At 39.3% G+C, this 72,089-nt stretch overlaps 2 protein-coding genes and 1 long non-coding RNA gene across 3 annotated transcripts; 1 reads left to right on the top strand and 2 right to left on the bottom strand.

The window, feature by feature from the left end:
• Positions 1–11,953: 11,953 nt before the first annotated feature.
• Positions 11,954–17,007, bottom strand: cmklr2 (chemerin chemokine-like receptor 2). The gene is made up of 3 exons (XM_084422448.1): positions 16,811–17,007; positions 15,337–15,428; positions 11,954–14,505 (listed from the first exon to the last, which is right to left on the bottom strand). Exon 3 carries the CDS (start codon positions 14,502–14,504, stop codon positions 13,434–13,436), a length of 1,071 nt encoding a protein of 356 aa, XP_084278574.1. The 5' UTR covers position 14,505; positions 15,337–15,428; positions 16,811–17,007; the 3' UTR covers positions 11,954–13,433.
• Positions 17,008–26,987: 9,980 nt separating this feature from the next.
• LOC311298687 (disintegrin and metalloproteinase domain-containing protein 23-like) lies at positions 26,988–62,029 on the top strand (the record flags this gene model as incomplete). Its single annotated transcript, XM_084421820.1, has 25 exons — positions 26,988–27,239; positions 28,132–28,328; positions 31,254–31,330; positions 37,533–37,596; positions 46,997–47,079; positions 47,331–47,394; positions 48,149–48,221; positions 49,207–49,253; positions 50,439–50,504; positions 51,249–51,317; positions 51,535–51,701; positions 51,783–51,867; positions 53,158–53,245; positions 53,341–53,392; positions 54,948–55,047; positions 55,630–55,701; positions 55,837–55,923; positions 56,974–57,054; positions 57,151–57,201; positions 58,531–58,594; positions 59,223–59,328; positions 60,072–60,191; positions 60,332–60,500; positions 60,643–60,754; positions 61,935–62,029. The coding sequence occupies exons 1-25, from the start codon at positions 27,158–27,160 to the stop codon at positions 62,027–62,029; spliced, it is 2,271 nt and encodes a 756-aa protein (XP_084277946.1). The 5' UTR covers positions 26,988–27,157.
• LOC311298705 lies at positions 43,602–45,146 on the bottom strand. The gene is made up of 3 exons (XR_014628982.1): positions 44,749–45,146; positions 44,183–44,257; positions 43,602–43,932 (listed from the first exon to the last, which is right to left on the bottom strand). It is a non-coding gene; the product is annotated as an uncharacterized lncRNA (long non-coding RNA).
• Positions 62,030–72,089: the final 10,060 nt, after the last annotated feature.

Below are 72,089 nucleotides of genomic sequence, written 5' to 3'. Positions count from 1 at the left end.
TGGCATAACAAGTACAAAATAAATAATTGTAAACTAATATAGGACAATAAAACAGAAGAACAGGGACGTGCACAGGAATTTTGAGGGGCAGTTGCTCTGAACTGAATCTATTATTATTATTTTAAATTTGAAAAGAAATAATCTGGATTGAATTGACAGATGGGGAAAAACTCGCTTAAAAAAAACAAAAAACAAAAACGCTTAAATTTCTGGAAAAAATACAATCCTTTTTTAACCTTTTGGCTTCCCGTACATTCAGTTGTGCTTCTTGCTCGTATCAGTTCTGATGGTACGTATGGTAACTGGGCAACTACGCATGATTTGTAGTATGATTGCATAAAGGGAACAGGAATTCCGGTAGGGAACAGAATCAGCTGCTACACCGGTCGCGTGCAGCGCTGCAGCCACTTAAACAGAGTTTGCCCTTCCCCTACTGACTTTCACTTTCGGTGCCCGAATGGAAGTGAATGAGGCTTTGCGAAAACATTTTTTTTTTATCTAGGCCTACGTGAAATTCTGCATCCATTGTACGATACGATTTTTTTTTTTTTTTTTTTTCTCGGAAGGGCAACGTGAGTCGAGAAGGGCATATGGGCAGTTGCCTGGGCAACCTGAGCAACCCCCCTGTGCACGTCCCTGCAGAAGAATACAGTTGATAGAGTTGCTGTGGATAGATAAAAGTAGAGGGCTTGAACTTGTCGTTTACTGTTACTTTACAGACGAGCCAGGGAGGAGAGATGAGGGAAAGACAGGAGAGAGCTCTAAAGAGACAGATTTAGGAAGCCCAGACACAGGTCCAAAGCAAGTTAAAGATGTCCAGTTTCCTTCCAACCATTTTGGACTTCAGAAGAGGTCCTTTCAGAAGAGCTGGTACAACACTTTTAAATGGCTTGAATATTCAGTGAGCCAAAATTCCGCCTTCTCTTTCTGCTGCAGATTGTTCAGCAAGCAGGAAGGTAGGCTCAACAAAGACGGTCTGGCCTCTAATGGCTACACCAACTGGAAGAGGGCTTTAGATTCGTTTAGGGACCATGAGAAGACTGTGTTACACAAGGCCTCCATGGTGGCATGGATGAGCTACAAAGCAAGCAAGATTCATGGTGACGTTGCTGAGCAGTTACAAGCTGCTAGTGTTGCTGAGGTTAGCGAAAGAAGGGAGTATCTCCGCCACATTGTTTCAGTTACCGCCTTTCTAGGCAAACAGGGCATTCCCTTTCGTGGCCACAGTGAAACGGATGACAGCCCTAACACAGGGAACTTCCTTGAATGTATGCAGCTGCTGCAAAAGTTTGACCCTTTCCTGCAGGGATACAAAGCTCCTGCCAATACTACATACCTGTCACCTTCTTCTCAAAATGAATTCATTGGATGCTGCTCCATGGAGATCACAGCACAAATAATTAAAGAAGTAAAGGAATCCAAGATGTATGCGGTAATGGCAGACAAAGCTAAGGATGGGCACACAGAACAACTTGCTGTTTGTGTGCGATACGTTTCACTGGAAGGTGACATCAAGGAGAGATTTCTTTGCTTGCAGAAACTGGATTGCTATGGTGCAGAAGCAATCACAAATGCTGTCGAGCAAGTTCTTCTCTCAAACAACATTGCTGAACTGAAAGTGGTGGCCCAAACATATGACGGTGCAGCAGTGATGAGTGGATCTGTTCGAGGAGTGCAAGCTCGTTTCCGGGAAAAGCATCCAGAGGCTGTCTATGTGCATTGCTATGCACATGGCCTAAACCTGGTCCTTTGCCATACTTGCAAGGCCATTCCTGAAGCCAGTGATTTTTTTGATCTGCTTGAGAACCTCTACTCTTTTTACAGTGTGTCTATAGTCAACCATGATCAGTTTGCTGCCATTCAGAAAGAGCTCCACATTGAGCAGGGAGAGCTTGCACAAATATCAAACACCCGATGCTCTGTTAATGCACTCCTGAAGAATTTTCCTGCCGTCATGAAATCCCTCCAGATGATCAAAACACCAACAGCACTTGGTCTGCTTTCAAAAATATCTAAACTCCCTGTGGTCTACCTGTTGGTTGTGTTCAAAAAGTTGCTTGGCATCACTGAAGGGTTTCACAAGGTTCTTCAGAAAGAAACCATTGACTTGGCACAGGCAGTGCACTACAAAAATGCTGTCCATGACACCCTGGTCAGCCAGCGAACTACACAAGTGGCTGAAGACATCTATGCCATGACAAAGACAACATGTGAGGAGAACAACATCCAGGAGCCCTCTTTCGGTCCAAGAAGGAAACAGAAGAGGATGGAAGACTTTGTTGTGGAAGTCTCCTGTGGATCCAGCTCAGACCTGCTCAGTAATTCAGAACATCTCAAGCAGAGGCTTTTCTATCCTTGCATCGATCAGATGACATATGAGCTGGGAAATCGTTTTTCCAGTGTTGGGAAAGAGGTCATGATTGGCATTCAAGCATGTCACCCAGCCTCTGATACCTTCCTGTGCATGCAGTCTCTAGAGAAACTGGCCTCACATTACAACATCCAACTAGTCCCAGAAGAGGTCTTGGTGGCAAAAAGCTTTTTGAGCAGGAAAGGGTCAGAAGCCATCCCAGACATTCTGAGTGTGTTCAAGATCCTTGATCCCATGATGTTCCCATCATTGAAGGTGATCTTACAGGTGGCCATTACCATTCCAGTCAGTAGCTGCAGCTGTGAGAGATCGTTTAGTGCTCTTCGCCGACTATATACTTGGTTGAGGCGCACCATAGCGAAACGTAGTTTGCGGACCAGACAGAAGTTGTCGGCGATTCTTCCTCCTGAAAGTCATGCAGTGTGAAACCTCCTGTCGCCGATGCATCGTGCAGTGTGAACACACCAGGAACTGAATGTTACCCCAGATAGTCACGCAGTGTGAAAAGAACAGTGACCCGACTACTTTGAAAATCGTGCAGTCTGAACTCGGCTTTAGCTGTGATTCCCATGCATCTCTCATTGTTGTATCAATAGCATTTCAGATGTTTCTCCTATCATTTCTTAGGAGAAATAAAAGCAGACACAACTAAGACACAAGAAAGTGTTGAGAGAAAGGAGTCCAAAATGAGAATGGGCTGAAACAGAAACATGGAGATCACTGTATTGTCTTCCAGAGGTTGCTCTTTTTTTATTATCATCATCATTTTATGCCATTGGGGTGTTTCACCTTTAATGGACAGTATTCATTCAATAATGGTATTCATTCAAATACCACTGTACATTTCAGAACATTAAAGGTTACTAGTTAAAATTAATCTTCAATGCCCAGCATTGTATATGCAGCACATTTTCCAAACACACTAGAAAAGAATTAGATAAGATTTAGTGTAAGAAATACTTTCTTTTTATCAAACGTAACAGTGGTGTACCAGTACTTCATTGTTGTTGCAACCTTTTTTTCTTTTTTTTTTAGCATTGAAAATTTTGTCTTGTACAACCCATTTTGCATGCATGTAAATATAGGCCATGACTTTCTCTATTAAATCATTGACAATAAATTACTTCAAATAATGGATGATGGATGAATGGAAAAAATCTCAGATTTTTCTGCTAGACATATATTAGGTTACATTAACATCAAATGGAGACTTTTGCTTGAGTCACTTCTCACACTTTTCTCTTGAGACAGAAAATAAATAAACATCGAACTCTGTCACAACAGTCTCCTTTAAAGTTTAGAAGAGACCTCAACATCACACACTGTGCTCAGATGTTTCTCCGAAACCGAAGACCCCGGCGGTCTCATATTTGTCTCCTCCGAAGTTTCAGACAAGATCTCAACAACATCACACACATTTGCTCAGATTTGAAGAAGTTTTAAAGGTTTTTTTTTTTTATATAAAGTTTACAAGAGACCGCAACAACTTTACAAATTGTGCACCAAGTCAAGTACTTAAAATGCAACAAAGTAAAAAATAATCCATAAATTCAGAGCTTAAGCCTATAGTAAGAGTGAAGTTATGCAGAAATAAGGTTGATGTTAATTGCTGACACACAATAGGAGAATAGAGCTGTGCAGTTTATGTGCACATCAGTTGTTCTTGGAAATAATAATGTACCAGATGCCTTTATCAAAACTGACTTACAGAAGTCTTACTACAGGAACAGTCAGCCAGGAGCTTACTTCGCTGAAAGGCACATTAAATGTCTTACGACGTAATCCTTGACCAATTTGATTATTAGTATATACACTGCTCAAAAAAATTAAGGGAACACTTAAACAACACAATGTAACTCCAAGTCAATCACACTTCTGTGAAATTAAACTGTCCACTTAGGAAGCAACACTGATTGACAATCAATTTCACATGCTGTTGTGCAAATGGAATAGACAATAGGTGGAAATTATAGGCAATTAGCAAGACACCCCCAATAAAGGAGTGGTTCTGCAGGTGGTGACCACAGACCACTTCTCAGTTCCTATGCTTTCTGGCTGATGTTTTGGTCACTTTTGAATGCTGGCGGTGCTTTCACTCTAGTGGTAGCATGAGACGGAGTCTACAACCCACACAAGTGGCTCAGGTAGTGCAGCTCATCCAGAATGGCACATCAATGCGAGCTGTGGCAAGAAGGTTTGCTGTGTCTGTCAGCATAGTGTCCAGAGCATGGAGGCGCTACCAGGAGACAGGCCAGTACATCAGGAGACGTGGAGGAAGCCGTAGGAGGGCAACAACCCAGCAGCAGGACCGCTACCTCCGCCTTTTTGCAAGGAGAGCAGGAGGAACACTGCCAGAGCCCTGCAAAATGACCTCCAGTAGGCCACAAATGTGCATGTGTCTGCTCAAACGGTCAGAAACAGACTCCATGAGGGTGGTATGAGGGCCCGACGTCCACAGGTGGGGGTTGTGCTTACAGCCCAACACCGTGCAGGACGTTTGGCATTTGCCAGAGAACACCAAGATTGGCAAATTCGCCACTGGCGCCCTGTGCTCATCACAGATGAAAGCAGGCAGCAGAACGTTGTCCATGGCGTCTCCAGACTCTGTCACGTCTGTCACATGTGCTCAGTGTGAACCTGCTTTCATCTGTGAACACATCTACATCACCGATGCTGAATCAATACTGAAATTAACAAAAATAATCAATGATAATATTGTTGAATCAACGTTACACTGAGATGCTGAATCTACATCACTGCTGTTGAATCAACACTGAAATTAACAAAAATAATCTTTGGTAATATGGTTTGATCAATGTTACAATGTGGTATTGATTCTAAATACATTTTGTTGAAGCACTGAAAATACAACTGAAAAGCAATGTCAAACAATGTTGCCATCTGATGTACCAAGTTAATGTTGAAACAACATTAATATTTCAACAAATTCCTGACCATTTCTAAATTTGGCAAAAACCTTTTAAAATATAAATGACACCTTTCCAGCAGTTGAGTCAATTTATTTTATTCAATCAATCAATGACAAAAATATATTAAAAGATCATTCTTTAAAAAAATAAAGGGGGAGAAATTGGACAAAAGCATTTCAACCTTTAAAAATAAAATTGGCTTCAGAAGTCTGATGTCATAACTACAGGTGGTCCAACGGTTCAGGTTTATATAAAAATCTGTCTTACATCAGACTACTGCCTCTTTTGTTACTCAAAGCATGATGTTACTCAAGAACGAGTCAATTCAGTTGCCACATTCAAGAATGTTAATATATTAAACACAATATGATTCACTTAAAAAAAAAAAAAAAGGTCACTGAACACAAAATATTCGAACTATGATTATAGTATTGTTCAAATCTGTTAATTTAATTAATTTTCTAAAATCTATTAATGCTTCAATATCAAAAGAAAACACTATGGCAGGAATGTCCGATTTTATCTCCAGCCCTAATTAAACACACCTGAGGCAGCTAATCAAGCTAATCAAGGTTATTAGGATCAATGAACACTTCCAGGCAGGTGTTGGAGCTAAACTCTTCATGAAGAGGAACAAACACCTGTGAGCTATAGCCATTAACTAAATCTCAGTTCATTTTTATCTTGTAGAATAAAAGAACTTAGTTTTTTTTCAATGAAAATTTCTTTAAAGGGATAGTTCAGCTCAAAATGAAATTTCTATAGTCATTTACTCACCCTCAAGTTGTTCCAAACCTGTATGAATTTCTTTCTTCTGTTGAACACAAAATAAGATATTTTAAAGAATGTTGGTAACCAGAAAGTTAACGGTGGCCGTTGATAACCTGTCTGGTTACCAACATTCTTCACTCTATCTTCTCTTGTGTGCAGTAGAAGAAAGAAATGCATACAGGTTTGGAACAATCATTTCGGGCTGAACTATCAGGGCTTGAAGCTGCAGATTCACCTTATGTAGACCTTAATCTCTTTAAATATCACAAAATAGCCATGTCAGTCACTTTCTTAATAAACACAAGATGTTTTTGTTATTGTGTTTCAGTGGAAACAAGCTAAACTGAATGGAAATCAGTTACGTTTCTCAAATTGAATACAGATTCAGGAATATGAATGATTACCTGATTAAGCAGTGATAAGTCCCAGGTCAGGTGATTATGCTTTCGACAACAACTCAGTGTATAATCAATGTCAGCATTATCAGGAGGGTGCTTCTCTCTTTTTTTAAATTGTCCATCTTCATCTGCCTTCACTCCTAAAGGAGCAATGTGCTCTGCATGCAAGCACTGACGGATGCAAGACATCCTGGGCTATGTTTGCAGTGTAACTTTCTTGCTCATGTTCATGTCTCCTGCACTTCAAGAAATCTGTTAAATGACTAATAAACTCTACTAAAGCAAGAGGCATTTTCTCTTTAATGAGGAAGCATTAGACTACTGAGAAGTGCGCATGCAAAACCAAAATCGGCGTTTACCAATCAGTGGCCATTTTCAAACTACAATAAATGTTTTTCAACCATTTTTCAACAGACTTGCTAAACCACCCCACCCCTAAACCAAACCCCCAGTGGATTAGAGCAAATCAGGTAAATCGGTTGAAAACGCCCATTGTGGATTTAAAACGCCCCACTGATAGAGAAACACCCACTAGTATTCTGCAGAGATACCTGCCTGAATGACCTTGTGCTCATCAACTACAAATCAAAACTCAACATTTTATCAATGTCCCCATGCTATCTGTGCGATTTATTTCAACACTTTACTTACTTTGAAAATTAATGTTTGTTAGTAAATTTAGTAACAATAAATCAAATCCAAGTAAAAAGCATGCTAAAAACAGAAATACATTATATGCACCATTGTTTGAAACTCAGAGAGTTCATGCATGTCAAACACACAAGACTTCCGTATAGGACGCACCTTTGTGTTTTCTCTCTAATGAGGAAGCATCGATTAACTACTGAGAAGCCCACATGCAAAACCAAAATGGGCGTATACCAATTAGTGCCAATTTTCAAACTACAATTGGTGTTTTTCAACCATTTTTCAAAAGACTTGCTAAAATCATGAGGGCCCAGCCCTAAACCACACCCCCAGTGTATTAGAGCAAATGAGCTAACACCATTGAAAGTGCCCATCATGAACTGAAACGCCCCACTGATTGGGAAACACCCAGTAGTGTTGTGCACAGATACATGCCTGCTAGATCTTATGCTCATAAACTAAGACTCACTGTTAGTTCAATGTCACTGTCTTCACCCATGTGTGCTGTTCCCTTTCATCAAAATTTCAATGCTGATCCAAAACACTTTAAACACTGAAATTTCAATCTCAACCAAAATGATGGTTTGGATCAAAACTCAACATTGAATCAATGTTACCATGCTGTCTGGGTACAGATTTGCAAAAATTTCAGACCCCATAAATAAATGAATTAGACAATAAAACGGACAATACGATATTTATTTTGAACTCTCGGGCTTGACAATCAACATTTTCTAAAGGCTGAGCACTCTATTTAGACTAGTATGGAAAGAGCCGGAGCTTGTATTATAGTTGTGAACACTGCAACTACGGCAACATTTGTTCTTCTGAAACTCTTCAACATTCCTGCTGCTCTTCCCTCCCTGCATTTCCCCCAAGTTTGCTTCCTAAGACTTATTTGTTGGCACATACTTTTATTAGAAAAAATACTGCAAAAAAAATGTTGCTTTGGTTTGCAGCTCTGAAATCTGGCCATAATTTTATTGCCAGATTTCAATCAAGCCAATCGAATGGTATTTCCTGCATTTGGATAGAACGTTCACTGACTAGATCTCGATCATCTCGATCTCTTTTTCTTGACAGCCTGTCTACAATTTTGTGGACTGTTTGATTTTTACAGCTTTTAAAAGCAACACAAAATAGCAGTTTGAATTTAAATAAAATTTGGCATGATTCTTAATAATAGCAACCCACTGGCCCAACTTACCCCGAAGCATCTGGCTCAACTTACTCCAAGTTATTTATTAGTTGCTAACCTTTATCGTGTTGAGCATCTCAGCCAGCCCAATACCAATACTTCCTTATCTAATTAACTTTAGCTTAAAGATTAAAACAAACTAAGTTCTCTCTTTGACCTACACACACACGCGCGCTCTTTGTGTGACAAGGCGTAAATTCTACACAGATGTAAATGTTGTCGCCACATGTGGTTGAAGTACTAACACATATTGCTCATCAAATAGACATGTGGGCTTTAGTGGCTCTTCTGTAGAATGCAAAACACAGTTTGCTTGTTGAGTTTATGTATGGGATAGTATTTAGTGGGTCTCAGTGAATGCACTTTTTGTTTGTGGTGTAATTTGCTCCTTGAATGTTGCTTACACATTATTTATAGCATCATTCCTTTGTTTCTGTTGGCTCTTTTTCTTCCTCCTTTTAAATCTGTCTGATTGAGTAACACCATAGCAACAAACAAAGAGGAACCCCACAATTCCCTACTGTGCCATGTGCGTAACCACTAAACATCAATGTGTTTAAAAAAGCATGTTTTCAAATAAAACCCAATTTAGCCTGACACGAATGAACTCGGATTGAATAAAACGGTTTTGTTGTAGTTTTGTCATTTAAATTTTAAAAGTGTGCAACTTTCTCCTAGCCTAGAAATCTAGACGCACCCTAGCGGAAGCAAAATGTATTTTGCAGCCAGGGCAGTCTAGCAACTCTCCATTGACTTTCGAGCTGCAAAAACCTAAATCACGTCAGGCCAATCACGTCGTGTATAGAGTAGGCGGGGCGGGCTTAACATAATGACTACAGAGTTGCGACGGTTACTTGCCACTTGAAAACAAAGAATGGCTGCTGCTGGCGAACATCTTTCGAATCGGCTTTGTCCGTGACTCTTGAGGACTTGGAGTTAGGTTTTTCTTTGAGAAAAGAGCATAGAACGGCACTTAAGTCATTCTTAAAAAAAAGGAAGATGTGTTCGTAGTTTTGCCCGCCAGATAGGGCAAAAGTTGAATCTATCAACTAGCTGTTGGGAAAAAGCTCTGGTTGGTTGAAGCGCTGACCTATTGCGTGCAGAGGGAATTTGAAAGACAGCCGTTTATCCCGCCCCTCGGATTGAGCGTGTCTATGGAGAGTTGCCAGACCCAACATCTTGATGTAGGTCTGGCTTGCCAGGCTAACTTTCTCCTGTTTAAGCATCGGAACAAACTGTGTTTGGGGGCGGGACTATCTGTTTGAGCAGCCAATGGAAGACAGGGGAGTGTTCAAGAATCTTGTGTGATTGGTTAAGATTCCCGTTTTAAAATAACCTGTATTTTGACAATTGCATTGAAACAGACATTAAAGCTCGTTAAAACTGACATGCAGCACTTTTTAGGCACCTGTGGTGTAAATTCTGTCAAATCTTTCAACAGAGAAGCTCTTATTACGGCTGCGTTCCAGTCCAAAGTTGTCTTGCCCTTCACTCGCTAACTTCCCTCCGTCTCGTTCACTCGGATGTACGTCATTGATGACGTCACAATCGTGTTGCATTGTGGTATATGGAGCTGCCTGAAGTGTACATATGAAGTAGACTCGCACCCTCGGTCAAAATCGAGGGAGCGAGAGTCTATCCATATAAACTTCCCTCGTCCACTTCACGAAGTGGAACGCACTTCAAAATGGCGGCAGGGATTCCCCTGAGGGGAAGTGCTTAGGGAAGTCTGCAAGTGCGTGTCTAAAAGTGGACTGGAACGCAGCCTTATTGTTTCAATGGAAATCTAAGTGTAGCCTTTGACTACTACTGTGCTCTTGAGCAAAACACTTAGGCATAATCTATGTAGTCTTAAAACATTATAGTTTCCAGCTTTGTGCTTTACTTTTTTTTTTTCTTGCTTTCTTCTGCATTTTTTTGTGACTTTTATACAGCATATTTCAAGAAAGTTTGACTCACAGATGTTTTCTGCATTCTCCCTCATTCTGAGTTTTGATGAGTCATCATACAAAACATGTGGTAACAATGTGAGCTGTCCTAGAGCACTGGCCCGCAGTTTCACAGACCAGGCTTTAAATGCCTAAAATGCATGTCTGAGCTGTTTTAACTGAGAGCAACTGAGATATCTTAAAGTATGTCAGTGCCATTGTTTTGTCTCAAGATTCACACCAGTAATGTTTTATACCACCAGGCACGGTTTTCTTAAGATACTTAAATATCCTAATTGAACTAAGGCCTAATCCTGGCTTAATCTAAGCGCTGTCTGTGAAACCAGGCCTGATTAAAAATGTCTAATTTTATAGTTAAAGGAATATTCCAGGTTCATTACAAGCCAAGGCCAGTCGACAGAATGTGTGGCTGACAAGATATTTTGTTATAACTTTACACAAAAAAGATTTCACAATAAAAAAAAGTTAACATACGATTTGTGGCTACCTGTCAGGATTATGCTTAGTTTAGTTGCCTTTTTGTTTCCATGTATTTCTCCCTGTCTCCAGTTCAGTGTAGTCTTGATTAATCCCTAGATAGTTCCCTTAGTTATCAATTACATTCACCTGTCAATCATTATGTCTCCCTGTGCATGTCAGCCCTTGGTTTCCTCAGTTCTTTGTTTGGTCTCATCTTATTACTATGTGGTATGCTTTATTCCTGGCATTCTCCTGCATTTTTCCTTTTTGAATTTATTATTAAAGACTTTTTAAAGATTAATGATATTTTTCCCATACTCCTGCATCTTGCAATTCATCACAGCCACAACGTGACACTTCCATTGGAACAGTCTGCTCACTTCCATTAGAAGTTCTTCACAGTAACCCAGATTTTGTTTTTTATAATAAAACATTATACCACAAATGTTTGTTACTTTAAAATTGTAGAGATTCTATCTAATAACTTACAAAGCAGAATAATTCTAAAACATTAGAATGAGAAATTTATTACTAACTTTATTAATTCAGTTACAGTGTGCATCCAAATGACACAATAGTATAATATGTAAAATGAGTTCTTTCAAACAGAGATGAAATTTCATTCCTCAATTTTACACTCTTAGAAAAAAAGGTTCCGTTGTGGTTCTATATTGAACTCTACGGCTCTTGACTCAACTTTAAAGAACTCTGTACGCCAAGAAAATTATAAAAAGGAGATTGAATAATACTTTCATGTTTAATGGGTTATTTCATTTTTCTAGTGTGTTTATGAGCTGCTTGATTTATAAAATGTATTTAAAATAAAATTTGATAAAAAATGTATTAATTAAAACTTAATCCATAACATGATCCCATGATGGGACCTCCTAAAAGGTGCTATATGTGAAGCACCTGATGGAACCCTTTAACGTTCTATATAGAACCCAAATGCTGCATTATACATGACGCACTTATACACTCTATACTCAACACTTTATACATATATACAGTAGTCAACATTTGAAGTGGATCAAAAAAGTTCATCAAAGTAGTCATAAGACAAGAACGGGTATTGTTCAAAATTCATGTATAACTTTGATGAAAGGTTTTAATCCACTTCAAATGTTGAGTACTGTATTGGTACTAAATATAAAAGAGATGATGCATTAAATACATATTTACGGTAATGTACTGCATTAGTTTTAAAAGTGCAGTAAGCTTTTTTTTTTAAACGCTGTTAAAAGTGAAACGGACCGAGCTCCAAAACAAACTTGTAGCCAATAAGCAGTGTAGGGGGCATGTCCACTCATGATGGGGGAGGAGAGAGAGTAAGCCAATCAGCAGAAGGGGCGTGTCCACTCATGATGGGGGAGGAGAGAAGTGAGCCAATAAGCAGTGTAGGGGGAGGAGTCCACTCATGATGGGGGAGGAGAGAGAGTGAGCCAATCAGCAGAAGGGGCATGTCCAATGATGATGGGGGAGGAGAGAGAGTGAGCCAATCAGCAGTAGGGGGTGTGTCCACTCACGATGGGGGAGGAGAGAGAGTGAGCTAATCAGCAGTAGGGGGCGTGTCCACTCACAGTGGGGGAGGAGAGAGAGTGAGCGAATCAGCAGTAGGGGGCGTGTCCACTCATGATGGGGGAGGAGAGAAGTGAGCAATAGGGAGATTAAAAGAAAGACTGACGGCTGAGGCTGAGAGACATTACAAAAGAGAAAAGCTCAGAGGAATATCACTTGGGTACTGATCAGGCAATAGCTTTAAGACACGAGTTTATCTTCCGAAAACCTTTCCATCACTGGAGTCACCTAAGAAGGAAGGCCTGAAAATGGTTGCAGAGCTTACATTGGCTACGTTTATATACAACCAAATAATCCATTATTAATCGCATTGACGGCTCAATCGGACTGAAAACCCTTCATGTAAACACCTTAATCGAAAATTTTGATCCAGATGAAATTTCAATCGGATTGAAAGGGGTGGTATATTCCTTTTCTAATGCAATCGAGAGGACATGTAAACACTTGATCGGACTGAAAACCAAAACTGAAAGGACTGCGCATGTGCAATGACATTGAAATAGCATGATGACGTATGACGTGCGAAACGAGCTGTTGTTCCTGTTGAATAAAATGTCATATAAATGAGTGTAGCGTCATCCTAAAATTCTCCTTTCACTCTGTGAAGTGGAGCAGGACAACGTCCCACCAGTCCTTGTTTCGTATTCTCATCCACAGACGACTGGTTTTGGGCATTTTTACTGCGTGATAATAATAAGCAGCGGCACAACGGTTCATGCTCATTGTCTCCAAATTATGACCAGAGATGGATACTGAGTCTGCTGTTTAAAACAAATAAATAACCAATGTAGGAGAATGTTTATTATGCACAAACAGCGGGAAACTCTATATTTATTTGCGCAGTGTGCGCATGTCATAAAATCAATTCCGATTTGAAGCTTGTGACATATATACGAGACCCGATATAAACCCGATCACATGTTTAGCGTTCATGTAAACACTACATTCAGATTCATCAATCGGAAACGAATTCAGTCTGATTGAAGCAAAAGGTGTGCATGTAAACATAGCCATTGTGAGTAACATTGGTCTTACTGCACCTTTAAAAGCCAGTATTTCCCAACCAATCTATTTTCAGTCCAGTTGGAGCTTTCTTGAGTTGGGGTTTGAGTTAGGAGGGACTGGAGCCCATCAGATGGAGGAGTTGGCCATGGGCTCTTCAGGAGAGTAGCTGACCAGTGCCGAGTCAAACTCAGTCGCAGACACAGACTGACTCAGCTCTCTCAGCGAGCTCTTGGTGAAGTTAAACAACGACCTCCTCACCAGTTTACGCACTTTCTTGGTGAGCAGTACGTAGAGAATGGGGTTGACGCAGCTGTTGAAGAAGGCCAGGCTGGTGGCGAGCGGGAAGCCCACCATGAGCACGGAGTGAAGGTGTGTGGTGTGGTGCATGCTCAGCTCCATCAGGCTAAACGTGTGGAACGGCACCCAACACAAGAAGAACGCGAGGATCACAGCGGAGACGGTTCTGGAGAAGCTGGTCAAGCGTAACGAGTTGGACTGGCGCATCTTGACGGCGAGCAACACGCCGCTCACGGTGATGGTGGCGAACGGAAGCAGAAAACCCACGGTGGTTCGCAGAGACACGAGTACAACGTGTCTCACCATTACCATGTGCATGCTCTCATTGTGAAAGTTATTAAAACACACGACCTTCCCGTCATGTTGGATTACGTCACGGAATATCAGGGCCGGACAGCTTAAACAGCAAGATATGATCCAAATCAGCGCACACAGCCCCCAGGCCCGCCGGACGTTACGGTACCTTTCCGACCAGTTGAGGTGGACCAGTGAGATGTAGCGATCCAAACTCAGGACGGTGAGAAACAACACGCTGGCGTACATGTTCATGGTGCACACGAACGAGTTCAGCTTGCACATGGTCTTCCCGAAGAGCCAGTGAAAGTCTCGCAGCACGTAGTCGATGGAGAACGGAAGGAAAAGCACAAACACGAAGTCGGCAATGGCCAGATTCTGCAGCCATACGCTGTTCACGGTCCTTTTGCTTTTGAGTGCGGTCACCCAGATCACCACGCCATTCCCAATTACACCCAGAGTAAACGCCAGGCTGTAGATGATCACTGATATGATGTGAAGAGCTTCTCTCTGAGTGTAGCCATCGGCTTTGGTCTCCTCTACGTAGCCAAAGTCCGTGTATTCGTAAGTGAGGTTTTCGTAGTCCGTGTCTTCTTGGGTCATCATCCTAAAGACAAAATGAGAGCAAAATTACTTGAATGTCTATTGACTTTTACTTAGATTGAAAGGAGAGCGAATTGCTTAAAGGTGATGTAATTTCACAAGAGTCAGCTAGTGGAATTGCAAAAATGATCAAACATTTTTCCCACAACACTCCCGCATAAATGTATCTTCTTAATATATTTATTACAGTACCGTTTTGCATTTCTTTTGTCAGGATTGTCCCTGAAAGAGTTGTGATTTCACAAAGTTCCAAATTATTTATCTATTTATTCATCTTGTTTGCAGTGTTTTGAATGAATCTGTAACAAACGGTCGTGAAGTCTGTGTTTTTGACAGATTGTGTGTATTGTCTGAGGGCAAAGTTTGAATTGGGATTCAGAAGTTAGCTGTTTGTAACATTGGCTGTGAGTTTTTAAAATTGTGTGTAAGGATTTGAGAAAATGGTTAAATGTCTGGAAAATTATGAAAAACTGTAAACTGAGTAAGGAGGGAAAAAGAACTCACACATATCAACAATGTCTCAAGCTGTGCTGATCTGCCGACATACCAAAGTCAGAGATTGCAACATAAACTCGGTCATCTCTTATCAAATACATTTTTAAGCTCAGCATTTCTACAGATGTTTATTTCTTCTAAAAGATTGAAGAAGCGTGAAAATATATATAAAAAAAGTGAAATATCTGAGGCAAAGATGACACTTAGATGGAAAATAACTGAGAAATACACAAATATGTATTCTAACAGTTACACTCAGTTCATGGAAATATGAAGTATTATGGAGCCTCAATCCAAACACAGTATTTTAAAGACATTTCAGAGTTGAAGAATGAATTACCTGACAGCGTCCAGCTCACGGATCAGTTCTTCTCTGCAAATACTCCTGTGCCAAATCCCAAAAGGATAATGCTGTGTCTGCTGGGTGTTTCCCTGTTTTTGTTCCCGGAGTAGAACGAGAGAGAGAGAGAGGGAGAGGGTAAGAGAGGTGAAGAAAGAGAGACAGGAGATATGGACTAAGCCTGGCCTACACACACACACACACACACACACACACACACACACACACACACACACACACACACACACACACACACACACACACACACACTTTTGCCCCTTCATAAACTCATTCCAGTGTTTTTTTTTCTGTGTGCCGTCAGGAGCACAGGGGTCTGTGGTCTGAGTTTTGCCAGCACACACACACACACACACACACACACACACACACACACACACACACAGAGAGATAGACAGACACACACACTCAGAGGGCTTTTTATGATTCCGATCTGTCACTAACTCCCAAACCTCTCACTCAACAGGAATGTATCACAGCAGGATCTTTCCATCTGTGCGACCAGAGGACTTTATGACCCTAATGAGAGATGCATGAATATTCTCTCTCTGGAAATGTGATCAGTTAATAAACACAAATCAGCTCATCATAAGTTTGAAAACTAGCTAGACAACTGAGCTGTCATTACTTGCAAACCTTATAGTGCAATGAATGAGCAACAACAACTGATATTATATTTCAGATATATCAGTTATAATTATATTTATTCCGCCACACCAATGCAGAATTAATCCAAACTTGAGCAACAATGAGGGCAGAGATGTTTGCATAGCCTGATCTTCAAGAATAAAACTGGTTTCAATTAGAACCAAACCCAAGCTTTGTACGTTTTTAAGTCTGTACATTTTTAAGTCCCTCAAAGAGTTTTCACTTCTGGAAAACCATCCATATGATTAAATAATCTAGAAACCAGCAACCAATGGATCTAGAACTTCACTTTTTAATATTCAAAGCAACATATAACTCAAACTACAGTAAAAAAATAAATAAAAAACGTCTTTGCCAAACTTAAGACGATGTAAAAAGACCGACTGAAGTGCATTCACTGTGTAATGAGTGTAATGAATAATGCATTGGTGACACTTTACAATATGGTTAATTTGTTAACATTAGTTAACTACCTTAGTTAACATTAACTAAGAATGAACGGTACTTCTACAGCATTTATTAATCTTAGTTAATATTAAAGGTTGTATTTGTTAACATTATTTAATGCACTGTGACCTTAGAGGAAAAAACAATGAACAGCTGTGAACTATGCACTAGGTTTTTTTTTTTTAACTAATGAACTAACATTAACAAAGATGAATTAATGATGTAACTAAAATTGCTCATTGTTAGTTAATAATACATTAACTCATGTTAACTAATGAAACTTATTGTAAAGTGTTATTTAGTGAAGGCAGTTTTGTCATAAACTAGCCAAGTGAGAGAAACGTAACTGTAGTCGCCGTACCTTGTTTGTCGTTGAGGATATTGTTCACTAGTTTAGGTCCCAACCCCCAAAAGTTTAGGCAAATGTTTGCCCCATTTGTTGAAAGTGGTTTATAAGCCGTGTAAAGTGTGTCGTTTGGTGAAGGATGCGAGATAAACACTGAAGACTCACTGCACTGACTGGAGCCGAACGTTACAATGGAGCGATTTTGCGCTCTCTCTCTCTCTCTCTCTCTCTCTCTCTCTCTCTCTCTCTCTCTCTCTCTCACACACACACACATACACACACACACAACACATACACACTTATAAAATACAGTTATAAAACAAATTATATAAAACAACATATTTACACTACGTTTGTGTACTTTTTTGTTTTGATAGAAATTAATACTTTTGTTCAAGGACATATTTTAAGGGACAGTAAAATATTTGTGTTACAAAATATTTATATTTCAAATAAATGTTGTTATTTTGAAATTTCTATTCATAAAAAAAAAAAAAAGTGTAAAACATCCAACATTGAATAAAATCAGAAATGTTTCTTGAGCATCAAATCATCATATTAGAGTGATTTCTGAAGGATCATGTGACACTGAAGACTGGAGTAATGATGCTGAAAATTCAGCTTTGATCGCAGGAACAAATATGCCAAAGAATGCTAATCTAAACGATTATAGTGGTTTATTAATTAAATGTATTATAACATATGGTTAATTCAGTATAATCGTGACATTTTCCCCAGTCATCTCAATGGCAAAAAGTGTTCAAAATTGCCTGAATTTATATTTCCTGCTATAATTATTGCAACAGAATTAATTAATTTAATCACCAGTAGATTGTTTCCCCATATGTACCATGTTGCTGTGACCAGTTAATCCATTTTACAGACCTCTGGTCTCTGTACTCATCACATTAGCACTACATAGTCTGCCCTATTACAAATCTTTCATTTTGTGCAAATGAAGTGCATATGTCTGTGGTTAGTATAGTCATCAGAGTTCATTTTTGCAGTCTGTCTGAGTTAAACAGTCTCAGATCTGTGTTTCTGAGCAGCCACTGCCCCCTGCTGCAGTTGAAGTATGGCTTTACATGTACAGGATGCATATGGTGTTTAATTCAAACCTTAAGGGATGCGTGTGAGTCACTTCCTATTCCTTGGAATATGAACTGCAGATGAAGAGCTAAATTTTAACCATATTGTTGATTAAACAGCTCATTATTAGGCCTTTATGAAATCAGTGGCCATGACCACTGAGATTTCCACACTAGTTTGCATTATTATTTATTCTGCATTTCTAATACAAATGTTTGCTACAATCTTCGTTCTAACGAATTGTTATATTAAAGTTCCTCGGGTTTGTTTCTTCTGCTTGGAATAATTTACAAAACATCTTAAAGCTGACTATGCTTCCATCACTAAACAAGTTTAAACTACTTTTAACAGATTATGTGTTTTATACTTTGGTAAATTGCTGTTGTGATCCTTGATTGTGTTTTTCTGTTTTAATGTATTATATGTTTATGTTATTGTAGCTGCTTTCTTGGCCGGGTCACTCTTGTAAAAGAGATTTTAATCTCAATGAGTTTTAACCTGGTTACATAAAGAATGAAACATTTAAAAAAAAAATGCTTTCAGTGTCTAGCACTCAATTAATTTGATACATTTTCATCATATTTTTCTATTTAGCGCAACAAAGTTCTGTAGGTTTACCCCTAAACTCAGCACAGAAAATGTTTGCAGATGTTGTCTATGCTTATTAGAGAGAGACAGCTTTAAAGGGATACTCCACTTTTTTTGGAAATAGGCTCATTTTACAACTCCCCCAAAGTTAAACAGTTGAGTTTTACCGTTTTCGAATCCATTCAGCCGATCTCCGGGTCTGGCGGTACCACTTTTAGCATAGCTTAGCATAGATCATTGAATCGGACAAGACCATTAGCATCTCTCTCAAAAAAATGACCAAAGAGTTTAGATATTTTTCCTGTTTAAAACTTGACTCTTCTGTAGTTACATCGTGTACTAAGACCGACAGAAAATGTAAAGTTGTGATTTTCTAGGCTGATATGGCTAGGAACTATACTCTCATTCCTGCGTAATAATCAAGAAACTTTGCTGCCGTACCATGAGTGCAGCAGGCATAATGATATGACGCAGCGCCTGAAAATAGGTCTAATAGGTTAGACAAACTTAGTCCCGGTCACGTTGGAAGTTACTCAGCTGGGGACTATTTTCAGGCGCTGCGTCATATCATTACGCCTGCTGCACTCATGGTACGGCAGTTTCTTGATTATTACGCAGGAATGAGAGTATAGTTCCTAGCCATATCAGCCTAGAAAATCGCACCAAAGAGTCAAGTTTTAAATAGGAAAAATATCGAAACTCTTTGGTCATTTTTTTGAGAGAGATGCTAATGGTCTTGTCCGATTCAATGATCTATGCTAAGCTATGCTAAAAGTGGTACCGCCAGACCCGGAGTTCGGCTGAATGGATTCGAAAACGGTAAAACTCAACTGTTTAACTCTGGGGGAGCTGTAAAATGAGCCTATTTCCAAAAAAAGTGGAGTATCCCTTTAACCCAAAATATAACCGCCACTAACAGTAACTTCCATACTGGACAGACACCAAAGAGATATGAATGTCTGACAGGTAACCAGTGCAGTTGTGAAATCATGTATTGTATCTCAATGATCTGCAATTAATCGTTTAAGGTATGATGATCACTGTGGCTCGTGAGTAAATAAAGTAAAGTAAACAGCCTGTTCTGAGGAAATTAAGAGGTTAGGCATCTGAACTGGGAAGGAAAGGGCTAAACTAGTTGAGAGTCATAGTTCAAGGCCATGGACAGCATTTGAACACAGAAATCCCGGGCTGATCATTCGATCTGTTTCCAGCATCGCTTCAGTGGCTCCACTGGGGTCTCATCATTTGAACAGGATATCCTGGAATTATAATGTTTGGAACAGACAGTTAGAGGACACATAACCACTATGTAAACATTACTAAGCTGGAATGCATAGAATGCACATATTTATGTATTAATTAATTTATAAAAACATTTTTAAATTAAATCATTTTGTTTGAATTCTTTCTAAGCACAAACAATCAGCCAAAATGAAAAACTTCCTGATGCACAGACTCTTGTTTTCTTTTCATTAATTAGCCTAAGTTTTGTTGCTAGTTTTATAAGGATTGTAACCCACGTTAATTAAAACCTAAAATAACAAGAAATGTTTATACAGTTGCATATAATTATAAGGAATGCAATGGGATATTTTCTCACATGCATTAACAAGTATTCAAATTATAATTAAATGATAAGATCATATACTGACAGAAAACAGTTTGTTCGAATAGACCATAAGACTTCATGAAAAGTCACTAATCCTCACTGTAAAAAAAAAAAAAAAACCTGTAAAAAAACAGTAATTTTCTGGCAGCTGAAATGCCATTTACTTGTATAAAAACAATACAATTATCTATAAATAAGGTTAAACACTGCTGTATACAAATAACCAGCCTCTTAATTGCAAAAAAATATTTTTTATTCAATCAAAACAGTATAAACAGAATAACAGTTTTAAAACTAGTAATGGTTTTGAACAATTGCAGCAGTATACAGTACATAATATAACAATACAAGGTACACAGCTGGTTAATAATTAAACAGTCTGCCTCCTAAACCTTCCCACTGGTCGACAGATGAATTACAATTAAACTAAGCAGGAAAGAGTGAGTGTTTTCAAAGCCTGCGTGACATTGATGAAAATTCCTGTGCAAGTGAATGGAGGGAGATTGGACTCTCTTCTGAAGAATGTTCTCCATGTACTCACTATTCATAGTCTGTAATTTTGGTTCAGAGTGAAAGAACCTTTCGAACACAGGTGTCAAACTCAGGGTTGAAGCTAAACTCTGTCAGTTTACTCTGACAGTGGCCCTCAAGGAACTAATTAAACACACCCGAGCCAGCTAATCAATGTCTTGGTGTACCTCAAGGTTCAACATTGGGTCCTTTGTCATTCAGTTTGTATTAATGACCTATACCATACGTTGTCAGATGTATGCTGATGAAGCAAGCTGCAGAAGAATTATCAGCTGCCATGGCCATTATCTCTAACTGGTTAATAAATTCATGTTTACACCTTAATGTTAGTAAAACTGTATGTATGTTTCCACAAATATAGATCCAGATCCAGTTGTTATAGTAGCAGGAAGAAGATTATCAGCAGTGCATGAGTATAATTATTTAAGCATAATAATAGACTCACAACTTACATTAAAAACAACTGTAAAAAGTTGGGAATAGATTTAAATTTAATCTTGTGAATTTTAGACACATTAGAAATAATTTAACTACTGAAGCTTCAAAGTTATACATTAATGCCATGATCTTCTGCCTCACCAGCTGACATTACAATCAATACGAAGACTCTATAACCAGGCTTTGAAAATATTTTGTAAAAACTTGGAATACTTCTCCCACAGGTGTAAATAAGAGGCAACCCTTTTCGCATGATCAAGGTCATGCTTACATGCCTAGGTTATGGTCCCTATCCCAAGGTCCCGTGTTGGGAGCTCCTTGTTGTCACAAGATGATAACGACGAATGCATTTCTCACGGGCTGGGAAGTGATTCTAGAAGGTCGCTCAACTCAAAGTCTGTGGAGGAGTCATCATCTCTCTTGACACATAAACTGCCTGGAGATGACGCTGTCTTTCTTGACTCTCTTTCTTGCTCTTCCTCCCAGACCTCAGGTGCCATCATTTGCTTGTCCGGACAGACAGCACATCGGTGGTTGCCTATTTAAATCACCAGGGGGGTTTGTGCTCATGTCCACTTTGCAAACTGGCCCTCTAAAGCCTTCTGTGGTCTCAGCCCAGCCAACATTTGTATGTGGGGCCAAATGGGTATGAAATAAGCTGAAAAACGGGCCCCATTGTCCGCAGGTTCCACAATGGCCCCATTTTAATTGCCCAGATGGATTCCAGATGGTGGGATCCAAGTGGGCAACATGCACAAGACCCATCTCGGTCCCAGCTTTAGGGAAAGCTGCTTTCATTTGGAGCAGTTTACATCCCTGAGTGCCAAACCCAGGGAGCAGACATTGTGTCGAGGCCCGGGGAATGGAAGGTGGTGCAGCAGATATGGAGGGTGTCCAGCCAGGCAGAAGAGGATCTGTTTGCTCACTGTCCACTCTGGTTCTCCATCTCGCATTCAGCTCCTTTGGGACTGGATGCCATGGTACAGACGTGGCCTACGCTACGTCCGTACGCTTTTGCTCAGATTGCTCTGCTCCCAGGAGTTCTGGAGAGTCCCTTTGAGCCTATTGAGGAGGTTCCAGTCAAGTTTTTTAATCTCAAAGAGTTGTTCCTCCTAGCTACCATGTCTCTTAAAAGGATATGAGATTTGCATAATCTCTATCGATTGCCACTTTGTGCTTGGAATTTGCATCTGGCATGGTGAAGGCATTTCTTCACCCGAGGCCAGGTTACATTCCTAAGGTCCCCACTAATGTCTCTAGATCTACTGTGCTGAAGGCCTTCTGTCCTCCTCCATTCCGGGATCCAGACCAGGAAAGAAACAATCTGCAGTTCGGGCATTAGATGCTTACGTCCACAGATCTGCAGTGGTGTAAATCAGAACAGCTATTCAACTCATCTGTTTTGAGGTTTTACAACCAGGTGGACTTGAGCTCTTCACCAGGGGCCCGGTTGCTCTCGTCTAGTGCTTTCTTCAAACGATTCCACACTAGACAGACACTTGTCATTATGGCGGCGTGGGTATAAATGTTCCCAAAGCGTCAATCGATGCAGCACGAATTGTAAGGGAACGCTTCGGTTGTAACCTTGGTTCCCTGAAGAGGGAATGAGACGCTGTGTCACCCTGCCATACTTCTTGCTAGCATTGAACTGTTTGGGCATGCTTTATAGTTTCCTGGTTGTGACGTCACCTGCCTCTGACGTCCCGCCATACCGTTGGACTGATTTCACATGTGCTTCATGACAAAATCACGCAGAGCGTTCCCACAGCGTCAATCGACACAGCGTCTTGTTCCCTCTACAGGGAACAAAGGTTATAGTTGTAACCGAGGCATTTGTGTTAATATGCTCTGGTTATGGATATGTTTACTGGAATATGTTTTTATTTATTTATTGCCATAACAAGCAGGTTTCAAGAAACGTGCAAACTTAGTTTTAATTTATCTAAGTCGTCTGCCTGAAGGTAGAGGAGGAGTTAAGAAATGTCTAACCGGGTGTGTGTGATATCTATAAATCTTTTCTGCTGGTCTGTGGAGCTGCCAAACCACACTATTACTGAGAAAGTCAGGACGCTTTCTATCACAGCTCTATAAAATCTGGACATACCAACTTTAGATACTTTTAAAGGAACACGCCGACTTTGGGGGATTTTAGCTTATTCACTGAATCCCCCAGAGTTAGATAAGTCCATACATACCCTTTTCATCTCCGTGCATGACGTAACTCTGTCTGACGCACCCACCACTAGCCCCTGTGGTGAGGAGCAGAGAGTTCGCTCAGAGTTGGAGTAAATCACTCCACAGAAGTAGCAGAGCTTCGCCTTCTGAGAATATAGTTCCCAGTATGTATATGACTAGAAGATGGCTGTGTCTCATGTGACCTTGTTATTTGTACACACTGTGACTATACAAATCACAACATGTAAATAGGAAAATGTTGGCGTTATTTTGTCACTTATTGGGAGCAGTATGCTAGCTGGAGCCGTTTACCTCCAGTCTTTGTGCTAAGCTAGGCTAGCGGTGGGTGCGTCAGACAGAGTTACGGCACGCACGGAGTATGGACTTATCTAACGCTGGGGGATATTGTGAAAAAGCTAAAGTCCCAAAAAGTTGGCGTGTTCCTTTAAAAAATACAGTCTCTAATGGGATTTCTTGATAATGCCTCTTAAGCTATCATGCAACTTCAACAATGCAGAAATGATTGTTCCAAGAAACTTAAAACTATCAACATTTTCAATGACCTGATCATTAATAGTTAATGGCCTAACAGCATCTTTTCTCCGCTGAAAATCAATCACAATTTCCTTAGTTTTTTAACCTTATCAAACTTTCAAATTATGGGTGTAACTCCATTCAATCAATGTTGATACCTCATTTCTGTAATCAGATTCATTAGTGTCTGTTATCAAACCAATTATTGTAGTATCATCTGAAAACGTACAAATTTTAACTGATTCACTGTGCGAGACACAATCATTAGTGTACATATAATACTGGTGACAATACACAGCCTTGTGGAGCTCCCACACTTATTGTTCTAGGGCTCGAAATGTTGTTGATTTTTACTACTTGTGATCTATTCTATTCTACAAAAAAATAATCCAGAATCCAAAGAGCAAGTGAGTGATGAACCCCCAATTGCTCTATTTTAAAAAAGAGTTTAACTGGAACAATTGTATTAAATGCAGATTTATAGTCCACAAAAAGAGCCCTAGCATAAGGTGTTGCAAAATTGAGTGAAGACACAGAGCAACAGCATCATCAACCGACCTGTTAGCCTTATAGGCAAATTGATGAGAGTCCAGACAAATGGTTGAAATTAAATTTTTGGTAAAGTACCAATCGCTCAACTATTTTCATTACAACCGAAGTTAAGGCCACTGGTGTGTAATCATCTAAGTAGCTAATTTTCGGCTTTTTTGGCACTGGAATTATAACAGCTGATTTAAAACATCTGCATACTCTTAACGACCAGATGAATATACTGGGACAAGGGTGTAGACACTGATATGGAGTCAGGGCCTGCTGTCTTCCTGCAATTCTGCCCTCATCAGCAGTTTGGACTCCATGTTCTTCTTTTAAAAGGAGGAGTCATTGAACTGGGCCAGGAGGGCAGCATTAGCTGACTATAGAACACATTATGATCTTCGGGTAATGTAAAGTCATCAGAGATAACTGTAGCTTTTACCTTACAGCATGTGATCTGCTCCAGACTTTTCCAGACACCGTAAGTGTCTTTGGTCTCCAACTTATTTTCCAAGTCACACTTGAATTGAACTTTTGCCTTTTTAACTGCTTTTTCAAAGTTTTTGCTATGATTGGATAACAGTTTTTCATATTATAATGAGTTTCATGTAATGCGCGAATCGGTGGGCGGGGCTAAACAGGCAGCGTTGAATAGGCGTTGATCTTCTGCGGAGGCGGTGTTTGATACCCTTTGACGTCATAGATCCCCACTTTTAAAAACCTGTCGTTCGCTGTGCCTGGTGTCAATAAAAGCTTTTATTGGACTAACAAGGAAGTTTTCAGTTCTGAAACTTACAGGATATTCTTATAGTATGATGACCTCTTATGTCAAAAGCTCAAGAAAAATTGGATTTCTCAGTTCATCACCCCTTTAATTTCCTCCTCTGATTGACATCTTCCCTGACTGCTATCCCTCTTCTTCCCTTTCCCTTTTGTGTTTGTTCCCTGCCTCTGGATTCAGAAGTAAATGGATTATTTTTAGTGTAGTGAATGAGTCATCATACCAACAGAACTAGCTAACAAGCTTACAGTAAGTATAACATATGGTTTTAATCTTCTAGGCTGCACTTTAGCTAGGGATTGTGTTTATGAAGGGAAAATCCCCTATTAAAATGACTTAAAAAAAAATAAAAAAACAAGAAGAAAGTTATTTTAGGAAAATCTTATCCACTATTGCATCCCCAACCACAAACTGCCCATCACATTTGACTGGTTAATAACCTTAACATGATTTTCTTCAGAGGACTTTGTCATTATGTTGGGTTATAAATAGTCAAATGTGGTATGACATCCCCTTGAACTGCTCTCAGTGAAGAAGCCCTTTTTATCCCATACTTGTTAGGATAATCCAGGGACATCACTGGGGCCAATTTAGAAGGGCTTTAAACACCACCCCCATATATCCACCCAGCCCCCCTAAATATTTGCAATTAAAGAGTTAGTTCACCCAAAAATGAAAATTCTGTCAGTAATTACTCACCCTCATGTTGTTCCAACCCCGTAAGACTTTCGTTCATCTTCAGAACACAAATTAAGATATTTTTTATTAAATCCAAGAGCTGTCTCACTCCTCCATAGGCTTCTAGGTAATCGATTCTGCCAAAAGTTAGTTAAGTTAGTTATCAAGCGACGAGAATACTTTTTGTTCAACTATTCATGTTCTTCTGTGGTTAGCCTCTGAGTGAGTTCACGTAGTGTAACAGCGCAGCACTTCTGGGTTGTACGTCAGAACGTAGGCTCACTATTGGCTGACGCTGGTCATGTGTGTGATGCGTGTGATGCTGGCCCTGAAGCAATGCGCTGTTACACTACGTGAACTCACTCAGAGCCCCACACAGAAGAAAATGAATAGTTGAATAAAGTCGTTATTTTTGTTTTGTTTTTTTGCGCACAAAAAGTATTCTCTTCGCTTGATAAACTTATGGTTGAGCCACTGTAGTCATTTGGACTATTTTAAACATTGTCTATACTAACTTTCTGGGCCGGCAAGTTTCAATAATATAGAAGCCTATGGAGGAGTGAGACAGCTCTCAGATTTCATCAAAAATATCTTAATTAGTGTTCCGAAGATAAATTAAAATTTATTAATTACTAAATATTTAATTTTTTGTTTTTTTGAACTGTTGAATGTCGCTAATTAATATAAGGTCAAATCACAGCTATTCAGAACAAATATTAGGCATATGATAATAGGCTTATACATATCTAGTTCAGTCATGAAACTCTAAACTTTAAGGATGCGGTCCTTCACCTGTATAGGCTCCAGCGCACTATTAGAGCTCCTCTGAACCCCTCCACCTCCCCCAGCTCCACCTGCCTAGATCTGCTACAGGATTTATGTGTGTCTATTTACATATGCAGCAGCACATCTTACATGCTCACAGCAGCGTGTCTGTGTATCTACTAGTAGTAAGGTCCATACTTGCTCTGCAGCAGCAACTGCAACTGAAACATATCTTTCATATGGCAATAAAAGATCTATATATAGGCCTAGATATTATATACCCATAAGATATAGAAGTCTGCATAACATTATAATTTAAAGATATATTTATATAAGAACTGTGTACAGGACATGTATAATCTTATATTTGCGATGCCTGCAGTATGCATGCATTGATTTAAAATATAATCTTATGCAAATAAGTGTGGGCAGATCAGCTGGTAGGGCAGGGGGATCATGTGGGCAGATGCGCGGCACCTGCGCGCGGGAGCATCATTATCTGAAGCGTGCTCGCGGAGATCTCGGGCTGGCCTCCGCCTTCACGCTCTGCACCATCAGGACCATCAAGGACAATGAGCCCCTAGCGAGTCACCGCATCCATACGTTAATCTCGCGCTATTCCATAGACCAACTATGAATCATGTATGTGCTTGTACTGTCAAATCTGCTCGCGTGCATCCTCGCTTCTCGTCTCCAGCCGTTCGTGGCGTCAGCGTCAGCCGGTACGTACTTAACCTTAACCGAATCACTGTATTGAACTTAAACAGACCGCCAGTGCGAATCCTGATAGTTGTAATGTGTTTTATAAAGGAATGCGATGTGCTTTCGCGAGTGTCCGGTTCGGGATGTTTTCAGGGAGTTGTGCTTGTGCAAGGGCATCGTGTGTGTGTGTGTGTGTGTGTGTGTGAGTGAATGCGGAGGACAGCAGGGAGCAAAGTGTCCTGACTGAGAGAGACAGAGACAGACATGTGCATGCTAATACAGCAGTGTGTCTCTGAGACTTGATATGGTCTGGGCTCACAGAGGAGACTGCAGAAGTTGAAATGCACTATTTCTATTTGGATCCTCAATCTCTTTAATGCATCGATTGATCCTGCTTAGAGCTTGGAGTCCTCCTGTGCATTTTATCTTGAGAAAATGACTTTAGAAATCGCACATTGAGTCTGGTTTTATTTCTCAGAGGGAATTTCATGAAAACCAGGAATGCTTGTAGAGAGGGATCCCAATAAAAGTCTTCAATGGTATAACTTATTCATTGGGCCTAGGGAAAAAGGCAAGGCACCCGTATCGTGTCCTGCCTCTTAGCAATACATTTTATCATACAATAATAATGGCATAATGTAAGAAATGATAACATGAGTAGGCCTACCAGAGCTTTGGCATTGTTATGAATAGTCTAAATAGATCCAGTTTTTCCCGATCATCTCGTGACGCATGTATTGTAGTCTGCATAGTAGGCTACACTGACACTAAAGCCTTTCTGTAAATTCCTCACTGATTTCTTTGAGGTTCAGTGTCAGATTGGCGTAGTTTAGATGGTGTTAGTGTCAGGAGTGCTCATCGGACGTGGAGACGGTTTCAGTCATGTGTGTGTGTGTGTGTGTGTGTTTTCAGTGTTGGAGGCTGAGATCCCCAGGGAGGCGGTGTCAGATGATACTGCAGCGGGACAGACGCACAATGCCAGCGTCCCGCAGGAGTCACAGCGCACACTCACATACCCCTCTCGCCTCATCTACTACCTGAACGAAGCTTCTGAGAGCACCTACCATGACCTGAACACCCGCAGTAAGATTCCTGACCCACACAGACAGGTGAGAGCAGCTTCACTGAACTCTGCATCCGGGACAGAATATGATACATCAGCTTATGTCCATAGAAATGTGCGCGGATCTAAATAAGACACTGCTGAGGCAGGATAGGGGACTTGTTGTGTTTGGTAAGGATCACACTTTCGTATTATCACATTATCTTATCTTTTTACTACTTCTCATGGACCTCCAGACCCAAATAATTCGTCAGGCATAACATAATGCTTCCAGCACAATCAAACTCTATGCAACACTGAACACTAACTCATGCATTATTAAACCCCACTTGAAAGAACACAACAGGACTGTTTTAAGAAACTAACATTCCCTCTTTCATCTAACCATGATCTCAGCTAACAGGGAATGTGCCAAATTCTCTCCAAATGTGATATTCATACACTGTGCAACAAGATCAGGGCTCCAGACTAACTTTTTTTACTAGGAGCGCTGTAGGCTGAAAATTTTAGGAGTGCAAGCACAAAATTTAGGGGCACACCAGCTTGCAATGCAATTATTAAAATTTCCCCCAAAATAACTGTAATAATGACAAATTCTTTAATAATAAATAGACTTAATGTTCAGATATTACAATGTGCAGTTTTCATCTTAGATGAAGCATTAGCCGCTTATTTCTTTACATTAAAACGCAATGTAGAACAAAAGCTACCATCTAGTAAGGTGGTCGGATTTTTAAAAATGAAATCACAGCATATTTAAAGTGCAGTGGTCCATACAAGAATGAAATTTCCACTGCCGTTATGAATAATAAAGTGGGACAGTTCCATTAGACCAGTATAAATGTAGTGCTGAGAAGAACTATATCATACTCTTCAGACTACTTTTATTAACTGCATTTAGTAACTGTAAATGCCATCCGTTATTCATTATATTTACATTACCTTAGATTAGATCCATTACATTAGTCAAACTAATGCTCATTTAATAATGTCTGCGCAACAAAAACAATGTGTGAGCTTTTAAAGTTTCAATAGAAATTACATGAAAGTATATTTTATTTAACCATAAATGCTTGTAAGTACATTCATCTGTACACTTTAACCATATTTCAAAGACAATAGAAGTAATTATGATATTATATATAAAGATGTGCTTAAAGGGATTGTGTGTAGGAATTTCTCCCATCTAGTGGTGAAATTGTATTTTGCATTCAAACGAATAATGCTCTCCAGCGCCTCACTTTTCCAAATGCGCGTTGCATCTACGGTAGACGTTATGTAATAAAAAGCTATGACAGGATGTCTTATAATAGCACTTCGAGTTTTCCTTCGGTTGAACAGGTTTGTTATTTAAAACAAACTGAAACTTGTAACAACGAATAAAAGAATGTTACAGTATGAATTACTGACTGTGAAAAACATTAACTATGGTAATTAGTAGTAATGCCTTCTTTACTCGTTGTATTTTTTGAAGTACGTGCATTGTTAGATATCATCATCATCATCAGAGCCTTCTCTAACGGTACTTGCTCTGCTATTCATCAAAGAGCCTGTTTAACTTTTAACTATAAATGTTCTACTGTCTATATAATAAAGTACACAACCAAGCAATGAAAAATAAGCTTGTAATTAAGACCGTAACATTGACTTACCTGTCGAGAAGAAAGCAGGCAACTTCAGCATCTCTTGTTTTGAAAGCTTTCTCCTGCATTAGCTATCCCGACATTAACCCTTGTTTTTGTAATCTCCGGTCACGTTTCCTTTTACGGTCTATTTTGGACTTTTTCGACGACGAGGACTCCTTATCCTGTGACTCATATGTATGTATGAATGAACGGTGTATAAATAACCGTGCAGTGCATCCTTTTAGACTTGCCGCGGCAGTGACAAGCGCCTCTCACTGCTCTGCTCCTCCGCTTCTGCTGGCTTCAGTCACGTGATGCTGGCTCTGAACGAAACGCGTTGTGGAAACGCGTTGGCCTAGTACTTTTTGTCCCTCTCTGCTATTATAGTTTTTCAAGATGGCGGAACTACATGGAAGCCTCCGTGGACCTACCCGTCCCATGTATATAAAGATAATGAATTCTTCGTTTACGAGGATTAGTCTGATCATTGGCATAGGTATTTGTACACCATTGAGGGCATATTTATTAATAAAAATATTGATTTTAGATAATAAAATACCTAAAAAGCTACACATAGTCCCTTTAAGTCCTTCTGAAGTGGCTCAAAAAGCACCCATAAAGTCATTTAATAAAAAATTAAGCTATAATACATTTTCATTTAATGTTACATTTAGTGAATTTTTTTAAATATATTATTTCCCTAATAATTACTCTGAAAGTATTCTAAAGTGTACACACACACCCCTTATTTGATAATAATTATTTTATATAAATGAGGCTAGAAATTCATCCCAAACCGCCATATTACACAACCATTTGATAAAAGACACCGCAACATTTAATTACTTTTTCTTATTTATTAACTTACTGGAAGCAAAACAAAAGATACGTTCAAAACAACTGAAAATAGACAGTACTACTGACTGAGTCACGTTTCACCAGCCCTGATAAGAAGACATGTTTGTGATTATTACTATGATAATGACATCGCTCAGACATTGCTTTAGAAATTGCTTAACAATGTTTTGATTGTAGAAGAAGAAGAATAAGTAGTTTTATTTATATAGCGCCTTTCCATAGCTCAAGGTCGCTTTACATTGTACATTACAATACATTTAAACACCCACACATACATTACAGTCACATTGGATACAGATAGTCACATTATCCAAAATGCATGTTATATAGATATGTTTTTAACTGGGTCTTGAAAGTAGCCATAGCGTAGTTGTACCATAGAAATGAGTGCATTTCCTATGACAGCTCGAGGGACTTGATCTGTAAGCGTTTGGTCATTCTGGCATCCAGCTGACTCTAAATCTGGACTGTGTTTCTTTCTTCAACAGGAGGTTCATCTCGCTCAGGCTTCATTTCAACTTCAGGCCTTTGGATCCCAATTCATTCTGGACCTCACACTAAACAAGTGAGTATTGCTAAGTCAAATCAGTATAAGAGTAACTTGTGCAGACTCGCATCGGCCTCACACACACGTCTCTCATGACTGTTGATGTGCCAGACTATTGATGTGTTGTGTCTGTGTGAAACTAACACATGCACTTATGGGAATGCAGGTCCTCTCTTTTGTGTTACTGGAAGCAAAGTTTGTATGATGGGATCCATTTCCATTCAGCTTCGTGGATTTACACTGGAAATAACTCCATATCCTTTTGTCCCCTCCACATAAAGTGGTATTGAGCGCCTGAATGGTTATTGCAGGTTTTGTAACCAAAACACTACATAACTACACCCTTCTGTGATCACACAGAATCCCCACAGCCAGACATTCATCTGAAGGGAATGTGTTTGTGTGTGGTTAACACATGCACGCTCACAGACACGCATCCCTCCTGAAGAAGAAGTGTGCACTTGTAGCACTGAATATTGCGCTTGTGCAATTTCAAATCTTAAAAGTATATTTTTTAAAAAGTACTTGCAGATAATATAACATTAATGAAATAAAAGGACACTTTAGTGTACTTAAAGGGTTAGTTCACCCAAAAATGAAAATTCTGTCAGTAATTACTCACCCTCATGTTGTCCCAACCCCGTAAGACTTTCGTTCATCTTCAGAACACAAATTAAGATATTTTTGATGAAATCTGAGAGCTGTCTCACTCCTCCATAGGCTTCTATGTTATTGAAACTTGCCGGCCGAGTTAGTGAAGACAATGTTTAAAATAGTCCAAGTGAGTGGCTCAACCATAAGTTTATCAAGCGACGAGAATACTTTTTGTGCACAAACCCCCCCCCCCCCCAAAATAACGACTTTATTCAACCATTCATTTTCTTCCGTGTGGGCCTCTGAGTGAGTTCACGAGAGCCACGACACACGTGCGAGAACTGAGAAGATGACGCAGATGGGTCTCCATGTAGTGTTTAAAATGGTTCTTAAGTGTGCATTTCCTGTTTGTCCGAATCGTAAGAAACCAACTAGAAAACGTAAAAGTGCCTTACCAATGCCGCAAAATGAATGGCTTACCTTTCACACTTTCCCATTAAATGATCGTGAGCTTCATCTTCTCAGTTCTCGCGCATGCGTCGCTGTGCTCTCGTGAACTCATCAGAGACCCACACAGAAGAAAATCAATAGTTGAATATAGTCGTTATTTTTGTTTGTTTTTGCGCACAAAAAGTATTCTCGTCGCTTGATAAACTTAAGGTTGAGCCGCTGTAGTCACTTGGACTATTTTAACAATGTCTTTACTAACTTTTCTGGACCGGCAGAATGAAATTGCCTAGAAGCCTATGAAGCTCTCAGATTTCATCAAAAATATCTTAATTTGTGTTCCGAAGAGTCTTACGGGGTTGGAACAACATGAGGGTGAGTAATTACTGACAGAATTTTCATTTTTGGGTGAACTAACCCTTTAAAGACAGCACACTTACTTAACTATTCACTCAGGGGCGGACTTATCCAATAAGCAAAGTAAGCAGCCGCTTAGGGCCCCGGGGAATTTGGGGCCCCCCGACAAATACCAAGAAGCCTATATAAATCATATATTAGCCTACTTATTAGTTGTATATCATATATTGCATGGCCTGTCTATAACCATTACGATTTGAACGTTATTATTACATCTGCCCGAATGCGGGGCCCCCCCCATCATGAAAGGTTAACTTTCCTATCGTACTCCACATGCGCGAGCAGTTCAACGACACTGCCAGATGTCGGAGAACAGACAGAGTTTAGAGTTTAGAGGTAGAGATAGAGCGAGCAAGATTGAGAATTTGCAAGCAGAAGGCGAGGTTTAGAAATTATACAAACAATGGCTATGTTTACTGCATGCACACCTTTTGTTTCAATCGGACTGAATTCATTCCGATCGATGAATCCGAACGTAGTGTTTACATGAAAACGAAATAAAGTGATAGTATGTATGTGCGCGTTCATATGTCACAAGCTTTCAATCAGAATTGATTTTGATTGATCGGATTAGAAGTTTTGATCGAAATTGTGAGTGTAGCCCGCGATCATGAACAGCACACAGGTTTTAATGAGTGACGATCCTGCTTTCTGGCCAAAACACCTGTCAGATAATGAGCTTTGAGTTTGTGATATTTTTCTTTTATTTGTGAATTCATTTTTATTATTATATTTTACATTGAGAAAATACGCAACACTTCCAGGTTACAGAAAGTTTGACGCATTATATTAAAGTGTAATCACAAATATGGTGTAATTAGATGTAAAAAGCATGTTTCTAGCATGTTTTAACACATGGCTAACATGTTTTAGCATGTTGTCCTTGGTTAGTTGTTAAGCTTTAATAGTGATAGAAAGCTTAAATACTCTATTAGAGTTACTGTATAAAAGTTTTGAACACATCAATGAAAGTCTTTGGGAATTTGGTATTGTTCGAAAGTCCGGTACGGGAATTCCCAAAGTCGGATCAGTTAGAAAAGATATAGCAACGTGAGTCCGAACAGTCTGAAGGTCTCACCCGAGTTTGTTAGTTGTAGCTTGAAAGCTGTAGGAGTTAAGAGTCAGAAACTTTAGTCTCAGAAGAAGAAGAATTCTTTCTTTCTCAAGCCAACATAGTTACACTGTTGACCCAGTCTAATATCTAAATACACGGTACAGGTCAGATTGAGCTTGATTCCAGATGTTGTTCCAGAGAAAATAAATCTTTTCCTTTGTAATTATTCATGAAAATCGTACAATTCCTCTTGGCGGCTAAGATCACCTAGATAGTTGATCATTGTTTTATCTATAGTTGTAAGTGATTTAGCCTTTCTAAAATCTTGCCAACAGTTAATGAACTAATTTAATGGCAGTTAATGTTAATGTATAAAAGGTTATTACAATAATAGCACATAACAAGTGACTCATGAAATAAGTGTTGCCATTGGAGTACATTGAGTTTGTGTTATTATTATATATTGAGTTAATTTTATCAGTTCATGATGGATTAGTATGGGAAACTTGGTCACACTGGGTCAATAGCATTGTTATATCAAGGCCATATTATGTACACAACTAGATAAGGATGTAGTACAGTTCCTTCTATCACAATGTTTTCTGATACTCCCTCACATATGCACGCGCACTAGCCTAATCTATTCTAATATTCTGATCTGCTCCCGAGGAAACCTGACTGTGTGTTTGCGTCATTTCCACAAGGTTACAGGAGAACGCCATTCTGGCAGAAAGTGGCAATTTTGGGATCTTGAAATGAGCAGTCAGCTAAGAATGAGACAGCTAGCGGTTTGTCAGCTAGAGTGCGTGTTAGTGTGTTCTGCCTTGCTGACTCAAGTCCAGGCTTGAGATGATTAAAGGACGCTAAAGGTCAATCAGTGCCACTTCCTGACACACACACACACACTAAACACTGCCTACCTTCGTTTTACACAAAAACAAACAGAGATGAAAGTGTTAGTCTCAGCCTAAAGCACCTCTTAGATTCGTCTGTTTTGACATAACACATCAGGTGACAAAGCCGACAGCTACAGTATGTGATCCTGAGCGTGGCCAAAGTCCTTTACAAGGAAACTCTATTCACTCGGCGGCCATATTTGCAACACCTCCGGGCAGCTATTTCGGCCATCCAAGACCAAGTCCTATTTACTTAAATGGGGAATTAGTAAACTTTAAAGGGATAGTTCAAGCAAAAATTAAAATTAGCCCATGATTAACCCTGAAGTCATCCTACTGTAGGTGTATATGACATTCTTCTCTCAGACGAATACAATCGGAGTTGTATTAAAACATTTCCTGGCTCTTCCAAGCTTGATAATGGCAGTGAATGGCTGGATGACTTTGGAAGTCCATCAAAGCGCATCTATTCATGATTAAAGTGCTCCATAAAGGGTTAATAAAGGCCTTCTGAAGTGAAGCGATGCGTTTGTGTGAGAAAAATATCCATATTTAAAACTTTATTGACTAAAATAACTAGCTTCCGGCAGACGGCCGTACGCATCGACTACGCCAAAAGAGTAACCCTTGAACTTGACGCACAACGTAATGACGAACGCAGTTTCCCAGCCCTGTGTGTTTGAACCGCGAGCGACGTCAACTGCCAACATTACGTTACGTTCATTACTGCCTCACCCTCTTGCTTACAAGGAGCTTATGGAGGTTGTGACTCGTGTCGTTGCTAAATTAAATACCAATTGGCTGGCCGAGAAGCAGAAAGTTCGTCAAAAGAGTAAATTAGATGAATGTTTCCTGCTTTCACAATCTCCTCGTCGGGCATGCTGTTTTTTCCAGATCTTCACACCATGGTTTCGTCCCGTGTCTTCATTTCCCAAACGTCAAACTTCTCCTTTATTATGAGGCTGAAAGAACACTTGGATGGTGGATAAAGTGTGTTTGGCAGCGGGGCAGCCCGGGGCATGTCTGCACACTATGGCTACACTGCAGGCATACCAGGCTGACCTGCTCAGAGACCTGGATGAGGGCGAGGGTGTGATCCTGGACACAATAAAAGAGCTGTGCCTGGCCACAGATTTATCTCTCTGGGCCACCAAGTAGAAAGGCCAAATCAATCTGCCAGTCGATGGCATCTCTGGTGGCCTTCAAGAGGCAACGTGCTGTCAAAGAGCCCTCGCCGCTGTGGGTAATCCGCAGTGCCATAGAGCATGGTTGTGTTGAGTCTGTCGGCATGGACGCTCGAGGCGGTGCGCTGGATTTAGTCCCCCTCAGGGGGGCGGTCGAGCTCGCTGCCAGCTGCCTGGGTGCTGCTGTCCGTGAGGGAGCGGAGGAGTTGCCGCCGTTCGCCTTGAACCAGAGCCTGCTGCCATCCGCCATGATGGCCTGCGAGGGACGATGGGGGTATATGGAGAGCAGGACGAGACCAAGGGCCGTGAGAGAACGGGGTGAGGCCGGTGGTTTTCTACACCCTAGACTGGGGTACATTTTTAAGATCCCGCCAATGTTGGTCTGGTCAGCCTTCACCCATGGCTTTCAGAGCTCATTCAACGAGGAGTATGGCAGCTTCTAAAGCCTTATTGTAATTTCAAGATGTGTGTGATGCGGCAGGCTGGTCCTCTCCTCACACATTTGTAAGGTTTTATAACCTAGACTTGGGCTCTACACCAGGGTCCCAGGTGCTCATGTCTTAGTTGTGCTCGCCATGATTTCACACTAGACAGGCACTTGTCAGTACGCCGTTGTGGGTATTTCGTACCCATAGCATTGATACTATGATGCAGAGGGAGTTCCCTTGAAAGGGAATGTCTCAAGTTACGACTGTAACGAGACACTGGGTTGCCCTACCAGACCTCCTGCATGCCTGTGATCTACTTGCTTCGACATATCAGAAGCTGACATTGTTTGGTCCGGGTGCACTTTATAGCTTCCTGGTCCTGCTATGATTTCACACGTGCTTCATGACACAATCATGCAGAGGCGTTCCTATAAGCATCACTACCATGACGCAGCATCTCGTTCACTTCTCAGGGAACAATGGTTAGAGTCGTACCCTGAGACGTTTTCTTTAGATGAACTCAACATCATACTTTTTTTTTCTTTTTTTTCTAGGGTTCCTATTTAATTTTTATACTTAAAATAATAAACATTTAACTGTACTTGAAATAGACTTTTTTAACTCCTATATGTACACTACCTATAAGTTATGCCAATGATTTATGTATTACATAAAGAGACTTGCTCTATTTGCTAGTTAAATACCAACTAAAAATGTAACTTAACTTAATAACTTTCTTAAGCATATCTCGATCACAAGATTAAGTACAATTATAGGCTAAAGATACAGATTATTCTGTATAGGCTACTTGTCAGTATAAGACAAGCATTTCGTTAAGTATATCTCGGATAAGTACAAGACTATCGTCTATACTGTGTTATTTTTTGTTTAAAATAAGTATACTAATAGCACTTACATTTTTTTCTTATTTGTATGGGTATGTAACAGAAATGCAGAAAACATGTGTTGCACATGAGTGTATGTTGAAACGAGTGTAGTGATGTTTCGCCTGAATTATAGGCTCTGGTCCAACAAAATTGGATTCAGATACTTTCCTTTCAAAGCAAATACTCTTCAGCCGAAGGTGGCTGTGAAAACAGTCCTAATGCGTAAACTTGAGCCAGAATACCAGAGTCTTCTGATATCCAGAATCAACAGATGATCATAAGTTTCATATTTGTGTGTGTTTGTGTGTTCCAGTGACCTGCTGTCCTCAGACTATGTGGAGATACACTATGAAGAAGGGAAGCCCATCCTCGGGAAGGTATAAACTAGGATTTCTCAATTCAGTGTTTGTCACTTCACTCTGGATTCCATTCCAAACATTTCATGCGAATCCAGTCCAGCTGGAATGGAAATGGTTTCATTTTCCATTGTGGGTCTGATAAAGAAGCTCTTTTCTATAAAGAAGTTTATAGATGGTACGAGATGTAAATAGCAACTGTGTAATGGATGTTTCTTTTAATTTCTTTTAATTGTATTATTAACTTGTGTTTATTTTGTTAGCCAACTGTCTGAGAATTCCAGATTAAGAACAGTGTGTAATCGAGCCGTGCCAAACCAGACTTAAGTGGAAATATAATACCTGGAAAAGTTCCTTATCTTTCTTAGAACCATTTGGCCCGATGGTGGCTTATGCTCTTTTTAGAGAATAGTTAGTCATACAATGGCTATTGCAATCATTGTAATAATAATAGCCATATAATTTAATTTGAAAACATTACTGCTGAACCTCACTCACAGAGTCTTGAAACTACACTTGGGAAAAGAACCCCAGTTCATTTGGTTTCAGACTTAAAATTTGTATGTAAAAGTGTCCGATGTTTTCGGTGTGCCCTGTAATAAATCCTCTTTTATCTTTCCTGTTAATAATATCAGTAGTAAATTACTGGGACTCAAATGAGAACGTGCCAATGGTGTAAACTCGAACATTCAAATGTTTTAAATGAAGCTGTCGCGTCCTGGCTTGACATGATCATTCAGATTCAAGAGGCTTGATGCAGATGAATGATGAAATCACATTTAATAAACACAAGGAACAATAACGAGAAACACCAGCACGATTATGACGATAACACAAGACAATGAACAGACAATGACTGAGGGTTTAAATACACAAAGGTAACAAGAGGCTAAATAAAGGACAGGTGTTGGTGATTAGTTCACATGGTAACAAACAAGGATATCTAACAAGATGGCAACAAGGGCTGTGTTAGAAATCGCCCTAATATCCTTAAATAGGGAACTATTTTAGTGATCATCCATTTGTAGTGGTGTCTGATATTATAGTGGACTTTATTGAGTGCACTCATTCAATCTCACAATGCACCACAATAACGAGTGTAAGACCGCTGTACGCTCAACGGCTAGAGAATACCCATAATGCACTGTGAGGGTCACGCTGAATAAAGTCCTGTGTCTCGCCAGAAGATGGCGCCCGCAGCTGAATCATCCTTCCATCCATTTTCCAAACCGCTGGTCCAATGTGGCTACAGCGTAATATCATACAGGTATAAATTCCTTTTAAATTGATTATTAAATTGTTTAATTAAGGTTTATACATAGTTTCCATGACAGAGTTAGAGGTAAATCTTTTCATTACAACTGGAGCTGCCAGTTTCAAATGATTGTTAACAGCAAGCACAAACTCTCCAAAAGTGGCAGCCCTTCCAACGCACTCAGTGTCTGAATTCACTCATTCACTCCTTCAAGTGGACTTATTAGTGGAGTAATGCTGGCAATAATGAATGAGGGTATAGGGAGTGATTTCGAACACAGCCAAGGAAATAGGAACTAAACCACATCAAGACAACAGAATATCAAAATAAGAGTCCATGAAACCGAGACACAGAGAATTGTAACAGAAACTAGTTATTTTCACTCAAATATTACTGAAAGTTCAATGCACTTAAAAAAAAGTTATGTTTAAGTAGAAAGTTATGCTTCATTTTAGTTAACTAGAAAAAAAGTTATGCAAACTCATTAACTGATTCTATTAAACAGAACTCAAGCAGTAGTCTCTAGTTCCCTGCATGCTTTGTTTCAGACTTTGTAAGGAGAGTAAATGTTGAAATTAAATTATATTTTATCTTTACTCTGATTTGTTTAAATGTAGTAACTGCACTTGCTGATAGTAGTCTCAGTCATTGCTGTGCAATTTCACAGTTTTTAAACTTAAATTATGTTTTATTAACAAAGTTTGGGAGGAGCACGTTCAGATAGTTTACCAAATCAGTGCAAGAGTTAGCTTAAATAGAGAGCCAACTCCTTACTCTCAATTATTCTTATCCTACTCAGGGATGGGGCGGGGGTGCTCTGGGTTCTGGCCAAATTCAGAGCTCAGAGCCCTTTCCTTGGACAGCACGCCAAATACGCATATTTTATACTATATCTGATTATATATAAGTGTGAACTCATGAAATGGACGGAGAAAATCTGTATCCTCAATTGAAATGAGTCATTCTAACTCGTTGGGTGTTACAGTGTAATAATTTAACCGCCTACAGTGTTGTGTGACGGGAGAGATGACAGATGTGACACAAAGGTTGTGAGAAAGGGGAGAGTAGCAGAAAAGAGCATGACCGGAGGGAGAGAGAGAGCGAGAGAGAAAGAGAAAGAGAGGATGCTGATAAGCGCTGAATCTGGTAAATCAAGACTTCACTGCTGAATCAGCACGGCTTGTTCACCTGCAGGTCAGGTCACATGACCAGCACACGTTACTCCACGATAGCAAGAGAGAGGCTGAAGACCAGTCGCTCTGGTGTAAGCCCGTCTATTGGTCCAATGGGGGTTTCCAATAATACGGGGAAGGTTTCTCTGCGTGTTATGTCTTTCCTTTTCGCAACACAACAAGATTAAATGCAATATATTTTCTCACATGCAATAACTCGTTTCATCTGACTTCATAAATGAAAAAGATTTTAATGATATCTGTGCATCATTAAAATGAATGAATATTTGATTATTCTTTTAAACTCTGATTATATTTTACCCGCTTAGATCAAGAAACTATATCGCTTCGAGTTCCTTACCAGGTCTCCGGCACAAGTGGTCAGTCCCGAAGATCAGAAGCAGAGGTGGTTGGCTAAATATCTAGGATTTGCCGTAATTCCCACGCGCACAATCGAAGATATATTCATATAGCCCCCTTGGATGCCCTTCAGGAACTTAATCAATCGTTTACTTTAGTAGCGTTTTTTGACCACCATTTAAAGACGTTAGCCGATCAACTTTACCTTTCTTAAAAATGGCTTTGTTTGGCCAAACTCGTGGCTTGTTCCACGTACACTTATCTAAAGTAACATTAAATTAGAACAGAAGTCATCGGACGCGTCCAAGCTAGGTTGACCAACCAGCATCTGCTGATTCTAGACGGACAAACTCATCTCCTCATCCAAGCACACTTGTTCTCTGATATCGGTTATTAGTTGTCACTAATCTCTGACGCAACCTTGTGGAAATATACGGATCCGTTAATCTATTTGGGAAAAACAAGTCTCAGAGTCGTTCAGAATAAAATCAAACGTTTACAATTTATTGACCAGGACAATGAAGCAATAATTTAAAATCCAATTCATAAGAATAAAATCATCAGTTAAGCATAACAATTCAGAAATAGAGGAATTTGTAGAAATTATTACCTGGCAACAAAGATTACACACAGCAGTTGTGTGGGAAGTCAACCTACAGACTCCTCAAACTTTTCTGCACCTTTTCCTTATATACCCAGATAATTCAATATTCTTACCAAATGGTGGCGTCTGTCATTATAATTCGATTTTGGTTCCCTATTCAGGGATTCACACTGAGAGATCAGAATTTGTACTTGAATGGGTTCTTGTTTTACATACAGGAGTATAGTCTGAATGGAGGATCTGGGGGAGGGAAACACCTTTAAGGGACACATCACTTTTCTCATATTTTATAACTTATTTTAGCTTTTCATTATGGTTGGGAGAATGAGACCATGTTACCAGGCACACTGAGACACTTTAAATGATATCAAACATGCATAGATACTTCTTGTACATACTTTACATTGCATAGGTTTTCAGTGTATTTCAGGTGATGAGGAGGGGGGGGTGAAGGGGAGATAGTGTGTGTGAAGTGTGAACTGCACTGTGCTGCGTCTCGGAAGTTCCTGTTACATATGCAGGAGATAGTTCAAGTGTTCATTTTCAGGAGGGCCTTTTGTTTCATCGAGGGGTCGACCAGACATACTGGCACCAGCCTTACACTGGCATTCCTCGAAGAATCACTTTTAGAGTAGATATGAATGTCAAACTGTTAAACATTTGCATTCATGCATTTGTACACTGAGACCCACCATACAGGAAAATTTATAAAAATCCGATCTTCACTTCCCACGCTATATGCAAATTTAGGTAAATGAAAGTAACAGATAATCGAAAACAATCAGCTCATTTCAAGATCAAAGAATGCAATTGGAGAGAGAAAAAAATGAACAACATTTTTGGAGGGAAAAGACTACATATAAATGGAATAATATAACATAACATAAAATACTCAACTTTAAAGATGAAGAGAAACAGTGAGTGATTGTGTTTTGGCTTGATGAAGAGATACTGAGCTACTTATCTGTGACGGGCCATATCGTATGTACACAGAGATATTTATATATTTATAGAGATATGTATATCTTTAATTATAGAAAAGTTGCTGACCACTAATGTAACTTCTCCTCTATCTTGCTGCGACACTCTCCACTACAGGATGTAGCGACGGATCATGTGACTTCACTGTTATTGATTGTCGCTCCTGAAAGTCGCTTTTCATTTGCATCAAGTTAAACATAGGTGCGTTCACATCATGTGGTAATTACCGTAACAATTCGGATCTGTAAAAAGCCTTCACGTGCTTGTAGAACTTGTAATTACAACATGTCAATTTTCTGAGAGCTATGACTGCTGCACCACCTGACCACTGCAGATTTAAGGTGTATTTGAAGCAGCGCTGTGCAGACCGATCGGTGTGTACGACATCAAAGTACCGCGAGAGCGATTTGAAAGCATACAAAGCTTTATTTTACGGTAATTACGACATGACGTGTGTAACGGTCATCAGCTGGAGTGCCCTTGAGAGCCACCAGAGGGCACTCCACACCAGATTATTATCTCTCCCTCACAAACTACGGCTGCGTCCGAAACCGCGTACTCAATGAGTAGGTACTTATTTTCAATGAGTACTTACTTAACGAGCGCTAAAAGAGTAGGTACTTTATAGCCAGATCTCGTTGAGTATGAATGCGAACCGGACATCTACCATGTTGACGTTATCATGTGACCTACGACGCATTATCACACGCGCAACAACTTAAAAGATTTGAACGACACGTTTAATTCATCTATTCTGTAAATATTGATATTGATTAAAATTGCTCATTTTGAAGAAACTGCTGCCCATTTATTTTGTGAATACATTTAGGGTTGATTAAAGTTCTTATATTTAACCCTACTAATGTGACCCACCGTTTTATCCTTACAATATTATTTATTTTTATTACGAAATCCCAAAATGGTCATCTCTTGAATGTTGTTAATTTCTTTATTTTATATCCAAACATTTTTATCCACAAGCAAAAGTGGCTAACTGCTTTATGTTTTCCTCTTTTTCTTGTTGAATTTAACTCTCGTTTCATCCCTCAGGCCTAGGCCTATAAATATTTTTTTTTTTAAATGCATTTTTAAATGTATTATAATAAATTATTTAAGAAAAAATATATTAAAATATTCAACCTTGTACTAGGCTATTTTTTCCTGTGTAAAAAATCTCATATTATGTATGCAAACCCATGATATATATATATATATATATATATACATACACCTCATAACATCAGTAACTCAACAGCCCTACCTAGAACGGGTTTCCTCAGCATTTGTAATGTCTGCACAAAGGGCAGCTGTGCAAAGATTTGCCTTTGGAGAAAACTGTTGATTTTATACTCCAAAAAATTTAAGTATCATTAATATTAAAAATTAATATTACCCCAGAATGAATTGCATTGATATCCCACCCCAAAACATACAATAATAACAACGATAAATGCTGACCAATACTTAATTATATTACTTTTTACTGAAAATAGTAGTAAAAAGTATATAGTGAACATATCTACATTTGCATTCAAACAATTAAATAAAGCATTAATTAAATAATTATATTGTATTTACTGACAACAATGAGAAATATTAATAAATTAGTAAAAGAATGAATGAAAGTCACCATCACACAATAAACAAATGCATATACAAGTCAACACATGAAACAAAGCTTTATTCAAACTACAATCATGTATGTAGGCTGAAGGCGCTGAGGTTGTTGCGTGTTGTGTTGTGCTTCACAATCTGAGGCAATAAGGGCAGGTGGAGTGATGTAGGGACTCGTAAGGGCAGGTGGAGTGATGGAGGGACTCGTAAGGGCTGGTCTCGTAAGGGCTGGTGGAGTGATGGAGGGACTCGTAAGGGCTGGTCTCGTAAGGGCAGGTGGAGTGATGGAGGGACTCATGGCACCATCTCCAGGATTCAGCTCTGGGCTCCTCATCCTCAGCACTCACACCAGCCTGCTGACATTTCAGATTCTACAAAATGCACAAACATAACACAAAAGCAGTCATTTTAACCACACAATGTCATATGATTTCAGTATTATTTAGAAGACAAAACCACTTTTTTTCACAAACGCCGCCATCATCTTCCCTTGCAGGTCCTGCTCCACCACAAAAGCTGTGCAGCTAATGCACAGAAATCAAGAATCAGAAAGGTGCTGTAATAGCTCTGTTTGAAATTACAATAATTAGTTATTGTTATTAATTTCTGTGGTATACTCACTCAAAGCCTTTGATGGCAGCATTCAGCTTCATGAGCCACTCTCCACCGGATAAAAACACATCTGTTCATCTGACCCTGTAACATCCAGACAAGATTCACATTACCTCTGTGATTTATGAGCTTGTTTTAACTTTTTATCCAACATAAATGTTCCTCAATTTATCAACAGTACTAATGGACAAATAAAATAGATAACTTATGTTTAGTTACTTTATAGTTTTGTTCTACATAATAGCACACATTCATCACTCAGATGTCTATTTCATGTTGTGATGTGCTCTTCTGCAATACTTACTGAAGATTTTCCTGTCAGAAGTAAATAGACATTTAAAATAAGCGTCTTTAGGATGTATATGGTTTATGTAAATCCACTTTAGAGACGTAACTTACGTGTCCTTACTGGAGCTCCCCTGTTAGCTAACGTTATACATAATAAAACGTGTTTTTACAGCAAAATCACAACTATGTTACACTGTGTAACGTCTTTACACCTTCAACAATTCAACAGTTTACTCTACAGTAGTTCAACACATGCAATTTTAACACAAGGACCCGTGTTTACTCACATTTGAAAGCACCCGCGTCGCTGATCTCTGCGATGTTTGATAATGACGTATCCTCCCGCGTGGCCTCCTGGGATAGAAAAGTATTCATCTTCGAGCTCTTCAAAATCTGGGTTGAAGCAGTAAGCCATCCGGGAACTTCTCGCCTACTCTTTTATGAGTACTGAGGTTTCGGACATACTACTCCGTTCACGTACTGTTTTCCCCTACTATATAGTAGGAAAGTAGGAATATTCGGACGCACTATAAGTATATGTACGCCCGAATCTCGCGATAATTAGTACGTCACTCTGGTAATTCTCGCCTACTCTTTTATGGATACTAAGGATTCGGACATACTTATTCGCTCGCCTACTGCTTTTTCCATACTATATAGTAGGGAAGTATGCGGTTTCGGACGCAGCCTCTATTTCCCATAACTCACTGCCCGGACTGATCATCACTGATTGCATTCACCTGTGTCTCATTACCCTGTTAGTCTCAGCTTATTTATACCATGTTCACTCATTCACTCACTGCGAAGTTTTGTATGTTGTTGCACTGCATTTCCGAGCGTTTTCCCTGGTTTCATGTCTCTTGGTTTTTGGATTTTTTGCCTGTTCTGTGGATTACTCTTTTGCCTCTGACCCCGGCCTGTTTTGTTTGTTTGTTTGTTTGTTTGTTTGGACGGCCTACCTGTGTTTTGACCTATTGCCTGTATATTGAATTACGTGTCTGGATTGCCCCTTAATTAAAGCTGCATTTGGATCTCAACCTTCGTGTCTCGTAGCAGTTCGTAACACCGTGAAAGTGGCATATCTCAATGCTGGACACGTCCATAGTTCGAGTTACGGGGGGTTACCCCGTCCATAGTTCGAGTTATATTCAGGGAATTTCACATATAGATTAGTGGTTCTCATGTGGTAATTCTCATAGTGGTAAGCCTATATAAAATGGAGATTGACGTCACCAGTCGAAATAGCTGTACCCCCCCGAAGCTCACGGTATAATTCGAACACTAGACACGCCTATATCTTGTCGCCAATGGTCAAGCACTGGTCACTCTGCCAGAGACACACAGTGACATGATCCTGTTCATTTCAATGGAGAGCTGCCAATTTCCGGCGACAGTGACCTTTGGCGAAAGGATGTAAACGACGCGACGATGTTGAGATATGTTTAACTTGATGCAAGTGAAACTATGAAGTCAAAGGAGCGCATGTGATCCTTCACTACATCCTGTAGTGGAGAAGTTCATTTTAGAAAAAAAAAAATTCTCTATGATTAACCTGACCTTAAACTCGCCATGCTGACAATGAGCTTGAATGGTTTTGTGAACCCAGATAGACCAGCGATTGCACTTTTGCCCCAATAGACGCGATGGCAAAGAGTACTCGCTGTTTCTCGTTCTTTAATATTAGTCCCTCTGTGGTGAAAATCAAGCTTTTAATGTTGTTTATGTGTCTATGTGGTGTTTTTTATATGCTTTAAGACAAACCATGTGTAAATTCATAAGTCGACACCATTGCTGAGTATTTTCTCCTTAAAACTGCAGTGAACCAAAGACAGTCTCAAAAACACGGCTAGAAATCGCTGGTGTTTCTGACGTCACAAACTACTTTGCAACCAATCAGATCAACGTGTGATCGTCAACGAGTGGATCTCTGAGCTGAGTGAGTGAGTGGAGGCGGGGCTCATTTGTATATTCATAGAACCGCGCATACTAAATGAAGAAAGGGTGTAGAGTTACATACAAGCTATTTTAAGGCATGAAGAAATCATTTTTTCAAGGAAAAAACATTTAAATAAGTCATTTTGGTGATCAAATATGAGTTTTAAGGGACAAAATTATTGACTACAGTGGGACTTTAAGCATTTTAAGTATTGATTCCATTTATATTTAATCTTTTCCCTCCAAAATGTTTGTTTTACATCAGCTAGAGAACTTATTCATTGTCTACAACATGGAATAACATCCGTGACTGTCATTGTAGCAAAGCTCTCACACTTTTTTTAACCCATTTTGAAGGAGTAAAATGTACATATGGCTTTAACAACCAGATGTATTTACACTTGTCCAGTTTCATCTGGAAAGCGTCTCAGACCTCCTCCTGAAGTGGTTTGAGTGATCAGATTTATATCTGTCTCGAATGCATTTCGGAGTGCATTTACACCTGGTCTTTTCACGATCGGATAGCTGTCCAATCAGAGAAAACGCATGAAGTGACCAGGTGTAAATGTGTCCTAAGGCCCTAAATGTGTGTGTTGTCAGGGTGGAGAGCACTGTTACTACCACGGCCAGATCAGAGGGAATGACAACTCGCATGCCGCTCTGTCCACCTGTGACGGTTTACAGTGAGTACTGCACTCAATCCATACACTTAAATAATAAGTCTCAGTACTGACTTATTCAGTTGTGTCTGTATTTTTTTAAGTTAATTTGAGTAATGTATGTTTATGCCACACATTATGTTCCTATAACTCATTGTACTGTGGTGTGTACTGTGGTTTGTAATGTGTCTGTGTGTTTTCTTCATTTCTAAGTTGCTTTGGATAAAAGCAGCCAAATGAATCAACATAATTGTTTGTCTCTCTCTGTTACCCAGTGGCATGTTTGATGATGGACTCCATATGTACACAATTGAGCCACTTAATCAGACTCACTCTATTGTAAGTTTTCTTTTCTAAATATCATTTTTACACACTTTAAGACCATTTTTTATGTAACTCAAGCACATTATCTAATTCTATTGTTATTATGTGGTGATGAATAAATAGTAAATTCATAGAGTTAGATGTGATGTTCCTGAAAGAAATTAATACTTTTATTTAGCAACGATGCATTAAATTGATCAAAAATGACAGTAAAGACATTTATAATGTTGCAAAAGATTTCTATTTGAAATAAATGCTGTTCAAACTTTCTGTTTATCAAAGAATCCTGCAAAAAGACACTGTATTGCATTTTCCACACTTCATTAAGCAGAATAACAATTTTCAACTGTGATTATAAGAAAAGCAGATTGCCATAATTAGCGTCTGTAAGTTTCAAAATATTATTTCGGTCATATGAAGTCTCCAGTAAGAATATGTACACACTTGTTATAAGGAAAGAAAATGGTTGTATCATCAACTGTCGTTCTGTCACCACAGCTCTAGTGTAGCTATTTCCTCTGCACATCAACTCTAAACACTTTAATTAACTCCATACACACTCTCCTTACACACAGTGACTCAAATAAATCCCTAAACTTTAATTTTAAACTAACAAACCATCTTCAAAAAAATAAATAATCAAAAACCAAACTGCACAATTCATTAAAAACACTAATCAAAAGCACAAGGCCATTTAAAACTTTGCTATGTGCAGCTTTGGATGAACTTGTGAGGTTTGGCTGCTCATACTCTGTGTTTTCTTCATTAGGAGGGAACAGCGAGACCACATGTCTTACGCAGAACGAATATCCTGCAGCAAACACCACCTACAGGAGATGAAGGTAATGCACAATGCACATCTAAAGGAATCGTTCAAAAATCTAAATACTAAAATCTTTGAGGGGAAAAACGTGCATATAATTGTATTCAGTGTGCACTTATAGTGTACTTCAAATATTAAAAGTATATATTTTTTTTAAATGAAATGAAATGAAAGGCCATTTAAGTGCAGAAACTTTCAAGACTGTTTCATAACACACTTAAGTAGACTTTTAAAAAGAGCACTTTGTAATAATGTCAAACTAAAAGTTTAAAGTATATTTTAATTTAAATACATCTAAATCATAATATTTTAATATTCTTTTGCCATGCTTTAAAGAAGTACACTCTTTTTTTGACCAATATTCAAAAGCACATGTAAAGTACTTGATTATCATTTTAACATGGATACAGAGAGGCCTGCATGTCTCCTTCAGACAGAAGAGTTGATGACGTGCAACTCAGGCACTCTTTTATACGCATAGGCACTGCGAGTGTGTGACATCATGGACTGCCGTCTGTCAATGAAATTGGCGTGTGCAGACACCGGTCATGCCCATAGTGTCAGCATCTCGTTCCCCTTCTCAGGGAACCAGCTCACATATGCAACCTGAGACGTTTCAATATGATATTGTCATTTTGGGGTGAACTTTCTTGAAAGAATCATTCAAATATACAGACAACAAATGTCTGCGTAAGTCTGCTGAATGAGACTCTAGACAGCAAAAGACTACAAACTGTCTATTAAAATAGCTTGTTTATTTAAGTTTGTAGACTCGCAGTAGAATGAGAGTTTCGGGTGTCGCTTAACAATTAAAACAATTGAATGGCACATGACTCTCCGCTGAGAGCACTGAATGTTCAGATAATCTCAGTTACTCTACATCTTGTTTGGAGAAGAGAGAATGTGTGCTTTGTGTCAATGAAAACAATGAAACACTCTTTTAGAAGATTTCTGTTTTGGGAAGGAACGAACAAACATGTGTGTGTGTGTGTGTGTGTGTGCAGGCATGGAGGAGGATTTGTCTTGGCTTCGACAGAGGAAAAAGCGAGCTGTAAGAGTTCGAGCTGATGGATACAGGCCACAATGTGATCCACTGCAGAGCAGAACAAAACACTGTCAATGCAAACCAACACACATCCCATAATGTCGAAGAGAGAGACTCAGACCCAGCCTTAGAACTGGCACTTACATCCCAATCTGCATAAAGTCCATACTAGATCGTATTCATGCATTTCAAACATTAGTAAAGTAAAAACAGTTTGACACTGGTGTCTGGATGGGAGGCTTTTAAACAGTAGAACATAAAACATTAAGTAGCTAATTATGAATAAATTATGCCATTTGTTTATCAAAATGCTGACTGATATGCTAATGCAAACAATATTTGATGCAATTTTGTGAACTAGTATAGAAGTATTTCCCAATAATGGTGTGCTTCTGAAAATGAATTATTCAAAATGTCAACAGGTGCATCAGTGGAGCTACTTTCTATTTTTATTCATTAAAAGAAAAACAAAATCCTATTTTTAAAGAAATAAATTAATACTTTTATTCTGCAAATATGCATTACATTGACCAAAAGATACAGTAAAGGTTAATAATACAAAGATTTCTAATGAACTTTCTGTTCATCAAAGAATCAAAAAAAAAAAAAAAAAAAAAAAGATCATGCTTTCCACAAAAATCTGTTTTCAACATTGAATATAATCATAAATGTTTCTTGAGCATCAAATCATCATATGAGAATGATTTCTGAAGGATCATGTGACACTGAAGACTGGAGTAATGATGCTGAACATTCAGCTTTGATCACAGGAATAAATTACACTTTAACATAAAGAAAACAGCCGTTTTAAATTGTAATAATATTTCACAATTTTGCTACAATATTTACTGTATTTTTGATCGAATAAATGCAGCCTTGGTGAGCAGAAGAGACTTCTTTAAAAAATATAAAATAATCTTACCAACCCCAAACTTTTGAAATGTACTTTCCCATCACCAGAAAAAGGCAAGCTTTCACTAGGCAAAAAAGGAGTTTGTTTTTGAGGCCATAAATTAAATTATGTTGTTGCAGAAGTATGTAAATTGGGATCCATCCAAAAACTGATCCATAAATGTAACGGCAGCACATTATGAGAGTTTGTAGTGAATGAAAGTGTTTATAGGACACTGTTCTTGAGGAGCGTTCATGCAGAAGCTGAGCCGTGCTTGTGTTTTCCTTCTCCTCCTCCAGATCCCGAGGAACCTGTTTGAGGAGATGAAGTACATCGAGCTGATGATCGTCGTCGACCACAACATGGTGTGTTTAAATGCTGTTTGAATATAATAGCATGTGAGTGTCTTTGGCACATGATCTCCGTTGTGAAGAAGTACAATTTAGCAGTACTTTTAAAAAGAGTTCAAATAACTTCTATTGTCTTTAAAATATGTTATAAAGTATTTATGGTTAACTAAAATGGATTTATTTTATTTTTCTAAAATGTAATTTCTATTGTATTTAAATATATTTGTAATTACACAACTAAAATGATGAAGTTGAATATAAAATATATTAATTTTAAATGATAAACAATATCAAATAACACACTACAGTTAAAATGATAATCAACTTTACATGTGTTTAGTATGTAGTCAACACATCAAAACAAGTGTGCTTTAAAACATGACAAAATATTATGATTAAAAATGTACTTTAAAGTAAAACTTATTTGGACATTATTACAAAGTGCACTTTTTAAAGTCTTAAAGTATCTTTATGTACCCTTAAGTGGCCTTTTATTTTATTAATATAATAAGTACAGTTTTTAAAAAATAAAAATAAACTTAAAGTCCCCTTGTGTTGAAAATCCAGCTTTTAATGTAGTTTATATGTCTATGTGGTGTTTTTAATATGCTTTAAGACAAACCATGTATAAAATTCATCAGTCAACACCATTGCTGAGTATTTTCTCCTTAAAACTGCAGTGAACCGGAGAGTTTGAGTTTGAGTGTTTGTTTGATGTTTTTATGATCAGGTTATAACTATATCAGTATTATCCCACAGTTTAAGAGACTGGGGACCAAGCAGCGCACACTCAACTTTGCCAAATCTGTGGTCAACCTGGTGGATGCTGTGAGTTTTTGAATTATTGATCACTTTTCAGTCAATAGTTTGTGTTAATGATCAATTCAGCAACCCATAGAGCTGAGTTTCAGAAACCCATAATGGTGTGGGACCCGTAGAGATGAGAAATGCCAATTCCGATTTAAATTACACAAAAAGTGTAGATATTCAATGGAAAGACGTTGTTCATTTCCCCATGTTGCTCTTTCTCTCTGTCTAATGGAAGAGTTTTAAAGATCACCTGTACACGCGTGTGGTCCTGGTCGCCCTAGAGATCTGGACGGATAAGGATCACATTCCCATTAGTGTGATTCCATTCGACATGCTGCGAAACTTTTCCAAGTACCGACAGCAACACATCAGGAAGCACGCAGACGCGGTGCATCTGTTCTCGTGAGTGCGTGTTTGTGCATAACTGCTCACACATGTGCAGAGATGACTTGTGCGTAATGGAGCGTCGGTGTGTGTCTGCAGGAATGTGACGTTTCACTATCCTCGGGGCTGCGCTGCGTATTTTGGAGGAATGTGTTCTGTGAGTCACGGGGTTGGAGTCGTTGAGGTGAGTGAAGCACATGCAGATTGACTGACTTCAATACAAACATCCACAATGAGGAGCTGAACTCAGACTGTATCAAAATGAAGTTTTCTTCATAGTAGCGAATATTACAGCTGGTTTTACACACCGATCTTACTCCTTGTTGGAACTGAACTAAGTTTGCAAACTAGGGTACAAAATAATTATTTCAATGTTTTTGAAAGAAGTCTTTTATGCCCAACAAGGCTGAATTTATTTGATACAGTAAATACAGTAAAAACAGTAATATTCAGAAATTACAAGTGTAATTTATTCCTGTGATCAAAGCTGAATTTTCAGCATCATTACTCCAGTCTTCAGTGTCACATGATCTTTCAGAAATCATTCTGATATAATGATCTGAGGATCAAAAAACATTTCTGATTATTATCAATGTTGAAAACAGTTGTGCTGATTCATATTTCTGTGGAAAGTCTATATTCATATTCTTTGATGAATAGAAGGTTCAAAAGAACTGCATTTATTTGAAATATAAATCTTTTGTAACATTATGTGTCAAAATGTGTCTCTTTACAGTAACTCTTTACCAATTTAATACATCCCTGTTGAATTGATTTGTTTTGATTAGGACAAAATGTCCCCACATAGGTGGCAATATCCAAAATCCTTGTGGGACATTCATTGGTCAGCTTATAAATCATACTAAGTGATGTTTTTGAAAATGTAAAAATGCAGAAAGTTTTATGTGATGGGAAGGTAAAGTTGTCACGATCACCAGTGAGAGAGCCCGTGAGCACCACCAGAGGACACTCCACCCCGACCATCACCACACCATCACGGACTCCATTCCCCATAATCCTTTGCCCAGACTAATCAGCCATGATTACTTCCACCTGTGTGTCATTACCTTGTTTAGCTCACCCTATATAAGCCTGGTTTTCTCATTCATTCCCTGCAAAGTCTTGTCTAGTGTAACACTGCAATTTTGAGCATTCTCCAGGTTTTCTGTATCTTAATTTTTTGATTTTCTGTCCTGTTTTCTTGGTTTCCTCTGTTTTTGCCATAGGTTTTGCCTGTGACCCTGTTATTATTTGGACTGCTTACCTGGTGTTTATGACCTTTGCCTGTTTTTGACTACGATTGTGGATTACCCTTTCATTAAAACTGCATTTGGATCCTCAGCCTTTGTGTCTCGGAGCAGTTTTTGTTACATTAGTATAAGGGGAGAGAATATATAGTTATTACAGTATAAAAATAATTATATGAAAACCCAACATGTCTCTCTCTCTCTGTGTGTGTGTGATGAATGTGCAGTATGGCTCTACGCGGACATTGGCGCTCGTGCTTTCCCAGAGTTTGGCTCAGAATCTTGGTATTCAGTGGGATACAACATCAATAAAAAGTACACACTCTTTCTCATAATCTTGCTCAATTTACTTTGATACTGAGATATAAAATATTGAACATTAACTCACTGTGTGTGTTCTGTCTTATCAGATGATTGTGGGTGCATGAACTCCTGGCTAGGCTGTATCATGGAGGACAATGGGTGAGATACTCCACACAAACACATTGTGTGCTTTATGACAAGTCTCCATAATCCATATACAATGTACTCATTAAACTCCTGTGATATGTTTAGATCATTTAGACAGCTGTTTAGTTCTGACATCACTTTATAAACACTGTCACTGTCATGTACTACACACAAACACCATCAAAACATACAATAATTCAACAAAGTGCCCCTATTATGCTATTTTAAAGGCTCTTTATTTTATTTTGGAGTCTCCTGCAACAGGTTTTCATTTCAAAGTCAAGAAACACTTTTTTTTCATAATACACATTGCTCTTTTCTAACAGTGTCTGAAACAGTTTGATAAAGGATTCAGTCTCTCTAAACCCCTCCTTTCAAAGAGTCTGCTCTGCTCTGATTGGTCAGATGGCCCAGTCTGTTGTCATTGGTCTACTCTCCTCTGATTGGTCAGATGGTCCAGTCTGTTATGATTGGTCTACTCTACTCTGATTGGTCAGATGGTCCAGTCTGTTCTGATCGGTCTACTCTCCTCTGATTGGTCAGATGCTCCAGTCTGTTATGATTGGTCTACTCTACTCTGATTGGTCAGATGGTCCAGTCTGTTATGATTGGTCTACTATGCTCCGATTGGTCAGATGACCTAGTCTGTTGTGATTGATCTACTCTGCTCTAATTGGTCAGATGACCCAGTCTGTTGTGATTGGTCTGCTCTGCTCTGATTGGTCAGATGACCCAGTCTGTTGTGATTGGTCTACTCTGCTCTAATTGGTCAGATGACCCAGTCTGTTGTGATTGGTCTACTCTCCTCTGATTAGTCAGATGGTCCAGTCTGTTATGATTGGTCTACTATGCTCCGATTGGTCAGATGACCCAGTCTGTTGTGATTGGTCTACTCTGCTCTAATTGGTCAGATGACCCAGTCTGTTGTGATTGTTCTGCTCTGCTCTGATTGGTCAGATGACCCAGTCTGTTGTGATTGGTCTGCTCTGCTCTGATTGGTCAGATGGTCCAGTCTGTTATGATTGGTCTACTATGCTCCGATTGGTCAGATGACCCAGTCTGTTGTGATTGGTCTACTCTGCTCTAATTGGTCAGATGACCCAGTCTGTTGTGATTGTTCTGCTCTGCTCTGATTGGTCAATTCTTCCAGTCTCAGCTACAACTATAGTGTTTGAGGGTCAAAGTAGATGTTGTTCACCAGCAACCAATGAAGATCATAGACTGGCATTATGCAAATGTGCAAATACAAATACAAACCTTTAAATCTTTAAAACTTTCAAGCCCTTTTTCATTCACACACAGGTATATCACAAACTGCATGAAAGGTAGTATTCGAAAAAGCATAACAGGGTGCTTTAAGACATACACTCATTAATATCTACTCACCTGTTGCCACACATGCACACAATCTATAAAAACACACAATTATTGTTGTTGTGTATATATAATAAATTAAATTATTTCCTATTCATTTAATAAATGTTTTCAAATAACATGCATATCAATGGGTCTGTCAGTGGGAGTAAATTGTTGCAAAACTGTTCTTCCTCTATTCATCTCCACTCAGGGTTCAGCTCACACGGATTTTCTCAAAGTGCAGTATCACTGGTTTTAAAGAGTTCCTGTTGAAGGGAGGGGGATCCTGCCTCTTTAACAAACCCACCAAGGTCAGGTTTTTATCCAAAAATAAGAAACTGCATGAGAAAGTATGAGGAGACAGACTGCCCCACCTTTCATTTAAATATTTCTAGGTCATCTCATCTGTGACATGCTGCACATTACCACAGAAATTGTTTTCTGTAATAACTCATCTCTCGGTTTGTAAAAACAAACGAATATGATGTCTATATGGTGAGGTATTCAGGAGAGTTTAAAGCAGAAACTGTAGTTTGAACTTGTCCTGTTGTTGACAGACTCAAGCGCATGGAGAGTCAGAAACTGAACACACATCTGTATACTGTATCACTGTAGACAGTGTCAGTCATTATAATGACTTCTGTTTGCTTTTGACTGCGAAGCTACACTCGCAACTACGTCAACTTATTCTACTTACCTGTGCCCTAACACCTAACCTAACAGTCTAATACAGTCTACCGATACAGTAATTCATAAAGTGTGACCCAGTTTAAATAAACAATTGAAGTACATTACAAGTGCAGTTTAATATACAATGAAAGAGAAACCCCACAATTCTGAAAATTCTGCCATTATCTACTCCTCCTCATGTCGTTTGCATGTATGTCCTGCAGCTGTTTGAAGAGACAGAGTGTGGAAATGGATATGTAGAAGTGGGAGAGGAGTGTGACTGTGGACCAAGAGAAGTGAGTTTACGTGATACTCTAGACAGCACATATACGGTAAATGATATAAGCTCACTACAGTGTCACAGCAGTATTCAGCTGTTATATGTGTGTCTTCTCTCTCTGTCTATGTGTGTGTGTGTGTGTGTGTCATAGGAGTGCATTAAAGAGTGCTGTAAAAAGTGTTCTCTGTCTAACGGTGCACACTGCAGCGACGGACCCTGCTGCAATAAAACATGTCTGGTGAGAGTCAGTCACACAGTACACTGTAAAAAATGATCAGTCGACTTAACTTAAAAAAGTGAGGGAACCTGTTGCCTTAAAATTATTAAGAAAATGAATTTCATGTAATTGAAAAAATTAAGTTGTGACCTTGACAATTCCAGATAACTTAATTTTTTTAATTACGCATGTGTCACCATTCTGTTCAGTTTAGGGAACGTTTACACAACAACGATATGCTTAAAACTGAGTTTTTCCTTTGAGTTTTCCGCATCAATTGTCAAAACGATCCCCATCCACACGGATCCGTGAAAATGACTAAAACCGCTGTATTCTGCTGCCAAGCCATTGGATGGCGATGAAAGAGATTCACGTTTTTGTTGTTTACACGGAGACCAAAAACTTGCACTTTGAAATCCGTTTTCAAAGGTTTGCATTTTCAGGCATCCAAAACATTGTTGTCATGTAAACGAATGACCAAAATGGATAATTTTTTTTACGTTTTTAGTTGAAAATGGTGTCATGTAAACTCCCCCTTAGTTTAGTTTTAATTTGTCATGTGTCTTTGTTCTGATTAGCGTCACTCATCATCAGTATCCTTGGTTACTGTCATTATTAGTTCATCCGTGTCAGCTGTGTTAGTTTAATCATCGTGTTTGAGTTTGTGTATATAGGTCACCTTATCCTGAACTCTTTGTCCGGTATCGTTAACACTATGGTGTGTGTTTGTATTTTCTGTGTGGATCGCTACCTGTTGGATTATTATAAGTAAAGTTACCCGTTTGAATATTCATCTTCTGTGTCTATGTCTTTCTATCTGTACGCACCTGTTACAGAAGGAAGTTTATTTACTTAATCATTTTAAGGCAACAAATTTAACAATACTGTTAAAATTATAATAATCAATGTTAGTCAACACTTCACAATAAGTGTACTTCTTTAAAGCACGACAAATGATTATTAAAACATAATGAATTCAAAAACTATGCGTGCACATTCAATACAGTTAAGCACAGGTAATCTTTCACAAGAGGTGTGTGGTAGCTCTATCTCTTTCTCTCTGTGTCTCAGTTCTACCCACGAGGTTACACCTGCCGCTACGCCGTGAATGACTGTGATATTTCAGAGACGTGCTCAGGAGACTCAGGGCTGGTCAGTGACATATATCAGCACTACTCCAAACACTTATAACAGATTATGCATGTTTTTATTGAACCTTTCATTGCATCTCTGTGTGTGTCTGTGCAGTGCCCTCCCAATCTACACAAGCAGGACGGTTACTTCTGCTCTCTCGAACAGGTACACACCACAAAAACTGGTACTCTACTGAAACATGGGTATTTATTACGGGTTGGCCAATGAGGGTTTTTTATTTAAAGTCCCCCTGTAGTCAATAATTGTATCCTTTAAAACTCATATTTGATCACTAAAATTACATTTTTAAATGTTTTTTCCATGAAAAAATTCTTCATGCCTTCATCAATTCTTCAAATATCTTGAATGTAACTCGACACCCTTGCCTCATTTAGTATACGTGCTTCTATAAATATGCAAATGAGCCCCTGATCTGATTGGTTACAAGGTAGTTTGTGACGTCAGAAACACCAGCGATTTCTAACCGTGTTTTTGAGACTGTCTTTGCCTAATATTCAGAGGTCAGGCTAATATTCAGAAGTTAGGTTAAAGACACAAACAAAGAGGGATTCAAACAAATAGCATATCAATAACAATTTACAGACTGTGAGCTGAAGAGTAATATTCAGATAAAAAATTTGTTTATGAAGGAGAGAAGGGTGGATGTTTGACGAATGTCTTGAGGAAGAGCATTCCACAACCTCGGAGCCACTACGCTAAAAGACTCCCATGGCTCCCTGAATATGACACAGCCCCACCGAAGATATTTTTCACCAGCCGCCACTGGTCTTTGGTTCACTGCAGTTTTAAGGAGAAAATACTCAGCAATGGTGTTGAATTATGAATTTACACATGGTTTGTCGTAATCATATTAAAATCACCACATAGACACATAAACAACATTAAAAGCTGGATTTTCACCACAGGGGAACTTTAAATAGCCAGTGACAGTATCAAGTAAGCTGGAATTTGTCGTAATCTTAAAGAGTTTCTGATATAAATTTATTTACAAAACTCATTTTAATTAAGATTTTTAAATGATCTGATATATTAGATAAAAGGAAACAGAGTTTCCATGTATATAGGATTTATTTTTTTACATCATACACCTATTTCCACTTGTGTAATTTCATAGCTTTTATAGCTTGTTCTATTATAATTCTTTTGGTAATGTTAAAGTAGAAATTTATCAAATTAATAAGTTAATGAATGAAATGTAGATAAATTCATTGAATGGTAGTAAAAAAAAAGTATTAAAAATAAATATAATGGTAGCAAATTGTGTTTATTGCATTAAATTGATAATTAGGCTAAATAAAATATTTTAAAATATTTAAAAATGTTCATTAGTCATTGGAAAGAGTCAGCATATTTTAGCAGAGCAGGCACTGATGTTATTGATCTTAAAAAGGTCAGTAATCGTCTGATCAGTGTGTTTGATTGATATATGTATGTGTTCAACTATTGATTAGTGAGATTGTGTTGTTTTTGCAGGGCCGCTGCTACGCTGGGGAGTGCAAGATGAGAGACAGTCAGTGTAAATATGTGTGGGGTCCAAGTGAGTAACCATTACCTGTCAACATCAAGATGATGATGATACTCTGTCGTTTTTGGTCATACATATAAGAGTAATGCAAACTGTAAAGGGTCTACTTTTATTTTTTGTAAACTCACAATAACAACAAAATGTTGTGCTTTTGTAAAATAAAGGCGCTTTCTGTCGATACGGTCTCAGTGAACTTGAGCGCATGACATAAATGAACCGAAACTCAGTGTATGCTCAGCGTCCACTTCTGCGGAGATGACGAGTCAGCATTGTTGACTTAATCTCTGCAGCCGGAAACACAGAAAACAATTATTAAAATGTTATACAGTCTCATTCGGATTTTTTTCACAACACATTCATAATCATTACTTTTACTGGTGCGCTGTGACAAGGTTTAAGTGTGCATTTGTGCGCTGATTAGGCTATACAGAGTGTATTTTATATAGGCAATTAAAGGAACATTATTATGATTTATGGCTTATTAATATAAAGCGCAATTAGTCGACTAATGACTTAAATGGTGGATACAGTAGAGTAGACCTACATACAGTAAACTACCATTAGTCAAACTAGCTTATCTATACTGAAGTTTATTTTCTTTTTTCCCTTGTTTCTCTCCTTTTTCTTTGTTTTCGTACAGAGGCTGCGAGTTCTGAGAAGTTCTGCTATGAGAAGCTGAACACAGAGGGCTCAGAGAAGGGCAACTGTGGTCAAGATGGAGAGAAATGGATCCAGTGCAGTAAGCAGTGAGTTTTAAACCATTCAACCATTCTGGGAGGTTGCTTACCGACCCAAGACTAGATCCCACTTCTCTCTGGGATATTCTCATCTAGATATGGCTCGGGTGTTTTATTGTCCACCAGGAGAAAATCGTACGCTTGCTTAGACGAGAAATAGCACAAACCTGCTCAACAAGCTTCATGTTGTGAAGTGTTATCCATGTCTCAAAAATACTTTGTAATATATATATATATATATATATATATATAAACACAGTGATGTGAATAAGTATGGACACCCATGCTAAAGTTGCCTAAAAAGAGGAATAAAAATTCATCTTTTGGAAATTGATCTTAATGCCTTAATTAAAAAAATGAGGAAAAATCCAACCTTTAAGGACACCAATTTTCTTTGTAAATGAATGATGTATTGTAAATAAATAAATGTTCTTCCTTAAAATACAGGGTGCATAAGTCAGGACACCCCTATGTTAAATTCCCATAGAGGCAGGCAGATTTTTATTTTTAAAGGCCAGTTATTTCATGGATCCAGGATACTATGAATCCTGATAAAGTTCCCTTGGTCTTTGGAATTAAAATAGCCCCACATCATACCTAGAGATTGGCATGGGGTACTTTCCATAAGATCATCTCTCAATGCAAATCAAATCATGCATTGTTTCTGATTTTCAGCAGGAGTATGTGCTATTGGTGTGAATTGTAGTATAATGTTCCTTACAGAAGTGTCGCTGTGATCTCTATAATTGCAGTGATGTGTTTTGCGGGTATCTGTTGTGCACAAACATGGGCCGAATCCCACGGATTGGAATTATGAAAGGAGAAGTCACTCCCACAAACTTCAACCATCAGGGCAGAGTGATCGACTGCAGGTGAGAAGCTCAGAGGCAAATACAGGGATCAATATGTTTTGCATCTATTGCAATATATCATAGTATTCATTACTGAGATTATGCTGCCAATATCAGAACGCTCTGATTTGAACACACACACACACACGTTGTTTTCTCAGCGGTGGTCATGTCTTGCTGGATGATCAGACTGATCACGGTTATGTGGAGGATGGGACTCCATGTGGTCCGTCAATGATGTGTCTGGACAGGAAGTGTCTCCCTATTCAGGATCTGAACCTGAGCTCCTGTCCCACCGGACACAACGGACACATCTGTTCCAGTCATGGGGTGAGAGCAATCCCGAATACACACACTGAATACATGTACATTTTCCAAAGTCAATTTCTCATTATACTTAGAAAGTAATACTTAGAAATAATTCATGTGATTTGTATTTTATGCATTGTTTGGCGATTTTAAATTTTAACAGGTGTGCAATAATGAGGCGGCTTGTACATGTGACACAACATGGGCGGGGACAGACTGTAGCATGCCTGACCCTCCAAAAGAGCCGGCCCCTAGTGAAGATGAGGAACCCAAGGGTTTGTTGCTTTGCTCCTACACAAACACATATGCTTACACATACAAAAACAATGGAGCTCATTCATAAAACATTGCAGGAGGGATTTCAGTTTAAATAGTTTTTCTATTTTCAATGGATTCATGATCGACTTTTTTGAGGCTCAGAAGTTGGTTTGGATAGATTTTTTTCACTTTAGTTTTGGAATGCACTATCATTTTGGAATGCATCATTCCTGAATAAAAGTATAATTTCTTTTTTAAATCCTACTGAATACAAACTTTTGAACTATATTTTGTACTATTACTGTTTTAGTAGAAATAGTAATTTTAGTAGTTTAGTTGTCTGTCCACTGTAGTGCATATATGATGTTTCAAATATACAAGTTATTACATGACACATTTCCTAAAATCGTAATGGCAAAATTAGAGACAAGCGCCACCCAGTGGACAGGAAAGAATACATCAGAAGAAAAGTCTGTGAAAATAGGGCACATATGAAGGAATTTTCCAAATACATTTTCCACAGGTGTTTTACCCATATTTTGAATTACACATTGCATTAAAGGAAATGTCTGTAAACTTAACAGATAATATCCTGGCAGAACTATACTAGTACCTTTTTCTGTTTTTCTTCAGTTTTTTTTTCTTTTTACAGTTAGGCAGGGCCATTACAGGCAAACATAGATATGCTGCAGTTCAAAGATTTGGGGCCATTAAGATAAAAAAATAAAATAATAATACTTTATTTAAATCATCCTTGCTGAATTAAAGATTTAAAAATCTTCCCGACCCCAAACTTTTGAACAATGATCAGCAGAATGAACAAGCATAAGAAGGAAGTCCAAAAGGTAAGCTTGTTCAGAAATGGTGACAAAAACTTGATGAATAAAATAATAGCATCTTTCTCAAATGTATTTTAATTAAATTAATATTCAAATATTTGTTATTTATGACCCCAAATATTCCCAGAAAAATGCCCATCCCTAGTTTGACTAATGTGTGAAGTGACCAACCACAGTGTGATATGTTGTCGTTACACGCAGTGTTATTAGGGCTGACCGGAAGAATTGAAATAACAAACCTCTAACATGGCATAAAATGCTGGATCTTTTTAAAACACCATCTGTTTTGCTGGAACAGATATTTTGAGTTCTAGCAAATCAAAGCTCATGTCCCGTTTTCCTACACTTGCCCAAACAGGTCCTAGTGCCACCAATCTCATCATAGGGTCCATTGCAGGGGCCATCCTGGTGGCAGCTATAGTCCTGGGTGGGACGGGCTGGGGGTTTAAGTAAGCACCAGTCTGCATGTCTCTTCGCTCTAGGCAACACTATACCTGCAGCTTACACTGATATGGTTTGGGTTTCTGCTGCAGATACTGTAACAGGAGAGAAACGCTCTGCAGATGCCAACAAAGTGAACAACTGAGAGCTAGGGAAAATAATGCAGAACTCTGAGTGTTAAAACGTGGTTTAAATTTCACTGCAGCAGAAACTCAAACCAGCTTGTATGGCCCAGCTGAAATCCTGACCTGCATGTTAAAATGACACACAACTTCAGTTGTCATTCACCAAACTGGCATCTATAGCTAGGGAGACTGAATCTACATACTGCAGAAAATCTCTTGATTGATGTGGGGAATAGATAGTTTAGAATCAGCTGAAACTAACAGCTTTAAAGCTTTCAGACAATAATTAAATAAATTGTATGTCCTATGCAATTAAATGTACAATTAAATTCAGCTACAGTATTCTACTGCTGAATAATTAGCAACTGTTTCTACAGACCTCTATGCATTACCCGTCCGCCATATTGAAACAGTCAAAGCCGATCCGTGAGCACTTGAGAGCAAGTTGATTGTGAGTCTGCAACCTACAGTAGTAATTCACATTCATCAGTATCCATAGCCGCAATAGTCTTTAACAGCTGATTTTCACAAGATTTAGTTTATCATTCATGTTAAAATTCTGCATATGGTAAATAAAAAGGAATATTGGTTAAAGCTCTGAAAAATATTATTGATCAGAAAACCCTACAGCCAGATTGCTCTAAGCTTCTAATGAAAGCAGTGAATGTCTCAGGTTACATATGTAACCCAGTTCCCTGAGAAGGGAACTAGATGGCACCTCATGGCTTGACGCTATTACAATGCTTTTTATGATCTGGTTTCTAAAGCACGTTTACACGTCAACTGAGGATTGGCTGAACATGATTACGTAGCGAAGCAGCATGGTATGACACAAAGCAGCGTCTCGTTCCCCTCTCAGGGAGCCAGTTTACATACATAACCTGAAATGTTACCTTTCGAGTGGAACTCAACGCCGCATCATGGCTTGACGTTATTGAAACTTTAATATGAATGTCGTCACGCCACTGGACAATGCCTGCCCCACAAGGCTGTGTTTCTGCACAGACAGCTGTGAGCATGGGCTAATACCAGATCAACCTTGAAACCCTGGGGTTGAATCTGAATCTAGACTAAAATACCTGATAAATGTGTGCGGAGAGGACCATCCTGCCGCAACACAAACATCTTACAAAAGTGAGATTCACCATGAGGTTCCACATTTTTTCTGAAACTGACTCTAATGGCTCATATGGAGCTTCTGTTAACACTCCCAGGACCAATGCTAGGTCCCAGGATGAAATTCGTGACTTGCAAATAGGCCTCAGCCATCTGGAACCATTCAAGGACCGAGACCCCAGAGGATGCCTCCAAGCAGAAACCCCTTTTAAAGGTATATGGCTAGCTGAGATGGCGGGCACATATACGTTTATTGTAGACTGGGTCAAACCCGTTGACAGACATTCTTGAAGGAACTCCAGCACTGAACCGACTGGGCAGTTGACTGGGTAGTTGACTGCTCGCACCATGATATGAAAAGTTTTCTGATTTCCGGCCTGGGGTGATAGATTGTCCCTTGCACTTGAGACAGAAGATCTTTCTGAAGTGGAATCTGCCATGGAATGCCATCCAAGAGAAAAATCAGGTCAGAGAACCATACTTGGGCCGGCCAGAACTGAGGCACTATGAGAAAGTGGACTTGGTCTTGGCGCACCCTTGCTAGAACCCCCGGAAGCAGAGCCATCAAAGGAAAATGCCACGTCTATACCATGACATCCAGCCCCAGAGGAGCTGGAGGGTTTGAGGGCGAACCTGAGGGGACAGTGGGTTGTCTCCTTGGAGGCAAACAGGTTCACTTCCACTCTGGCATATGGACTCCATTACTTGTAAGTGGAGTCATCATTTCCCGGGCCTCAGCCCTTGTCTCGACAGGATATCTGCTTCAAAGTTTGCATGCATGCTTGAAAAGGGAATATAATTGCAGACCGCCCTTGTGATTTATGTAAGAGACTACAGATGTGTTGTCTGTGTGGATTAACACATGATAGCCCCTTAGGAGAGGGATGAAGTGTTTCAAGTCCAAAAACACTGCCCTCTAGACCAGTGGTTCTCAAACCTGTCCTGGCGTACCCCCAACACTGCACGTTTTCTTTGTCTCCCTAATAAAACACACCTGATTCAACTCATCAGCTCATTCACCCATGTTATAATGAGCTGATGAGTTGAATCAGGTGTGTTTGATTAGGGCGACAAAGAAAACGTGCAGTGTTGGGGGTACGCCAGGACAGGTTTGAGAACCACTGCTCTAGACTATTTATGCACCAATGAAGATTTAGGTCCCCCCAAATCCCACTGGCTGGACGACCATTGAGAACCGCACCCCATCCTGTGAGAGAGGCGTCCGTTGTTAAAGTCTTGTGACTGCAACAAACCCCAAGATCCTGGCTCTTGTTCAGGAACCGTGACTCCTTCCAAAGTCATAGAGCACGTAGCCCATGGTACGTGACCCTTGCAACCCTGAAGGGAAGGCTCAGAGGATGAAATCCCCTGCTTTTGTGCCAGAACTGAAATGGTCTTATGTGCCTAGTAGAATGATGTTGGCCACTGCCGCCATGAGACGTAACAGGCTCTGAACTTGAAGAACTGAGTGCTCCTGACCTAGCTTGATATCTTGAAAAGCATTTAGAATCGATTTTACACATGCAGGAGACAGACTTGCCTGTATTGTGGTTAAGTCCCAAACCACCCCAAGGAAAGTGAATCTCTGAGCTGGAGAAAGCACACTTGGCGTTCAATTTCAACCCCAACTTTTTCAAGTGGGCGAGCACAACATGTCAATGTTGTGCCGTCAGCTCTTTCAATTGAGCCAGTATCAGCAAATTGTCTATTTAGTTCAGCACACGGATGCCTTGGAGTCTCAAAGGAGCCAGAGCGCCATCCATTCACTTGGTGAATGTGTATGGGGATAGAGCTAGGTCAAAGGGAAGAACTCAATACTGGTATGCTTCTTTTCTAAGCCCCCAAAAGTGAATCTAAGAAACTTCCTGTGTTCTGGCAGAATCTCGATGTGAAAGTAGGCATCCTTTAGATTTATTATCACAAACCAGTCCTTGAACTGGATTTGCGACACAACTAACTTTAGGGTAAGCATCTTGAATCTGTATGTCCAGAGAGTACAGTTCAGGCACCTCAAATCTAGAATTGCATGCAACCCTCATCTTTTTTGAGCACAATAAAGTACCGGCTGAAGTCCCTCTCTGGAAGGGGTACACTTTCTATGGTCCCTTTTGCCAAGAGAGACTGTAGTTCTTGTTTGATGAAAACATTCCTGACTCCCGACGTACCACTGTAGCTACAACGCCATTGAATCGAGGTGGATGGAAGGCAAACCAAATCCTGTAAACTTTCCTGAGATATGTTTCAGCACCCACTGACATATGTTTGTTAGTAGCTGTCACACTGCCACAAACTGAGGGATAATTTTTATGATTAGGGATCATAACAGAGGGACAGAGGGATAATTTTTATGATAGCACTGGCCTGCTCGGTGCCCTGAATCAGCAAACTGGCAGGGACCAACTGTGTCAACTGTTTACCATCCTAGAAGATCCTGTCTCCCCCAGGATGGCTGTGCCTGAGTGTGCTTCCCGGTCCCCTTTGTGAGGGGAAATAGGGGCCGCCACGTTGTCATTCTGTTCTTCCCTCCTATCACTGGCCCTGGCCTGGAGTGGCTGGTGGATGGTGTCGACTCCTGGATATGGCGAGGGATTTATTCCCTGAACGTTGCTAGCAGTTTCCTAGACTCTTGGTATCTGTTGACGATGGTGTTGACAACATTACCGAACAGGGCAGAAGGCGAGATTAGGGTGTTCAGGAGAAAAGCCTTGTCTGTTTCCTTGATCCCCATGAGGTTTAGCCACAGATGTCGCTCCATAACAACCATAGCAGCCATTGAAGGGTCATCGGTGTGACCATCTGCTTAGTTGCACGGAGGGCAAGGTCTGTGGCCCTGCATAACTCATTAACTGCATTCAGGGAAAATTCCTCTCCATAATCCAATTCTTAAAGCAGGTCTGCCTGGTAAGTCTGCAAAACTGCCATGGTGTGCAGGGACGCACCAGCCTGACCTCCTGCCACGTAAGCCATACCCACAAGGGCCGAAGTGACCCTGCAAGGCTTGGTGGGTAAGGCAGGTTTCCTCCACAATGATGCACTTGAGGGAGGGAGACAGCCTGCAAGTGTCTCGGCGCCCTCGGCGCCTCCCGTATTCATGTCATGCATACCAACCACCATAGAATATGTTAAGGTGGCCTGCGTATACACTCATGCAGAGTACAGATTCCTCCAAGACCTAGATAAAGGAAATGCCTGTGAGGGTACTTATTTAAAGTATGACAAAAGATTATTAAAACATAATGATTTAAAATGTAAATATAATGTAAAATGTACTTACACAGTCAAAAAATATACTCGAAATACACTTAAATTACTTTTATTTAAAAAATACTTTTGTGGTATTGTGGTAATGTGGTATTTTTGAAAATTCATTGGTTTTTAATGTGACTGAGTATTGTCTGAAATGTTGATGTTCCAAGATGGCGGACGCGTTGGCGTATCTGGAGTAGTCTAATGTGGTATCTAGAATAGATATCTATGCATACAAAGTTTTGACTGGTCACTAACTTCCTACTACGAGCTTCATATTCACAATCAGTTTTAAAGGGCTTTTTCACCCAAAAATGAAAATCCTGTCATAATTTACTCACCCTCTTGTTGTTCCAAATGTATGACATTCTTTCCAGAGTGCTCTTTTCTACACAATGAAAATGATATGTAATTGTATAGTGATTTGATTAGATTACGATCCTTTATCTTATGATTGAGATGCATCATGAAATTTGAAACTGAGTCGCATTTCAATCAGATCGGATTCAGTTAGCTGTCAAACATAATGTAAAAGTAACTGGAGAGACAGTTTGCACTTTACCGATATTGCACTAAATGATACATCAGACTCGGCATTCACGTCTCAAAAATAGAATTTGGATAATTTGTGCTTGACTGAAAAAAGAAATTCATCCAGGTTTGGAGGGTTAGTAAATGATGACTGAATTTTCCTTTTTGAGTGCACTGTTCCTTTAAGTGATGAAGTGTGTGGGTAAGTACTGGAGAAGTGTGGCGAGACATCATGTTAACCCTTGCACTCTCTTTCAGTCTTGTGTAAACTCAAGATGAGAGCAGGGTATCAGCCTTTGTGACATGACACGTGCTCTTCACTTCCTGTCTCCTTGCGGAGCTGCTGGCTGGCAAACCCACCTGGTACAGACAGCTCTCACTGGCACTGGTCTGCATGGCCACGTCCAGAAATGCTGGCATTTCACTCTCGCACACAATTATCCCATCTGCATGGGGCTGTCCAGGAAATGCATCATTTTGGATGGGCGTTCACACTGACAGTGATTCACTACGTCCGCTGGAGGTTGCCAAATCACGGTAGTGTTAGTAGATGTTTCTACTCGACTGCAATGTGCGTCAACTGTAGGTGGATCATGTTTGATTTATTCCCTTTGATAGTCTGGTCGATGACTTGGCGCTTCAATTTTTAATCTGGAATATATATTTATATTATAGTTGTGCAACCCACATGCAGAAAAAAAGACATAAAACAGGAACTGATATCAGAGAACCCCTGCAGACCCTCATGACTGTGTGTCAATGAATACGTTTACATGTGCACCAATTAATCGCAGTGAGATGTTTACATGACACGAGCAAACCCCTTCACTCCCGGTTATGTGCAGATTTCATTATTCGGATTATTCGCTATTTCTTTTTTTTGCCATTTGCCACTTTAATCAGAGTGGAATATAGGCCTATGCCATTATAGTGTTTTACATGCCTGTTTATTGCAATTAAAAATGCCATTAATTGCATTGAGGGTTCATATAAACATACTCAATGTCATCATATCTAGTAAAATATCACATAATTTAACTCTTTATATTCATAATTTGGTAAGCTAATGTAATAAAATGGCATATGCCAGTAAAAAAAAAAAAAGATTATTGCAATGTGTGCTCTCTCACATGTATTCAAAATGCACTTTGGTAACACTTTATAATAAGGTTATTAACATTATCATTTGCTCATATGAAAAGTTAATAAAAATACAAATGTTCATCGTTAGTTCAAGTTAACTAATGTAGTGTCACCATTACTTTTTGCTGGATGGCTAGAGCACATGACATTTTAGAGTGACTCAATTTAAAACTAAATAAATAAATAAAAATTGTATTGAACAACATTTAAAGGTTTTTCTTACTATATAAAACCAACATAGATACAAAGTGTACATTTCTACTACATTTTTAATAATTTTTTTTTTTTTTTTTTTTTATCTTGGACATGCTGATTTGTCACATGATTGTCACCTCAAATCTCCAACTCTAACTGGTTGCTTGGTCCCTGCAATGTGCTGTCAGTGTTAACGCCCTGAAGACCGACACCTCTTCAGTTCCTCTTCATGAACACTGAGTGTGTCTGTTCTTCTTGAAGCAGTGCATTTCCACTGAATTAGTCCATTGCCAGCCTTTCGCTCTTTATGTCCTTGTCCGCTGACATGAGGCTTGTTCTCTGTAACGCACATTGTTCTGCTTCAGTTCCACAATGTGTAAACTGAATACAAATTTACTACCCAAGCAACACATTTCAGTGACCATGTGCAGTTAAACTATATAATTGGATTATTCTTATTTGGATACTGTGGAGCTGAAACAGAGTCAAATTTCTATCTCAAAAACATCAGTGTTTTGTTTCCCAATAACTTTTTTCTTCTTTCCTCTTCTTCCAAACAACAAGAAACGTCAAACGGAAGGGATATGATCCAAGTGCTTCTGCCATCTAGAAGGAACGCTCCAATCTCCGGAGCTTCTGTATTCTGGCATTAGTTATACTTGAAAATATTATACATAATAGTGAATAATTCAACCAACAATACCTTAGTTGTGTAGCTCCACCCCCTTTTATAAGCTCCACCCTCTCTCTCAGAGCCAATTTATTGACATATACCCCCCTCTCCCCCAACAGCCAATCAGATCATTTTTACATTACAGAAGCATGACAACGGCCTGGCCTTGGCACCTCTTTGAAGGTTTTGCATGGCTAATGCCCATATTCAGCAGAATACAACATAACAACCTTTGAAGAACATAATTGTTTTCAACACGATCTCAGACCCCCATAATTTTGATTGTTTAATCGACAGAAGTAATTGATAGCTGCATGGCTTAGTCTTAGAGAGACATGTTGAGTAGAATTATGGGATGGACTTGATTCTACATATAAATGGCCAGATAAATCTATAGGAATAGTTCATAGAAAAGTAAAAATTCTGTCATTATTTAGTCACCTTCATGTTGTTCCAAAACTGTGTGCCTTTCTATCTTCAGTGTGGCACTAAAGAAGATGTCAAGCAGAATATATTGGCAACTCTTTGTATACTGTGAAAGTGAATGGCAACAAGCTCTAGTAAGGTTAAAATAGCACAGTGAAAGTACCATAGTACACTCTGGCACAAGGCACAGCAGAACTACACGTTTACATTGAAGACACCGGACAGACAAAGAACTGAACGGAACGGAGGGTTTAAGTACATAGACCAAACGATGGAGCGAGAGACATAAGAGTAGATGATGACAGAATTTTAATTTTTGGGTGAATTATCCCTTTAAGATGAATAACATAATTTTTTTAAATATCTTTCTAATTCATTATTATTATTATTTATTTTTTTTAATTTACGGAGCACGTTTAGTGCCCATTTTTAGGAATGTTCATGACTAAATTGTTATACTTTTTTTTGTAAACATTAATATGTTAATATAAGTGAAGGTTGATTTCAGATAAATCCTGTACATTTAATAGTGTGTGTATGTTGTAAGTTGTCTGTTATTGTTGGTCTTTTGCTCTGATATGGGGCTGTGCAGCTGAATGTAAGTGATCTATAGATGCTGTACGTCACCATCCACTTTGAATGAGGAGGTGATTCTAAGCCAAAGATCTAATGGAAAAAAAGTGAGTTTCCAATGTAATACACAGCACTTTATAGTGATGTTTTTCCCTCTGCTGGGGCGAGGTATTATTATGGTAACTGATCACCTGAAATTAGGGATGCACCGATACGATACCAGTATCGATACAGCGCTCGTGTACTCGTATACTCATAAAAATGCTCCGACACCACGCATCGTGTGTACAGTGTTTGTGTCCAGACAAAGAAACACTGACAACAGAGATGGGGATAAAAGAGAAGGCTGTCTATAAAGTAAATGTATCTAATTAGTGAAATATTAAACAAAATATAGAAATGCCTCTATAGCTGTGATGCACGAGTTGATAAGCGAAAAACGCGCAGTGGATTGAGCGTGCAGCGGCTTGTCGAGCTCATCCCTTTTTCAGACATCAGTGGAAAGTTTGTGATTTGGTTGAATATGGTGAAGAAAGGAGAGAGAGAGAGAGCACTTCTGTTGCATGCTCTTGGTTGCTGATCATTCACTCAGCACACATGCATCATTTGGATTAAAACTAAATCGTATATGTAAGTAAAACATGAACTGTTGAACATGAACGAGTGGTTCCCTACATAGAGTGGTGTAGGTATGACATCACTTTGTAGGCCAAAACACGGTTAGCATTTTAGCACTTCCGGTTCCATCGTCCCGAAGTCATTAAGTTTTTTGAATGGGGTGTTTGGTTAAATGGCTAAAAATGATTTTAGTTAAATGGCTAAAATAAGGTCATCTTGTCCGAAGACACAGGCGTGGGGCCGGCCATCTGCGACCATCTTGGCTGAGGGGTCACGGGATGGAGTTTATGTGTGTGCTACCCACATACACAAAATAGCCGTGGCCATGATGATCAGCGCTGTATCGGACTCAGGCACGGCGGCCATCTTGTTCGAGGACTCTGGAATAGAGTTCTCAACGGGCCTGAAAATAACAACCCAACCCGACCCGGCCCGTGGCTTTTAAAGCCCGGACCCGATGTAACCCGACACATCAACATGAATTATCTGCCCGAACCCGGCCCGCGGCCTGACGCCGCGTCGGATTTTTTTTTTCTCATACACGTATTATCATGACCAGCAGACGGAAATTCAAATCAACCTTTAATGTTCATGCCTTTTAACAATACAAACAACTGAAACAATAAACTTTAAATATATAAATAGGCTGTAGTAGCGACGGTGAATTCACCTGAGGCAAGTTTACTTTTTACCAACTCCATCTTCTTCTCCAGGCTAAAGGCGTGCACGCAGCGGCGTCAGGTCTGCCCCCGCCCCTCTCCGTGATGCGCTTGCACGCAGCAGCCAGACTTTCTTTACGGTGAACAGTAGCGATGATTAATAAATGGTTTTTTTTTTTTTTCACTGACTGGAAAAGATTAAGCCCGAGGTCCGACCCGACCCGTGTCATTTGATTATATTTTCGACCCGAACCCGCGGGTCCCGTCGGGTTTGTCGGGCCGACCCGACCCGACCCGTTGAGAACTCTACTCTGGAAGGGCAGCCATGACAAGCAGAGGCTCTGGAAGGGTGACCTTGACGTGAAGAAGCTCAGGCTAGGTAGGCATGACATGAAGAGACTTGGACTTGGCAGACACGACGTGGAGAGGCTCTGGTGTGGGAACCAAAGGACAGGGATGTACATAAAACACAGGACTAGCAATCATCAGACTTGGGCATGCTGGTGACTGTGAAGAACGTTTAGGGGAAGCGTCCTTCTCAACCTCCCTGACTGTGAAGGAGGACCCAGTCAACTGCAGTGCATAATCTAGAATCTGAATGAGTGAGCCTCAAGGACCATCACGGATGAGAGTTGATTGATAATATTCATTTAGTCCATAACAGAAAAAAAAATCTATGAGAGCATAGTCTGGGAGGCTAGAAAAATTGGAAATGTTCAAGAAGCCCTGGATATGGTCCTCGAGTGGTCGATTACCTTGATGTAGGC

This window comes from Rutilus rutilus (assembly GCF_951802725.1).
Source record: "Rutilus rutilus genome assembly, chromosome: 10".
NCBI lineage: Eukaryota > Metazoa > Chordata > Actinopteri > Cypriniformes > Leuciscidae > Rutilus > Rutilus rutilus.
Note: the sequence above shows the minus strand (reverse complement) of the source record. Positions and strands in the feature narration are given on the sequence as shown.

Excerpts from the sequence above, each read along its gene's own strand:
- cmklr2 (XM_084422448.1), bottom strand. The coding sequence starts at position 14,504 with ATGATGACCCAAGAAGACACGGACTACGAAAACCTCACTTACGAATAC.